Source organism: Schistocerca americana, chromosome X (assembly GCF_021461395.2).
Source record: "Schistocerca americana isolate TAMUIC-IGC-003095 chromosome X, iqSchAmer2.1, whole genome shotgun sequence".
Lineage (NCBI taxonomy): Eukaryota > Metazoa > Arthropoda > Insecta > Orthoptera > Acrididae > Schistocerca > Schistocerca americana.
In genome coordinates this window covers 813,511,506-813,583,594 of record NC_060130.1, presented here as the reverse complement: position 1 = coordinate 813,583,594, position 72,089 = coordinate 813,511,506, and the positions used below count along the sequence as shown (strand labels likewise).

Genomic DNA, 72,089 nt, shown 5'->3' with positions numbered 1-72,089 from the left:
CTGCAGTACGAGAAACAAGATTTCCTGAAGAATACATACAGAAACTTTGACAATATCCTATGTTTAAAAGCGATGTGCAAACTGAAAAGCACGAATCTGGAACAGCATTTACCATTTCAAAGTAGCTGGTTGAAGCAGTTATCAGGTTTGAGGTTGTTAATGAAAGAATATGCTTGTAACACCGAAAATGCAGATAAAATAACTTCTGCACCATTCAAAATTTTCGCGCAATTAATATTCGTGTATAACTTGCACTGTACGTTTGATTCTACCGAGCGAGGTGGCGCAGTGGTTAGCACACTGGACTCGCATTCGGGAGGACGACGGTTCAATCCCGTCTCCGGCCATCCTGATTTAGGTTTTCCGTGATTTCCCTAAATCGTTTCAGGAGAATGCCGAGATGGTTCCTTTGAAAGGGCACGGCCGATTTCCTTCCCAATCCTTCCCTAACCCGAGCTTGCGCTCCGTCTCTAATGACCTCGTTGTCGACGGGACGTTAAACACTAACCACCACCACCACGTTTGATTCTGAAACCGTAAGCTGTATTACAGAAGCTGTATTTAATACGTAATCGATGTAATAGTGCATTTAATTTTGACTGTATATAACCGATTGTAATTGTAATGAAAATATGGTAAATAGCTAGGTAATAGAAAAGGGAACTTTATTGAAATGTATCGATAGCAACGACGAAATGGTAGTAGCTGTGCCGTTGTTTACCTTTGGGTGTGGAGACTCTCTGTTCCGTTGCGAGCAGAGAGGAAGCAGAGCAGCTAGAGTTATGAAAGAGCGCGGAAGTGATCGTTCGGAGCTCCCGCCGACGCGGTGTGCAGCTATGCTCGCGCCAAACTAGACGTGCCTGATATGTTAAACCGCGAGCATTGAGGCAGGCGGAGGAACTTGCAGTTCCAACTATTGCTTGTCCCATAATTATCCGTGGCTCTGGAGACGACTCGGGGTTCTTCTCAGCGAGCAGCAGCAGCAAGAACAAAGGCGGCTTAGCATCGTCGTCGGCTACATTCTTCGTCGTCCGCACAGCCACAATATCGTAAGACTATTAACTGACAAATATAGTAATGTGGAGGCTTTCCCAAGCAACATTTCTTTCACAAAGTACGAATAACTTGACTAATAACTTGCAGTAGTTAAAACTGGTAGTGCACCTGTGTTGTCATTGTCCTCAGACATTATTACCATTATTATCCCTTTCCTTTCCATGCAACCACCGAGCGTCGTAAGAATATTAAAACTGATTAAATATTTAGTGCCAGTTTGTTGTATTTGGTGACTAGTTTCAGTCTAAATTTGCTGCCTCAGTAACTGTTCATTGCATGACAGAGGCTACTTAAAGTAAAGTAAAATTTCACTGGCAAAACTAATAACTAAAGATACAGCACAAATTAAGAGTTCACAATTTCATTTATTCTGTATTTAGCTTAGCGAGTGACTTCTGCTGACTTGGAATGTATTTTATTATTGTTATTTTAAAAATAAAATCAATTGCTCATTTGCTTAAAGTAAATTCTCTTCTATCTCTCAATAACGAAAAGTAAATTGTTTGCCTTTTTCTAAATTTTGCAATACGTTACACTGAGATTACTGAAAGTTACTTTTTTATATAATAAAGTTCAAGTTAAGCCAGTCAATTATTTAACCAGCAATTTCATTTAACGTTACTTTCAAAATATAGTCTTTCAGAATAAGTAACTGCAAACTCAGTGCTTTCTGATTCAATTATTTTCCTGTGAACTGTTGTGCTGTGGAAAAGCGTGACAACCTTCTGTTGCCAAGCCAGTGATTATTTGTTTAAATTTCTTTGCCATTACCTTTTTCAAGATTCTAGATATTCATTGACCTAGTAGGCTCGCGACCGTTTAATTTTCCCTTTTTTTTAGGTAATCAGTGTTTCCTTTCTCTTATCAGTTATTTTTCTAATATATATTACGTGGTATCCTTTTTCCCCACTGTGCGGTTCGTGAACGATTGCACTATACTGCATTCATTTCAAAATTATCATCTAAATTTAGCTTAAATTTAGAGTAGATTCTTCTTTCAGGAGAGTCTGTTGTACACTTTCCTCCAACTAACCGGTGTTATATTCCTTCGGTATCGATAACCTTATTCACTGTAAAATTTCATTAGGCATATGCGATCACGGTCAGTTATATCCCAATCCAGTGGCCGATTAGGATGAGGGACGTTACATGCTACATACGGATGAGAGATCGATGGTCCAATACATCTCTTGACAACGTTCATGCACCTACAAACGACAAAGGAGATAGTGCAAAAGACAGTTTCTATGAACACCTGGAGAATGTGTATAACATCCTGCCGCAGCATGACATCAAAATCGTACTGGGAAATTTTAATGCGAAGATGGGGAAAAAGAGATATTTGCAACCGGTGATAGGCAATGAAAGCCTTCATGATGAAACCAATGAAAATGGACTGAGAATTATCTCATTTGCTAAATCAACAAGCATGAATGTTGAAGTACAACCTTTCAACACAAATATATGCACAAACTGATATCATATTCGGCAGATGGAAAGACAGCAGATCAGATGGACTATACATTAATCTCAAACAGACATAGGAGTGGCATCATCGACATTCGTACGTACTGGGATGCCGATACCGCCTCTGACCATAACTTGATAGATGCACCCGTGGAAGTCAAACTGAAAACTGTAATTTTTCCTTACTTTTGAAAACCGTTTATACTCTCATGTGATGCCTCGGAGTTTGTTGATGGTGCTGTTTTGAGCCAAGAGCAATACACCAACGAAAAAGCTATTGGTTGTGTTTCTCGCCAGCTCAACAAAACTGAAATCATTTACAGCACTACAGAAAAATGTTAACTACCTTGCATACTATTTGTTCTGCGGAAAGTTTGTTATGGTAACTGTCTATGCTGTCTTGTTGTGGATGTTGAATTTAAAAGGCCACAGTAGCTGCCTGACATGTTCGGCTTTAAAACTTGCAGAGAATGTCTATGAAGTACATCACAAAGCTGGAAAACTGCACCAAATTGTACATTACTACAGATATTGCAGCGACTGTAACAACTGAACGTTTCATCGTAATTTTTACTTTTAAAAAGCAACAGCAGTTGGTTCAGTGCTGGGTTTCCAGATGTGTGAAACGTTGATCTGTTTTTACATTCAAGACAAGCAGCTGGTGACAGCTTCGAAGAAATAAACTGTATTTATATACATTCTTAAATTTTATTTTTGTAATCCTTTACCACTGATGACCACATATTAGTAATAGTTCACAATAGTCGCGAGCGAAGCCCAGCTGACTTTTACATGCTCTGCTATAGCCACGCACAAGTAGCTACGTAATTTAACAGATTACGTCTAACGATAAATAAAACGGAGAAAAGCTTACTAAGTTGTGAAAACATTATTTTCAAAGTTACTCACCTCAATTTTCGCTTTTCTTGCTTTTTGAGCAGCGAAGACCTTCACAAGCTCCCTATGTTGAGTGTACGTGCAATCTGTCTCTCCACTGCTATTATGACAAGACCTCTTCGCCGCTCGTTGCTCATTGAAGATCTGAGATAGTATTTAATGATCTTTATCTACATTCTGCAAAAACTACAGATATTAGCATGCACAAATATATTTTTAACGCAGTTTTTACGTTTGGGAAAACGTCTTGCAAAGTTCATTTCCAAGATGTGCTGAAGTACTTCTATACATATCTTCGCAGTTTATGAAAGCATAAAGGAAAACAGTTCCAATTCGCCTGCAAGATCCTGCGAATTTGTGTCTCCTGAATGCATTTTAGTGTCTCTCAAAGCTTCTGCATGATTTCTACCTACTCTGATGAGATCGTATTTCTTATTTGCCAAGTTATTGATGTCAAAAATAACACTGAACACGTCGCAGCAGTTACTGAGCTGCTTAAATCTTTCCTTCAGAGTCAAAATAGCGGTGTCTGTCACAGCATAAAATATGTTTACCCTTAAGTGGTTCTCTTCACCTGGAATGGGTTCGTTCTTACTTTCGTAAGAAAACTGCCTTTTAATAGTTACAGATGTGGGTTCTGTTAACCCAGAAATATTTCCTAAGGGTGTAACCAAGTCCTATGCTTCTTTCTTAGCCTTTTCAAAATCGTTGACCCTATACTTTTCCAGTAACACTAAGAGCCGATTTTATTAGTTTTATTGCAGTGTCTAATTGCATAGCCTCTTACTGAACCGTTTTATCGACTCTGCTGACATGGCAAAAGATATTATGCCATATCACAGCACACAAAGAAGTTTGAGATTTCCTTCACGAGACTAGAAACTTCACTGAAACGCATTGGATAATTTTTCCATGTGTTCTTTCACTCTGTTAATGCAGAAGCTGTGAGTACCGGGCGTGAGTCGTGCTTCGGTAGCTCAGTTGGTAGAGCACTTGCCCGCGAAAGGCAAAGGTCCCGAGTTCGAGTCTCGGTCGGGCACACAGTTTTAATCTGCCAGGAAGTTTCATATCAGCGCACACTCCGCTGCAGAGTGAAAATCTCATTCTAGTGGAACAATGCTCGACTTATTCTGTAACTGTTGGCGCAACGATTGGACTTCATTGTAAATTAACAGGTGTATGTAGGGTAGGTGTCGGAGAGTAGTTCTCTGCTGGAAGCTGGCAGAGAAGCGGGCGATGAACGCAACGAATGAGTTGTTACAATATTTTATTGACAAACACGAGCAGACGTGGCTCAGCGCGTCTGAAACAGACAGACTGCAAATGAGGGGAATGATCCCCAGTCCCTGGCAAGCCGGTGTGGATGTGCTGACACAGATGTTCCCTGTAGATGGAAATGGCGACCCAACTACCACAGCATGATGACAGATACCGGCATATGGCAGGTGGTTGGCAGCGTGGCAGCGAGGCGAGATCTGTGTGCCCAGGTTAGACATTCAGGCAGCAGATGTTGGTTCATGGCCCAGTGGAAACTGTGTCATAGATATGGAGACGACTGACACAGACTGTGCATCACTGGATGGCCCTGCTGTGATGGAGTGGTCCTGGTGGTTTAAATCCCCAATTCCATCCTGATTTAGGTTTTCCGTGATTTCCCTAAATCACCGCAGGCAAGCGCCGGGATGGTTCCTCTGAAAGGGCGCGGCCGACTTCCTTCCCCGTCCTTCCCTGATCCAACGAGACCGATGACCTCGCAGCTTGGTCTCTTCCCACAAACAACCCATCCCAACCCCAATTCCATGTTCTGGCAGTTGCGAAAAGCCCTTGTATCGAGGCCACGACAAAATGTCTGACGCAGGGTCGACGACCAGATGTCGCGTAACCAGAATGTTAGTATGGTTGACTCGCGGAAGTACCGACTGCAGAAGCGTGACTTTGTTGCAGTTCTGGCAGGGCATTGGCCGGTGGACCATGTCCTGCCCCTATTGGGGAGCTGCTTTCCTGGATGCCAGATTCTGAGCCAGTACATTTCCTCCCTCCTTAGATGACCCAATTGCTCATTTTCCCATCCGAGCTTGGAATAAATCTATAGCATGTCCTCCTTTTCGTTTTTATATTTCACTAGCTGCTGGATCTCACCCTTCGATGCCTTAGCATTAAGTTTGTGTGTCCTCCTCGGTTTTATTCTTTTTCTCTTTTTTTCACTACTTAATATTACTGACTGTGGTTGAGTCGCTCCCTCATTGGTGCCAACATGACTCTGGTAGACCTGCAGGTTGATATAAGGTAATGGCGGGATTAGACCAGTTCTACATCTGAAATAGCAGTGTACTTATTATTACCAATATTACGCAAGTGATTGATGTGCCGGTCGCTATATTCATGAGTTGGTGACGTTGTTCAGTCCGACGTTTTCCTTACGTGAACGAACAGATGTTCCATTGCCACACGGCCATTTCATGCTGCTATAATCTGGCCCAGGATAGCCAAAAGTGACGGGTCTAGCATGGCGGCTAGGAAAGTCAAGCTCTTCTTGGGCAAGAATTCGAGAGATAGGTCCGGTGGGTAAATTAACGAGTGGTGTTTGCAGTTGTGGTCACTGCAATGTTGGCAGGTAACCAGGAAGCAGGACCTCAAATTTCACATTGTGTACCATGTATCAGCAACCCCCGACTGTGTAGCTCTATGTAAGTATTCTTATCATTAATTATTAACTAAGTGAAGCACAACTAACTACAATTCTTTAAATAACAAATGTGCTTCCATAAGCAGTGTTTTGATCTACTGAAAATTATAATTGGCTTTGAAAATGACAACACAACATTAAATTCAAGTTCAACCACTTTCTCGTAATAAATTAGGACGCTCGGAATTAAATTCACTAGGATAGAATTCCTGTCCAGGCTTGTGATTAGGGAAAATCACAGGTGTAAAGTTTTTAGCAACACCACAATTATTGTTATAAAATCAACCAAATTTCACAAATACCTGGTCCATTTACAGAGTACCAAATATAAACAATTTATTGGAAGGCGCACTGGTGGCTCAATTTGCAGTGGCTGTTAACCTGGTGGCGATGCAATCATAGCAATACTGTTGGCCTCACCCTATTACATATCTTCTTGGCGTCGAAATTACATTTTTACAGGGCCAAAACCATGTCATGACAATGGTATCACCAAATGCAGCATCCGAGGCCCATAAATACTGCCCTTAAGCTCTTCAGGATTCTGAACTCTAGGTTTATGAGCCGCAATTGTCCGCTACTGTTAACGGGATGTTAACCACACCACTGCTGAGCCCAGACTCCTAACCACGTCACAAAGGACGCGTTGCCACTTGCGCGCCAACCACACCTTTTCCACTCCGCCAGGCTACTTCCGTAGCTGTAGGGCTTCCCTACATCTTTTAAATTCAACCGTATGTTCCCTAACTATGGACCAAGTTGTTTACAGTACAGTATATAACAATAATTCCAGTAGTTATTTAAATTCACAGGCACATTTTAAACGACATCGTTCAAACGTTCACATAACTGAAATTTGTATACAAACTGACATAGAAATATCGATGCAGATACAAAATATGTCAAGTGTTACATCACCACATCGAAACTGACAAGTAAATCAGAGGCACCAAGACGAAACGACTTCAAACGCTGAATAAAATTCATCGAATTGGGAATATGGTGTTCACAATTACTCACATGAGGGTCGAGGACCGACGCCAAAAATTTTGCCAAGTTGTAAGTCGGTGCTTATATAACGATATATGGTTTTTCGACTGTATTCATCACTGTAGGTGCTGTAACTCTTCTTGCACCAAGAGGCAGCAGCAACGATTGAGCGCTTGGGCATTTCACCTTAGCACACGTGCTATTTTCGCTATATGTAAAGGCTCAGTCGTCCACGGTTCGAATCAGTTATCGGCGGGAGCGGCTTAGCTTTGCTCACCTGATGATGGCGGCCAAGAGGACCGGGGAAATATTGTGTGCAGATGACAGTTTGATCCAGTTGAAGACCCGACAAGAATACGAGGGCTGCTCGTTACTATGCCTCAGCCTCAAATAAAAATTCCCCAGCGCTGCACAACAAACCGGCGAGCAAGCGAATCACAGATAAACTTAAACACAGAGTCAAGGATCTTATACACTACTCGTGCAGCATGCTCATTCATCTTTGTCCCTGTGAATTATTTACAATGGCAGGAAACGTAAAAAATTTTATGTGGATTGTTTTAGCAGTAGTAAGGCAAGTAGAATGAATTTTCTTAAAAAATTACGAAGAAGTGAGTACAATAAGCTACTATAAGAATACAAATATAAATAAGAATACAAGTGTTAAGACTTAAGGTTACACAATGTGCAAGAGAATATATCGATTAGTGTTTTACATATGAAAATTGTCTTCACACAGGGAGGGAGCACACATACTATTTGCCGAGTTTTGTACGTTGTAGATAAGTGTTGCATCACTTGTAAGCATCGAAGATTTGCTTCAATATCTCATATCATTAATACTGAGGCTAGTATGGAAACACAATTCGATATAAAATGATGCATCACTTTGCACAAACGAAGATACCGTTTAATGTCTCTTGTCATTACTCTTGTGGCAAAGAAAGGGAATGCAATTGTCACAATATTGATACATTTGTTAAAGCATGGATTAAGTTATATCAGAGGTAGACCCAGTAAGGTAACTGACTGTCCATCACTGACAACACACTGAAGATTGATAGTAAATGTAGAACCAAATATGGGCAGACTTACGGAAGTAATTTCCAACTGACAACTGAAATATCCGTTTGAAGTCTCGTAGGCATATCTGCATGCAGTACTAATATTTCCTTTAACTCTGTGCAAAAAATTAGGTAAACCCCTGGCAACCTAATTAAACTTGTGCTTTTTTTTTTAAATACATTAGACAAATCCGATCTGTATACGCAGTATTATCTCTCTAAGAGATGACCTATAAGTATCTACATGAAATAGCCAAAAAACATGAAGTTTTCGTATATAGTAAAATCTGACCTTATTCCCAGCAAATATGTGAAATTGTACAAGAACATTCCATGAAAATGTAAGATGAAGTTTATACACAAAACATGAATATCTGTAGATTACAATAAACAGTGTGATGTACAAAATCCAAAAGTAGAGTTTAACAAGTGGAGCAACTGGCCAAACGTCAATATTTTCTAGTGGTGACAAACGGTCATGAACTTGTACAAGAAAATCTAGTGTGCATACGATAATAGATCTTACGTCATCTAACCACTCCCAAAATTTCTGGTTGCACAGAACTAACGACTAATATGTAAAAATACATATATGAAAAACACACACAACGTAAGAGAAGAAAAAACAAACGCATATAGTTCATGTAAAGGAAAAGGAAAGGGAATTGAGTGCACTTCAAAGACAATGTCTCAGTCAGACTGTATGATACTTCCTCCTAGTGTCATATACTGTTCTATTGTACTAATCAGCTTTCTTACTTCTGTACTACATACTTCGTGAACTCACATTTTCGTTGAAACTTCAAACTTTTCTCGTAATATCTTTCATCTCAGTTTACCTGCCAAAAACATCATATTCAAACTTCCTTCAAACATTTCGTTATCACACCACCATAACCACATAATATAACTATTATTCAACCTGTCTATACTCATTTATATTTTAAGATCGCAATCAAAATATTTCTTCAACCAAAGCATATATGCAGTTTCATTCGACCTGCCTACTCACACGTTTTACTACTTCCGTGTCTCTGTAGTCATTTCTTTCCCGTTTTCTAGGTGCACCTACTACATCCTCAATTTAGTGTCTTCGTCTACCTACTTTTCATAATTCTCGTATTAGTCATGACATTTATCTTATTTATAACTTCTAACAGTAAATGCTTATCCTGTCAGCACTCATAAAACGATAGGCACCCTGATATATCTGTATCATTGCAATGCTCCACTCTGAATATTTTCTCTTGAATTGAACTGTGCATATCTATTTTCTGATCAGTGTCACCACAAGAATATGTAAAGAATGTTTGTCATCATAAAAAGATTTCAGGTGGAGCCTGTGTTCCACGGTCTGTCAAACAGCATGGGCAATTCACTTCCTCATCTTACTTTGAGATCCAATCTTCAGATTTTAAGTCACTTGCCTTCAGTTTCCAAGATTATCTCAGATTCATTAAAGTTTAAAAGTGGCTCGTCTTCATTTAAAAAGCCTACTTCCAATATCATTTCTGTCGACAAAAGCGATACAATTAGGAAACTCAATCCAGATTTAATGCCTTCACTTGTGAAATCCAAACAAGTTTGATATTGTACATCATCAATTTTGCCTGAAATAGCAACTTGTAGTTTGATTTTGCGTACAGGCAATGTAGGACAGTCTGTCATCTTTGTATATCTGTTGAATGCAGTTTCACTAACCACTGATAATGGGACTCTCTGAGTCAAGAACCGCGGACAAATTGATGTTACCTAAAGAAACATGTGTCACTGGATATGCGAAAGCAGTCTGTGTATTATCTGATTCCTGTAATAAAGCATCTCTTGCGTCTTCAAGACGTACTAAATTTACTGCTTCGGCAGCGATGTTTTCAGTCCTATATATAGTTTCGTCAGCTGCCGGCGCTGCGAGTCGTCGTTGGGATAGACAGACTCACTTCAACTATCTCAACGAGTCGCGGCCGACTTGATCTACTAGCGTTTTGCCAGTTCAAAAAAATGGTTCAAAAGGCTCTGAGCACTATGAGACTTAACTTCTAAGGGCATCAGTCCCCTAGAACTTAGAACTAATTAAACCTAACTAACCTAAGGACATCACACACATCCATGCCCGAGGCAGGATTCGAACCTGCGACCGCAGCGGCTGCGCGGTTCCAGACTGTAGCGCCTAGAACCGCTCGGCCACCGCGGCCGGCTTTTGCCAGTGTTGACTGTGTTTTCTGGTATTGTTCTGATAATATTTCCCATTCTGATGACTGTTCATAATTCCTATTTTGATATAATTTCTGTGGGCTCGACGTAACAAAACTGTGTGCATCAGAATATGAGTCGCTCCTGTAGTTTTCTGGTTACTGTGTAGTGTCTCTGCTCGTTTTCATAGTGTCTGTTCTGTCGATTACCATGATCGTGATCCTTACCGTCACGATAATTGTTTCGATCTTGCCAGTGTGAAACATGTGGATGATGCCTGTTTTGCAGTCTGTAATACTGTCTCTGTGGTAATGATAGTTTTGCGAGAGTCCAGGTCATTTCTATGATGTCATTTCTATGACTGTACGACAGAAATGAATGTCGTGAATCACGATTTCTGTTTTCATGCCGGCCGCTGTGGCCGAGCAGTTCTAGGAGCTTCAGTCTGGAACCGCGCTGCTGCTACGGTCGCAGGTTCGAATCCTGCCTCGCGCATGGATGTGAGTGATGTCCTGGTTAGTTAGCTTTACGTAGTTCAAAGTCTAGGGGACTGATAACCTTAGATGTTAAGTCCCGTAGTGCTTAGAGCCATTTTATTTTCATGTTTTCTAGTGATATGGTTATCGGTGTCTAGTTCCAGTCCTTATAGCAAAACCTTGGATAGCATCGAGGTCGTCCTTGCATTTTCCTGCTACTATTCCGTGACGCAAATGTGAATACAGTTTTGTTATGCACGGGTATGCGAGATATTGGTTGTTCCTACGTAACATCTCAAACCAGCAGACCAGGCTAGATAACTCGGATTGATCAAAATTTTTCAACATTATTGTACTACGCTTTACTCGAGCCTGTGTAGCTTGCGACCAGCACACACACAAGAAACCGTAGTAAAAATCGGCTTCTCTTTGAGAATCTCTGATGACAGAACACATCCTCACGGCTGGCTCGCTTTCAAGATATCCACACATGAATTCCAGTTCGTGGCCTAAAGGCCAACTTGGTGGTAGTGAAAACAAAAATTGATCCAACCAGGTTTGAGGATGGATGTCGCTACAGAGGTTTCGACAAATTCTGAATTTACGAACAGTTAGAAAGTGCTTGTAATCGAAACTGTCGTTTCGGTGAGAGCCGGGATGTTCTCTACTGCGCCTGGCAGGCGGCTCCCTGTCATGTCTTGGTGAAAATATTGTTCTGTGGGAAAGTCACCAGCACATTACATACTGGTATTTTCATCACAAGTTTCTGATCGTTATTGTAAGGGCGAAAGTGTGAAGTCATTGGTGTCGTCACTACTGTTTAGGTTGAATTCGGTATGTGTCAAATGTTCTCGCATGTTGTTTACGTGTTTCTGTTGTTGGTCGACTTAAGTCTGACTTTCTTTAAAATTCTGAAGTGCCTGATATTCTGTTGTGTCTAAAAATGATACAGGATCTGTGAGATCAGAATCGTTGTCTGTATTTGTGGACAAATTTGCCATCTTTGTCGTCAAATCTACGACATTCTTTGATAACATACTGGCATTTATTTTTGCAAACAGGTCTTCTTTGCTGCTCTGTTGTGTGGTTTTTAAATTATTTTGTTCAATTTCAAGACTGTGTAGCTCGGCCTCTAGCCTCGTAATAAAAGGTTTTAACAAATTTCTAATCACTTCTCAGATTCCTACAGAAAGGTTTTGTTGTTTCTCCTCGAGTTTCTTGATATTTTTACTTAGTTCTTCTTGTGATTTTGTGTTTTCTTCTGCAGTTTTGTCTATTTTATGAAATTTTTCTGTGTTTCCTTCAAGTGTTTGGTTCTTGTTTAGTAGCTGTAGTGTTGGCAGAAGAGCCAACACTGTGTTTCTAGAGGAGGCCGAAATGCACGCGTTTAATTACACGCTGACTGGCGTGGGGTCTGGAACAGGACAATATCTTGAGAATTGCAAATAAAGTAAGTAGTTGATATAATGCTTAACTTTAATCCACAATTGTAGAACATCTCTCGTTACGGTACATGCTTCATAATATTAATTATCAATTGAATACGGCGCCTTGCGAGGTCGTAGCAAATGTAGCTGAAGGCTATGCTAACTATCGTCTCGGCAAATGAGAGCGTATTTGTCAGTGAACCTTTCCTTGCAAAGTCGGCTGTACAACTGGGGCGAGTGCCAGGACGTCTCTCTAGACCTGCCGTGTGGTGGCGCTCGGTCTGCTATCACTGACAGTGGCGACACGCGGGTCCGGCGTATACTAATGGACCGCGGCCGATTTAAAGGCTACCACCTAGCAAGTGTGGTGTCTGGCGGTGACACCACAGTAGCAGCTCTAACAAAGTTGGATCACTGATTTACACGTTCATGTTTACTGGTATTGCAACGACTGAGTGCGGATTGTCAATAACAGATGTAGGCTCGTGTACTGTTTGAGTGACAGAAATGGAAGCAAAACCCGAATTGACACTCTCAATAAATGGTTGTTGCAAAATTTCGCATGCCTAAGGCGACTTGTTACCTGCCGATTCGTCCTCTGAAGTTTCTTGTTCACTGTTGGAAATCTGCTGTTCTGCGTTTACTAACAAGGAATTCATTTGTGTTGGGAAGTTACACTGTTGGCCATTCAAAATGGAACACCGAGAAGGATCAGATATAACACAGCCAAATTGATTTGGGTTATAACACGTTGTTCAAAGATCACGCGATTGCAAATACAGCCCCATGTGAAGTGAGGAATATGACGAAATCAGTACTGAATGTGGCAATCACTGCTGGCTATAAACGCTGCTACACGACTCGGCGTTGAATCAAAGGGGCTCTGGATGTGCTGTTGGGGTACAGCAGTCCACATTGCTTCCACATATTGCCAAAGTTGATCTGGTGTAGCAGCGGGTGGTGTATCCCGGGTCAGTCATCGACCAGACATTTTCGATAGGCGAGAGATGGGAGGCCAAGGCAGCAATGCAAGCTGATGGACGACCAAGACGTCTCGAATGTTGTGTGCCACGTGTGGTCGTGCATTATTCTGTTGCAATGTGGCCTACGTCAAGCTCCGAAGGTATGGGGACAATAGGCTCCAACACTTCAGAGACGTAATTCCGGGTGCAGGACCAGTATGGTGATGCATAAGGCAACAGTTCAAAAGTCTCTCACCACGGTGTCTCCAGACTCTGATCTGACCCTCGTGGTGGTGCAGAAGGAATTGGGATTCGTCAGTTATAACGATGTCGTTCGTTTCGGTTGTCCGTGTACGTCGCACCACTGCCGGCGCAGACGCCTGTGGCGTTCTCTCCAAGGTAAACGCAGCAGTGGACGCCATGAGCACGGACCTCTCTGCTGCAAACGACGTCGAATGGTACTCGCGGACACGCTGCGCAACAGACCGATTTGTTGGGATGTGGTTCGTGAGTGGCAGAGAAATCCATCACCGCAATGCGCACAGTATGCCTGTCATCGCGTGTAGTGGCGTAACGAGGTGAGTGCAATCGGTCTCGTCGATCCGTCGTTCGCTACTGCATCCAGCGATTACAGATCCACATCACAGTTGCTCGGTTCCGTCCGACGCGATCACCGATTTCTCTGAATGATAATCCGCAATCCCTAGAGGTAACTATTCTTCCTAGTTAGAACTCCGAAACGTGCTCGAAAGACGTTCGCTGTCTTCCACGAGGCATACTGAAACTGCCTACGCAAACCGACCGCACAGAAGAAACGTTCCAGCACGTCGACGCGGCCACCTGTTCCGGCTTGCAGGTGACGCTACTGGCGCCTATGATGTCCACCTACGCTGAAATGCTAATAATGTGCTCCAATGTCGAGCACTCCACTACCTGCCGTTTCTTTTTTTTTTTTTTTCGCAACGCTGCGGAAGAATTTCCAAGACGCACCTGCATGCGCCTATTCTGATTCTTCGAGTCGCTTCACTCCTCTGTCGTGTCTTCCAACGCTGACTGCAGCCGACGCCCCACCTATATCGTCCCAGTTCATCAAGGTCAGTGAACCAACGTTGCCTGTGGATACCTCCTTGACCCCTCATGCCGACTTCCCTACGTGATTATCGGCTATCAGTAATGGCACTTACCATAAAATTCGCACCATCATGGCCCACCTGTTTGTTATAAGGCCAGGCGCCTTAACGCTTCAAAACTTCTGCGTGCCAAGGAAATCGTTCTGGACCTGTTGGCTTCAGGCGTCCTCCAACCCCCTGATAGCAACTGGTCTTCACCTGAAACTTCCCGGCAGATTAAAAAATGGCTCTGAGCACTATGGGGCTTAACTTCTGAGGTCATCAGTCCCCTAGAACTTAGAACTACTTACACCTAACTAACCTAAGGACAGCACACAACACCCAGTCATCACGAGGCAGAGAAAATCCCTGTCCCCGCCGGGAATCGAGCCCGGGAACCTGGGCGTGGGAAGCGAGAACGCTACCGCACGACCGCTCAGAGCCATTTGAACCATTTTGTACCCGTATATCATCTGCATTTCTTCTTGGTGTAGCAATTTTAATGGTCAGTAGTGTACGTGCGACTTTGTTATGCTGCGGGACGGCACCGCGCGAGCGGCCCTTCAGCCGCCCTATTCGGGCCCTCACCATGTGCTACGTCACGGTACCAACACATTCGTCATCCAGCTCCATGGACAGGCACAGACAGTTTCCTTTAATAGACTTAAACCGTGGTGGTCCCTCAACGACGACCTTCCTACAGACGCAGCCGTCCTGCCTTCGGCCGATTCGTCTCCGCCCGCCGTCTCCTCTCACGGAACCACAGGCCTGCAGCACCGACGTCGCTGCTGTCCCCACTTCCCGCGCCAGCCGCCGTCTACAATCCCTGTGTTGGCACCAAGATTACGAATTCATCTCGTGAGCCTTCCCTCTGCCGTGCTACGCACTACCGGGGGGGTCTCTATGTTATCTTTGGTGCAGGGTGCCCTATCTTTGGCACCTTCCTTCTTTGGACTAGTCGTTATTGTGTGAACTATCAGAGTGCAGATGTGTAACAGCCACTCTTTAGTATATGTACGAGTGACCAATAAATGTATATTCAATATTAAGTGTGTAATCTCTCATCTAATCTACCGTGATAACCACACTCACAATACCTACTTTTGATTCTACTTTTTCGATCTGTCTACTGATTTTAACACCTTGTGTTTTAATTATATATGCCTGTGTTTTAAGCTGATTGTTAATATTACTATCTCGTGCTGCAATTTGTGCAGGCAACATTTTTAACAAATCGTTCATGTTCAGTGGTTCTTCGCTATCTTCTTCTAAGGTGTCGTCATACTCAGATTCTACTTCTGGCGTTTCGCTCGGTTCACTTTCGACTTTCGATGAATTGAACATATCCATCGAGTAGTTAACGTAACAACTGTCCTTATTTGTGTCGTCTTTCACACTTTGTTTTATTTGCGACGAGCTCATCATCTGAATTTGATCATTGACGTGCGTATGGTACTTAACGTAAGCCTATTGCCGTCCTGTGGCGTCATCTGTGCTCTCGTCTAGTGAACTACTGCCACCTAGTACACCAGGTATTTTTTTTGTTTCGCTCTTTCTGACCTACTGACTACTTTGTATCCATTTTAATATTGTTAACACTTTATATTTTATCTTTTAAAGACCTGTAAAGTTTTCTATTAATTATTTTGCCAATTTATTGCAAGTTCGACCCGCTGGACATTCAATGCTCCTCTTATATTTGTTTTATGCCCAAAATTTATGTTACAATCTGTATTTTATTGTTATGCTAATTGATTTATGACCCCTTGAAAGATAATTTATGACCGTCTGGGGATAATCTGTCCATTGAAGAAATCCGCAAATCCTCCAAGTTTCGCTCCTCTCAAAACCCCAGTAGAAAATCGCCAAACCTCCCCATGCGATACAAGCCCACTTTTAATAACAAATTCATTGACTAAATTATTAAACTGATCAATTACTTAGAAGAAGCGGTATAGAGCTCACCTCTCAACCCCTCTTTCGTCAAAGTATCACTTACGTGCCGTATTCTCACAAATCTTCCAGTCTGCAATGTATAGCCTTTGAATCCACATGATTTCCACGAGTAAGAGGTGTGCCCCGTCATGTCACAGACCCCTGCTAATTCTCTCGAAATCCCACGTCGTTCTGACAGCGCTGTTCCATTAGTTAGAAGGCTGTCTAGGCCTCCACCCATCACTGACAAGGTAAAAGGCTATCACAACGAGAGAAATAGCACATTACGCACAGGAGGAACCTGACAACCATGCTGAGTATAAGTGGATTGCACAAAGAAATTCAGAATCAGAACACCTATAATTTACTGATTTCAAATGACGGTCAATAAATATCACTCTCTACATGTCTTGATTTCCTTTATCTTATTCCTATGATTACTGGCTGGCCCGGGTGGCCGAGCGGTTCTAGGCGCTACAGTCTGGACCTCGCGACATCTACGGTCGCAGGTTCGAATCCTGCCTCGGGCATGGATGTGTGTGATGTCTTTAGGTTAGTTAGGTTTAAGTAGTTCTAAGTTCTAGAGGACTGATGACCTCAGGAGTTATGTCCCATAGTGTTCAGAGCCATTATGATTACTGCGTTTGAAATACAACAGTGTAATGGCGTCAGAGATTCCACTAACACCACAGTCTCTCTCTCTCTATCTCTGTCTACCTCTCTCTCTGCTTCCTTGTTATTTTTATAACATAAGGAGTAAAACTACGAACTATAAAAACTTGCGCTATCAGTTCTGTGGGATTTTTGTAATGTTTGGATTCCATACCAAGGAGGTACTGGGAAGAGAGGAACGATCACAGAAGATAAACACGCTTCCTAACGCTACACAGTTCTGCACTTAAGCTTCCTATAATGTTAAAGCGGTGTGGTTTCGAATATATTAGTCACGTAGAATGAAACGCTATGAATACTCCAATGCACAGGAAACAGAGGGTGATTTTTTTCCACTGTTTACAAACTCTAGAAATTGATCGGTGAGAGGATACTGAACCATTTATTCGATCATACTTTGTCACAGAGACTGCGGTCTAATACGTGCTGTAACATTCAGCCACAGTTACAGTATGCATGGTTTCCTCCTAGAGGGTGATACTGTTCTTCATGTCATGTCGTAGCGCCATCTCCTGCCATAGTCATTGGTTACGTTGTGACCGATTCACTTCTCTTGCTGAGTCACCTTGTTGTCATGTGATACAGCGTTATACACAATGGTTCCACATTTGAATCGAGTGCTTGCCAACATTGCGTTTATATAGGGAAAGGAAAATTGCAACGGGTGGCGGGCAGCAAGGTTGTCTCAGGAGACCTATCTCCACTGACAACAACCACAGCATTCAATGTTTACAGCAGTGTTTCGCCGTTTGTCTGAGACAGGGTCGTTTCAGGAAGCATATAATCATGAACGACATATCCCAAATGTTCAGACACCAGATTTGGACGATAATGTGATTAACACAGTGGAAGGCGACCGCCGTGTCATTAGCAGGTGGTTGGCCCACCAGTACAGGGTAAGCCAGACGACCGTGTGGAACGTTCTCCATGACAATTGTTACTGCCATTATCACTTACAGCGTGTGCAGGGCTTACTAGCGACAGACTTTCCACATCAGGAGCGGGTTTGTCACTGGTTTCTTCACCAGGCAACCACAGTTCCGAGATTTGTGTTATCCATCCTGTTCACAGATGAGGCCACCTTTACACGGAGTGGTATTTTAAGTTTCATAACAGTCATCTACGGGATAGTAAGCAGAACCCCCACGGCATGGTGACAACGAATCATCAGCATTGGTGCAGCCAGAATGTGTGGGCTGGGATAATTGGCCACCATATTTTGGGACCTGTATTTTTTCCACATCGCCTAACACGCCACAACTATTGGCGTTTCTTGCAGGTGACTTTGCCTACCCTGCTAGAAGTAGTTCCATTTATGATTCGAACAGTTACATGGCTGCTACATGATGATCCTCCAGCCCAATTCGCCATTAACATCTGGATGGTGTCTTTCCTGGTCGATGGATCAGACGAGAGGGGATCCAATTGGATGGCCTGTTCGTTCACTGGATCTCAACCTGTGCGATTTCTGGTTATGGGGCCCTCTCAAAAAGTATCGTGCGTGCAGAGCCCATTCCAGATGTGGAGAGACTGGACCAGCGTATTCATGCTGCCTTTGACACTGTTCGGATGCAGCCTGGCCAATGAGAACGTGTGAGACAGAACATGCTGCAGCATGTACACACATGCATTGAGGCACACGGAAACCATATTCAACACATACTGTATCTGTGGCTACATGGCACAGCACGTACTAGATCACAACCTCTGTAAAAATGTATGATTGAATAACACATGCATTTCCAGACACAAGTTCATTAGATCTCTTTTGTTCTGTATCCCCCCATCGATCAGTCCCTAGAGCTTGTACACGGTGGAAAAAAAGGTCACCCTGTATATTTAGAACACATGACGTACATTCACCCAGCAAGTTTTCTATCCCACTATCACTTTGGTGAGAAACTTTAAAATGATAAAACTACTACCTTCTACACCAAATGAAAAAAATACATGGATTCTTTCTGATCCATGCACTATATAGCTTTCCAGAGGCATATAGCGCCTATTGTTCACATCCAGTTATGGTTCAGAAATTATGCTATACTCGCATCAGTCCTATAAAATCATCGTCAGCAACGGAAAATGAATGAAACAATGACATCGTATGATGAAATAGACAAATGCATAGCAGCGGTGTTTGACAAATGAAATTACACTCCATGCTACTCTCAAAAATGGTTCAAATGGCTCTGAGCACTATGGGACTCAACTGCTGAGGTCATTAGTCCCCTAGAACTTAGAACTAGTTAAACCTAACTAACCTAAGGACATCACAAACATCCATGCCCGAGGCAGGATTCGAACCTGCGACCGTAGCGGTCTTGCGGTTCCAGACTGCAGCGCCTTTAACCGCACGGCCACTTCGGCCGGCTGCTGCTCTCACTCTGTGAAGAGAACACAGTCTCTTCCACACGTGACACCTGTCAAGCAAATGTTGACACAGGGATTGCAGTACCTCACAAACCCCTATCACAAACTTAGAGTCACTGCAGTTATGAACTTGAAGACTCGATTTATGTCCAAGATGTGGCAGGGGAATGGAGTATTTCGCATACATCTTCGTTCGTCTAGAGGACAGTGCCGAGATAGATTTTCATCGTTTTGGTATAAATGATTCATGACAAATGCGTATGAAGTCCTCTGCTGACTGCAGTATGGAGAGGTTTTCTGTTAACGGTCGCTTGTAGATAGCGCTCTAAGTCACACACAGAACACGCAGTTATATATGGGTCCAACACAGGTTATACCACACAACTGATACACCCTGAGAGAACAACGGAAGAAATGGTTAAATGTGAGATAAATGACCTGCCGCAACATCTCCCTCTCTCTAGAATGAATCATACATCGTTACAAACTCTTTCAACTGACTACTTCATCTTCTTTCTATCATCCATTACTGCAGATTCATGCCAAATTAGAGGCAAATGGGCCTCTTTCCCAGGAAAGCATCAAAGACAGCAGTCAATCTGTATGTATCCCTATTAGAGTTTTATTAATAGCCATACGGAAGAAACTTGTTAAAAACCATGCAGCAACTGTTCTGTAAGGTATTTGTTGGCCGACACCACATGGTTGTGATTGGCAGAGAGTATAGAGGAACACATTGTAAATACTGTTTGTTAGAGTTTCAAACACATATACAGTCTTGCTCAGGATCAAACACGCAATCCATTCTGTAGTTATATATTGCAGTCCCCAAGCTCGTAATACAATGCTCGTTGGCTAAGGGCACTTAATGAAAATCTACACTACTGGCCATTAAAATTGCTACACCAAGAAGAAATGCAGATGAGAAACGGGTATTCACTGAACAAATATATTATACTAGGACTGACATGTGGTTACATTTTCACGCAATTTGGGTGCATAGATCCTGAGAAATCAGTATCCAGAATAACCACCTCTGGCCGTAATAACGGCCTTGATAAGCCTGGGCATTGAGTCAAACAGAGCTTGGATGGCGTGTACAGGTACAGCTGCCCATGCAGCTTCACCGCGATACCACAGTTCGTCAAGAGTAGTGACTGGCGTATCGTGACGAGCCAGTTGCTTGGCCACCATTGACCAGACGTTTTCAATTGGTGAGAGATCTGGAGAATGTGCTGGCCAGGGCAGCAGTCGAACATTTTCTCTATCCAGAAAGGCCCATACAGGACCTGCAACGTGCGGTCGTGCATTATCCTGCTGAAATGTAGGGTTTCGCGGCGATCGAATGAAGGGTAGAGCCACGGGTCGTAACACATCTGAAATGTAACTCCCACTGTTCAAAGTGCCGTCAATTCGAACAAGAGGTGACCGAGACGTGTAACCAATGGCACCCCATACCATCACGCCGGATGATACGCTAATATGACGATGACGAACACACGCGTTCAATGTGCGTTCACCGCGATGTCGTCAAACACGGATGCGACCATCATGATGCTGTAAACAGAACCTGGATTCATCCGAAAAAATGACGTTTTGCCATTCGTGCACCCAGGTTCGTCGTTGAGTACACCATCGCAGGCGCTCCTGTCTGTGATGCAGCGTCAAGGGTAACCGCAGCCATGCTCTCCGAGCTGATAATCCATGCTGCTGCAAACGTCGTCGAACTGTTCGTGCAGATGGTTGTTGTCTTGCAAACGTCCCCATCTGTTGACTCAGGGATCGAGACGTGGCTGCATGATCCGTTACAGCCATGCGGATAAGATGCCTGTCGCATAAACTGCTAGTGATACGAGGCCGTTGGGACCCACCATGGCGTTCCGTATTACCCTCCTGAACCCACCGATTCCACATTCTGCTAACAGTCATTGGATCTCGACCAACGCGAGCAGCAATGTCTGGCGAAATTTTTACAAAGGCACAGACGGTGTTTAGAAATGATAGATTTCATGCGACCGGTGGTGGCGTGTTTGTCGCTGTTAGTAGTAGTTTATCCTGTAGTGAAGTAGAAGTGGATAGTTCCTGTGAATTATTATGGGTGGAGGTTACACTCAACAACCGAGCTAGGTTAATAATTGGCTCCTTTACCGACCTCCAGACTCAGCAGCATTAGTGGCAGAACAACTGAGAGAAAATTTGGAATACATTTCACATAAGTTTTCTTAGCATGTTATAGTCTTAGGTGGAGATTTCAATTTACCAGATATAGACTGGGACACTCAGATGTTTAGGACGGGTGGTAGGGACAGAGCATCGAGTAACATTATACTAAGTGCACTGTCCGAAAATTACCTCGAGCAATTGGAGAGAAAACCGACTCGTGGAGATAACATCTTGGGCCTACTGATAACAAACAGACCCGAACTTTTCGACTCTGTATGTGCAGAACAGGGAACCAGTGATCATAAGGCCGTTGCAGCATCCCTGAATATGGAAGTTAATAGGAATATAAAAAGAGGGAGGAAGGTTTATCTGTTTAGCAAGAGCAATAGAAGGCAGATTTCAGACTACCTAACAGATCAAAACGAAAATTTCTGTTCCGACACTGACAATGTTGAGTGTTTATGGAAAAAGTTCTAGGCAATCGTAAAATGCGTTTTAGACAGGTACGTGCCGAGTAAAACTGTGAGGGACGGGAAAAACCCACCGTGGTTCAACAACAAAGATAGGAAACTACTGCGAAAGCAAAGAGAGCTTCACTCCAAGTTTAAACGCAGCCAAAACCTCTCACACAAACAGAAGCTAAGCGATGTCAAAGTTAGCGTAAGGAGGGCTATGCGTGAAGCGTTCAGTGAATTCGAAAGTAAAATTCTATGTACCGACTTGACAGAAAATCCTAGGAAGTTCTGGTCTTACGTTAAATCAGTAGGTGGCTCGGAACAGCATATCCAGACACTCTGGGGTGATGATGGCATTGAAACAGAAGATGACATGCGTAAAGCTGAAATACTAAACACCTTTTTCCAAAGCTGTTTCACAGAGGAAGACCGCACTGCAGTTCCTTCTCTAAATCCTCGCACAGACGGAAAAATGGCTGACATCGAAATAAGTGTCCAAGGAATAGAAAAGCAACTGGAATCACTCAACAGAGGAAAGTCCACTGGACCTGATGGGATACCAATTCGATTCTACGCAGAGTACGCGAAAGGACTTGCCCCCCTTCTAATAGCCGTGTACCGCAAATCTCTAGAGGAACGGAAGGTTCCAAATGATTGGAAAAGAGAACAGGTAGTCCCAGTCTTCAAGAAGGGTCGTCGAGCAGATGCGCAAAACTATAGACCTATATCTCTGGCGTCGATCTGTTGTACAATTTTAGAACATGTTTTTTGCTCGAGTATCATGTCGGTTTTGGAAACCCAGAATCTACTCTGTAGGAATCAACATGGATTCCGGAAACAGCGATCGTGTGGGACCCAACTCGCTTTATTTGTTCATGAGACCCAGAAAATATTAGATACAGGCTCCCAGGTAGATGCTATTTTCCTTGACTTCCGGAAGGCGTTCGATATAGTTCCGCACTGTCGCCTGATAAACAAAGTAAGAGCCTACGGAATATCAGACCAGCTGTGTGGCTGGATTGAAGAATTGTTAGCAAACAGAACTCAGCATCAGTGGAGAGACGTCTACAGACGTTAGAGTAACCTCTGGCGTGCCACAGGGGAGTGTTATGGGACCATTGCTTTTCACAATATATACAAATGACCTAGTAGATAGTGTCGGAAGTTCCATGCGGCTTTTCGCGGATGATGCTGTAGTATACAGAGAAGTTGCAGCATTAGAAAATTGTAGCGAAATGCAGGAAGATCTGCAGCAGATAGGCACTTGGTGCAGGGAGTGGCAACTGACCCTTAACATAAACAAATGTAATGTATTGCGAATACATAGAAAGAAGGATCCTTTATTGTATGATTACATGATAGCGGAACAAATACTGGTAGCAGTTACTTCTGTAAAATATCTGGGAGTATGCGTGCGGAACGATTTGAAGTGGAATGATCATATAAAATTAATTGTTGGTAAGGCGGGTACCAGTTTGAGATTCATTGGGAGAGTCCTTAGAAAATGTAGTCCATCAACAAAGGAGGTGACTTACAAAACAGTCGTTAGACCTATACTTGAGTATTGCTCATCAGTGTGGAATCCGTACTAGCTCGGGTTGACGGAGGAGATAGAGAAGATCCAAAGAAGAGCGGCGCGTTTCGTCACAGGGTTATTTGGTAACCGTGATAGCTTTATAGAGATGTTTAGCAAACTCAAGTGGCAGACTCTGCAAGAGAAGCGCTCTGCATCGTGGTGTAGCTTGCTCGCCAGGTTTCGAGAGGGTGCGTTTCTGGATGAAGTATCGAATATATTGCTTCCCCCTACTTATACCTCCCGAGGAGATCACGAATGTAAAATTAGAGAGATTCGAGCGCGCACGGAGGTTTTCAGACATTCGTTCTTCCCGCGAAGCATACGCGACTGGAACAGAAAAGGGAGGTAATGACAGTGGCAGGTAAAGTGCCCTCCGTCACACACCCTTGGGTGGGTTGCGGAGGATAAATGTAGATGTAGATGTAGATACGATAAACCGCAATCGCGATAGGTTACAATCCGACGTTTATCAAAGTCGGAAACGTGATGGTACGCATTTCTCCTCCTTACGCGAGGCATCACAACAACGTTTCACCAGGCAACGCCGGTCAACTGCTGTTTGTGTATGAGAAATCGGCTGCAAACTTTCCTCATTTCAGCACGGTGTAGGTGTCACCACCGGCGCCAACCTTGTGTGAATGCTCTGAAAAGCTAATCATTTGCATATCACAGCATCTTCTTCGTGTCGGTTAACTTTCGCGTCTGTAGCACGTCATCTTCGTGGTGTAGCAATTTTAATGGCCAGTAGTGTCTAAGGTGATAACTTTGTGGTCACACCAGGACTTGTGATCTGACATATATAAATTTATTACTCTACACTTGGTGGTCATCAACGTTAAACATTCTATCCCGTCGTCTTATCTACGTCCGCGAAAAATGACTTGTTACCCTGGTTCCCCATGCTTCCATCTCAACTTTTCCTCTTCTTCCAGTAATCACTTGAGAGGGGTTGTAACGAGGTATGGTTTAATCGTAGACTGATGATGCATTCTAGAGAGAGGGAGATGATGCGAATCTCTGACTTTATCCTGTGAATGTGAGAATACTTTGTAAGTCCCGGTCACATAGGGGGGAGGAGCAAATCATAGTAAAATCTTGCCGGATTTAAAAAAAAAGTGTTTCAGCTAAGGAACGTAATTTTTGCACCTCCTCTCCGCTGAATGCCATTTCCTACACTAAGAAACGGTATTTGTGTCATGTGATGTAAGCAGCGTAACAGGGTTCACAGTATGTCCACATATATACGACCCTTTGAAAGTAATGACGGGGGTGGTTTAGCGATGATGCAGAAATTGACAACTGCACTGTAATGACATTGGCCGACAGCATCACGAGATCGATGGGATGAGACGCTTTGTTAGCGTGACAACTAGTCGGGAGTGGTGGTTTGGACGTCAAGTAATTGCGTAAAATGCGTTGAAATTACGGAAAACCTGGTAAAATTACGAAAATTGATGGAAAATAAGGAAAACTGGTGAAAATATGACAATAAATGTGGAGGATGAGGGTACTTGCATGCTCCCCTGTGTACATGAAAATCGTTCCATTCCTCCACTGGTGGGATTGACAACTGATGGTACCTACTATCCATGCTCTATAGGTTTAGGTCCTGCAGAATACCCTCCTGTTCCACATGCAGTTATGCATTGTAAGTCGCAGAAATGAAAGACACCATGGCAAACAATGTCGGGGTCAGGATGACTACCACCTAGGACACCGAAACAGTGATCACATACCTGGCAATATGCACCACCGGCCGGCCGGGGTGGCCGCGCGGTTCTAGGCGCTACAGTCCGGAACCGCGTGACCGCTACGGTCGCAGGTTCGAATCCTGCCTCGGGCATGGATGTGTGTGATGTCCTTAGGTTAGTTAGGTTTAAATAGTTCTAAGTTCTAGGGGACTGATGACCTCGTAAGCTAAGTCCCATAGTGCTCAGAGCCATTTGAACCAATATGCACCATCAACATGAGGAATCAATGCTCTGGGTCTCTTCGAAAACAGAACACCGAGACATGTGCTACCCCATCACTGTGGAATGAGATTAACTGTAGAGGTCGTCACTCATCACCTTCGGATAGCTGTTTGGAAGAGCTCCACAATGCCGCAAACTCTTTCAGTTTCCAAATATTGAAATGTCTTCCTCATTTCTGTCAATAAGAAACATCGCCTCTGTCTTTTATTTCAACCATCCTGTGTGTTATGGAAGCAACTTTCCAGTTTTCTGTGAGAGCCGATGGATTGAAACGCGTTAATGCCAGTTCAGCACGTGACACAGACCTCACAGTTATTGTAGAAAAACCAAAGCTGTAGTCATACATTGCTTGGATGTGTTACAACAGAAAACCAATGTATCAAACTGCTTATGAAAGAACAACGCAGGAACCCTCTCTTGTGACTGATAGTCTGTGAAATATGGTCCTCCTACAGCACAGGCGACAAACCTTTACACAGGTCTGTGCAAGCAACTTCGATCAATGGCCAACTGCTGCAATGGACCAATAGTGTATGTTTAACATGCTCGATGTCAACACGCAATGATATGCGTTTTTGATATACTGGAAGAGAGAGATGCAGTAGTATATTATCGAATTCTCTATTAGGTGACATTAGCGAAGATTTTATAAATTGGTTCAAATGGCTCTGAGCACTATGGAACTTAACATCTGTGGTCATCAGTCCCCTAGAACTTAGAACTACTTAAACCTAACTACCCTAAGGACATCACACACATCCATGCCCAAGGCAGGATTCGAAGCTGCGACCGTAGCAGTCTCGCGGTTCCGGACTGAGCGCCTAGAACCGCTAGACCACCGCGGCCGGCGAAGTTTTTATAGTTCTTAGTTTTATTTCATTGGGTGGTATAAAAATAATGAGGAGAGAGAGAGAGAGATAGGGTGTGTGTGCTGTCGTCGAAGTCTCTGACACCATTGTGCTGTCATATTTCAAATATAGTAATCATAGAAATACGATAAAGGAGACCATGATATGTAGAGAGTGATATTTATAGACCATCATTTGATATCAATGAATTATAAGGGTTCTGATTCTGAATTTCTTTGTGCTTTTCATGTGTACTCTGCATGGTTATAAATTTCCTCCTGTACATTACTGCGCTATTTTTCGCGTTGTGACAGCCCTCTACCTAGTTATTGATGGGTCGAGGACTAGACAGCCTTCTAACTAATGGAACAGTGCTGTCGGAATGTGATGGGATTTCGAGAGAATTAGAACGTGTCTGTGACTTGGCTGGGGACATCTCTTACTAATGGAAATGTGCTGATTCAAAGGCTATAAATCGAAGACTGGAAGTTTCGTGAGAACACGGCAGGTATTCGATACTCTGATGCAAGGGGAATTGAGAGGTAAACTCTATGCTGCTTCTTCTAGGTGTTGTGGACAAACATATTACAGTCTCTCACATTTGTATCGCAAAGTGACTGCAATGAGAAAATAAGGAGCTAGTATGAAGATTTTTACTGAGAGACAATCATCAGTAGAAGTTCTGTCTTTTGGGTTCTTGATAAATAAGAGAGAATATTATTTCGTGAAATTTATGTGCCTATAGATGGATGGACCGACATCTTACTAGGTGGACTTAATTGACATTTACATCTATATGCTTACGCTACAAGCCGTCATATGGTGTGTTGTGGAGGATACCCTGTGCCACTACTAGTCATTCCCTTTCCAAGTCCACTCGCAAATAAAGGGAGGGAAAAAGACGGCCTATATGCCTTGGTATCTTATCTTCATGGTCCTTATGCGAAATATATGTTGGCAGCAGTAGAATCGTTCTTTGGTCAGCTTCAAATGTCAGTTATCAGTAGTGTTCCTTGAAAAGAACATCGTCTTCCCTCCAGGGATTCCCATTTGAGTTACCTGGTGAGTGTAATTAGACTTCTGGAAAAAAATACTCGCAATGTAAAGTGACTCTTGTGATCAATTGAATTAATTAGTCCATTAACTTGATATCAATGATGTGCCACTGGGGGCCGGCCGAAGTGGCCGTGCGGTTAAAGGCGCTGCAGTCTGGAACCGCAAGACCGCTACGGTCGCAGGTTCGAAACTTGCCTCGGGCATGGATGTGTGTGATGTCCTTAGGTTAGTTAGGTTTAACTAGTTCTAAGTTCTAGGGGACTAATGACCTCATCAGTTGAGTCCCATAGTGCTCAGAGCCATTTTTTTGTGCCACGGGGTGGGTGGAAGCAAGAGCTAGAGAACCACAGATATGATTCAAGAGATGGAGCATAATCAGGTGCTTTTTCGTTGCTGTGGTATCTTTCAACGAACTTTCAGTTTCCCACTTACTCAGATAGAGATGACCACTGCAATAATATCAGCTATATTACCGAATTTATAAAGTGATACGTAGTATAAACCCGATATTTATAACTGGTCTATGCTGTTACCTTAAGAAACTTCGTATGTGATGAATCATTGGTTACTATAAGAGAGTTTGACAGTGAGGAAGCATCCCGTGGCAGAAGTAGATCTTAGCACTCTGTCATGAGCCAAAATTTGAGTTTAATATTCTAATCCTCTGATGCAGGACGTAACAGACATTAAGCTGATCAGAACATATTTTTTTATCTGATGATGGAATACTTAGAGGAAACATAGTCTATGCCATACTCTTACAGATTTATCACGACAAGTAACGATACTTTAGCGACGTGAAAATGCGTGTATGCCCCAGTTTTTTCTGTCTTCGAATATTACTCGTACAAAAGAGAGAAATTCAAATTTCGTGTGAGAAATTCGAGGTGTATAGTCAACAACATTTCTGTATCCGGTTGGGTAAAGTGAATTTTTAAAACTGTGCAAAAGCTATGTCTGGTTGCGATCACAATTAGAACTACATGTCCAAGCCACGCCTGCTTCTCTCACAGTATGCCGCAGCCAGTGCCATGAGTGAGGACGAGGTTTTGGTCGACCAGAAGTTGTGGATTAGCTTAACTTATGACAGGTGGATAGTTACAAAGAATGCTCCGACCTGTCGGCTCTTGTCCACAGCCATGGTGGACTTAAGTTCCGGCAGCGGCGCTCTTTTGATGACTGACTAGAAAGTGAGCAGTATGCTGGGTCGCGACAACAGAAGCGGACTTGAGTGTTGTGTGAGATTCGATTTGGTGGGTGCTTGCACTCGACAATTATTCCCTACATGTAAATTGACCAGTTGACTGCTTGGTGACAATAGTGGGGCAAAGCGTTCATCAGGGTGTTTTGTTAGTGAAGGTTGCATACATTCAGGTGCAATCTTGATTTATTTGTGACCCCTCCACTCCCCTTAATCTATTGTTCTGCTAAGTGGTTTATGAACCCCTGGGGTTGATTTATGACAACCTGGGATAATCTATCCTTCTGAGAAACCGTCCACCCCTCCTCTCCCCCTCCTCCTCACCCACACCCTCACCCTCCCCTACCTCATCTGGAAACACACCCTCACTGATACAAGCACATTTTTGATACCAAATTAATTGACTAATTAATTAAGTCGGTCAATTAATTAAACCTTCCCAATCTGGGAAATCGCCAGCCTCTCCCTCCCTTCCCCAACCTGGAAAATGGACGGTCTGTGCTGTAAAGGAAGGATCTCACCACAGTAAATTCAATTCCATGGCAAAGGATATACTGTTTATTTATAAAATTGATCGAAAAGAATTAATGAAATAGATCACTTCTTTTTATTCCGACTGGACAAGGCCTACTGTCAGAATAACTCACTGCACGCAGTTACACTGTTAAAAATCTTTTGCGCCGATCACTGGGCATTGCGTACCCACACCCCAAAAGCTTCACTGGGCTGGCCGCTTTGCGTATTCCCACACTCATAGCCCTCTTGGGCCCTGTGATCGCTGTCATGTCAGCTGCTGCACTGCTAGCCACCTCATGCAACGTGCATGCCGTAAGTCACACTAATCCCGAAAAAAGCATCAGGTGGCGGCAACCCTTTAATATTTGATACCCGGGAAATTCCTGTCAAAGAGCATGCTCTCTCTCCCTCTCTCTCTCTCTCTCTCTCTCTCTCTCTCTCTCTCTCTTTTTCTCTCACTCTCTCTCCCTTCTCTCTTGACTGGCTAATTCCAATGTGTGAGAGTGAGTGAACGAACCTTTCCAAACTTGTCGACCATGGTATCCCCAAATAGTGCAATCTGATTGGTTTCCGCCAAATTTGCAGGCAGAGCTTGAATCTACATAAACCCTACCCCATCCACCCCCGGCCTCATTCTACTATTGTTCGCAATTGTCTCACGTCCTTATCTTACTCATGTGTGTGCTACCAGTTTATTTGGAAAAATGAAGCAATCAGTGGCAAAACCACTGGCAGCTGACGCCCATGGCAGTGGGTATTACCTGGTAAATTATTATTCATATCAAAAACTGCAACTTTTTCTTCCACTAAGAATTTCATAGTAGCATATGATATACATTTCGTGTTATTGTTTTAGCACATATCCACCAAATTGTGGACAAAATGAATGCTGAGATGCATCAGCAGCAACAACATCATAAGTAGTATATATGTTTTTCTTCACATACATGATAAGATGGTGTTATTCAGTGGGCAGTGAGTGAGTCTTTGCTGTTGTACATGATTTCAAAAATCATTTCCCTAAGAATTTAGTAGTATTGATTACATGTCGTCTTATTGTTTCAGTATATGGCTAACATGGCAACGGCGTTGCTGCAGTGGATACACCGGTTCCCGTCATATCACCGAAGTTAAGCGCTGTCGGGTGTGGGCAGCAATTGGATGGGTGACCATATGGGCCGTCATGCGCTGTTGCCATTTTTCGGGGCGCACTCACTCTCATGATGCCAATTGAGGAGCTACTCGACCGAATAGTAGCAGCTCCGGTCAAAGAAAACCATCATAACGACTGGGAGAGCAGTGTGCTGACCACACGCCCCTCCTATCCGCATCCTCAACTGGGGATGACACGGCGGTCGGATGATACCGATGGGCCACTTATGGCCTGAAGCCGGAGTGCTTTATATGGCCAACATATAATTGGGGAGCTGGCCTTTAAAAGCCAGCAGCAGCAGCATCATCAGCATTGTAAGTAGTAAATATATTTTTCTTCTTCATAGTACTGTGTATACATAATATGTTGCTGTTTGACAAAAATTTCAGTGTATATGTAATATGGTGCATATTCTTTGTTGTTGCTGTAGACGATTTCCTGGAATAATAAGAAGATGTACAGGGATAGTTATGTGTTAGGGATAAGAAGGAGCCATCGCAGATCTCATGTAAGTGGTAAGTACATATTCTAAAAAAAAACTTCGCGTGTGTACATGTTTTTATTACTAAACAAACTAATATGTGGTTTTAGGTGACAGTGAGATGAACAGATGGCTCTTCCACAATTCTAGCGTGGACAAAATGCCACCATAGGTGGAGGAGATGCAGAGAGGCATTCATCGACGTAAAGAGATGTCGGATGACCTGAGAGAGATGCCAAGGAGCCAGAGTGAAATAGGTAATACATACTCACTCTCCTAACAAATAATCGGAATTATTTCTTTCCTTGCAGCAGTTGGTGGTGTCTGGAACGTTGTGCTAACTGTGTTCGTTATTCTTTCTCTACAGCAACCCCCGTCGTCCATGTAATGTGCCGTGGCGTGGGTACCGGGTGCAGCAAAGCCAGATGTCTCAAAGTGGGGCCCAGTGAGGCATCTATCACCGGCAAGGGTGCCACTAGTCGCCGCCTGGGAAGCCGCCGCCGCTGCCACCCCCGCCAACGCCCTCCCCCTCTCCCCACCAGCTCTACTTTGGCGTCCAAAGGCCACCTTGCATGAGGTGCAAAATAACAATAAAGAAAAAAAATTTATTGTTATGCTAATTGATTTATGACCCTCTGAAGAAATATGTGAAAGATGTTTTCTTTCCCAGTGGGAAAGAAAGATCTGTATTATTGCTATATTCTTGTGGTAGTCAGTGTGGAAGAACGGTTTAGAGCATCGTACCTGAGGACAAGGAACTTGCTCATCTGATGACTCCAAATGGCTCGACGGCACAGGTACAGCCATGGGACGCATACAGCTTGCGATGTTGGAAGAACTTTGTGCGGAGACTTTCAGATCTAGTTCTGTCGAATGATTATGATTTCAATCTCCACTTGAGAAACAATATAATCAAACTGCAGTCATTAGTACATAATCAATTTTCTTTGCCAAGGATTACTAATGTACTGAAATATGTCATACAAAACAGGATGTTTAGAGGATCACCCGTGACAGTTTGAAACTCTGCTGAATTTTGTTTTATATTGTCTTCTCCATCGTGCATATTGCATGAAGAAATTTCGTTCATTTTGTGTGCATAGTGTAAAAAACGTTATGCATTTCGTTACAGATTATCTTCATTGCAATTAGTTCCTTTCATAATAAAGAGTTAAGATTAGATTAGTAATGTGTTTATATATTTATTTAGCACTCCGTCGTCAGGCCACGAGTGGCCTACCGGGACCATCCGACCGCCGTGTCATCCTCAGAGGAGGATGCGGAAAGGAGGGGCATGGGGTCAGCACACCGCTCTCCCGGTCGTTATGATGGTATTCGTGACCGAAGCCGCTATTATTCGGTCGAGTAGCTCCTCAATTGGCATCACGAGGCTGAGTGCACCCAGAAATATATTTATTTAGGTATACTGAAAATACTCTGACAGCGCAGTATGTACAGCTTATTTTCCAAGAATAGTATTTCAGAAATCAGCTTTGTTACACAGGGATTCATGCGGCTTGAAAGCCTCATTAATTTACGTTATAACAAAAGTTTTCATTTTTCGAAATTAATTGATGGTGGGGGGTATTTTGCAAATTTTCAAGTTATTACAAAAGTTGATTATATAGTTTTCAAGAGCATTAATAACATATCAAGTTTTATACAAAAATTTTATGCATCATCATTTCGAAGATATTCTCTCTAAAACTAAAATATCAGATTACCTTTTGGGGTGTTTTTTTACGCCTTAAAATTGGTATTGGTCACAAAAAATACATACTGCACTATTTTGCCCCCTCTACACACCCGCCAAGTTTCATCATGATCGTTTATTAACATCTGGGAATGTTGCCTTGTTGGTTATCTCTAAGGCAGAATTTTGATGTTTGTCTACACTAGGGGATCAATGACAACTGGGTAGCGCAGATAGGACAATGATCTATTGGCAAGAGTACGTAGCAAGTAATACAGGGTGATTCAAAAAGAATACAACTACTTTAAAAATGTGTATTTAATGAAAGAAACATAATATAACCTTCTGTTATACATCATTACAAAGAGTATTTAAAAAGGTTTTTTTTTCACTCAAAAACAAGTTCAGAGATGTTCAATATGGCCCCCTCCAGACACACGAGCAATATCAAACCGATACTCCAACTCGTTCCACACTCTCTGTAGCATATCAGGCGTAACAGTTTGGATAGCTGCTGTTATTTCTCGTTTCAAATCATCAATGGTGGCTGGGAGAGGTGGCCGAAACACCATATCCTTAACATACCCTCATAAGAAAAAATCGCAGGGGGTAAGATCAGGGCTTCTTGAAGGCCAGTGATGAAGTGCTCCGTCACGGGCTGCCTGGCGGCCAATCCATCGCCTCGGGTAGTTGACGTTCAGGTTTCATTACTAACCTTTTTCGTAGGACTCTCCATACAGTTGATTGTGGAATTTGCAGCTCTCTGCTAGTTCTGCGAGTCTATTTTCCTGGGCTGCGGACAAATGCTTGCTGGATGCGTGCTACATTTTCATCACTCGTTCTCGGCCGTCCAGAACTTTTCCCTTTGCACAAACACCCACTCCGTAAACTGTTTATACCAACGTTTAATATACCACCTATCAGGAGGTTTAACACCATACTTCGTTCGAAATGCACGCTGAACAACTGTCGTCGATTCACTTCTGCCGTACTCAATAACACAAAAAGCTTTCTGTTCAGCGGTCGCCATCTTAGCATCAACTGACGCTGACGCCTAGTCAACAGCGCCTCAAGCGAACAAATGTACAACTAAATGAAACTTTATAGCTCCCTTAATTCGCCGACAGATAGTGCTTAGCTCTGCCTTTTGTCGTTGCAGAGTTTTAAATTCCTAAAGTTGTGGTATTCTTTTTGAATCACCCTGTATAACATAATTTACCTATAGCATTAGACTGAGATACGGCACTATGGTTTTGGAATGAATAAATCGAGAATCAAAATGATATACGTAATATGCAGTTCCTAAATTGTCACATTGGAAAGGAGGACAGTAACATATGTCACTACGAACTAGTATTAATCTAAGAAAAGTTAAATAAAAGTGTTGGGTAGCTGTATTTGTCCAAGTAATTAAATTACAGCCACTGAATTCAACCAGCAGTGTCGTGGATAACTTAATATTTGATTATCTCTCTCATTTAGGGAATTATCGGAATAGATGCCTTCAGAATTCGCCTTACTGCAATGGTAAACCCCCCCCCGAACACATCGACTAAACGAATGTCTCATCCAGTTGCTCCACGGCACATGTGCACCGATGTCGGAACTGAAAGAGGCAAGAAATTAGTAAGAGTCGTGCTGCAATGGTAAATAACAGCCTCCGCCGCAGTAAATACATGACGGAGTGGGAATTCTGGCCTATGACACGGATGACCCGTGTTTAGACTTCGGACGCAAGGAATCGAGATCAATGACGCTCGGGACCCGGCGCAGGTTCCCACTCCCGTCTGCGAGATTTCGTCACATCTCTTCTCAGTATAGACGAAGGTCAGTCCGGAGTTATCAGAGGGAAGTACCAAAGCGTCGGATAAAAGAAGACGCTGAGCCACCAGCGGACAAGTCTGCAAGTGATTAGCAGCCGCCGAACATCTCCAGACTCAAATGGTGAGTTACGGTCACCTCTGTTTTGTTGAGAAGTAGTATTGGTGCTCCGACAGTAGGCGATCGATAGAGGGGTAGCTCTGAGAGAGCTTCTCGTGTGCTTTGTGGATGGGTACTGAGGTTCTGCTGGAGACACTGAATCGATAATTGTCTTCGGACTTGTCGGCATCTTATGGGTTGATTTTCTGTATAAAACAGCTGCTAGATTCCTGTCCAGAGGCCAGTACAATTTCTAAATCTGTATCTACTTCTTTACTCTTAAAATCACTGTAAAATGCATGATAGAGCGTGCTTCCCACAGAACCACTTCTTATGGCTTCTTTTCGTTTCATTCGCGTACGGAGAGCGGGAAGAATGATTGATTAAACACCTCTGTGCTTGTTCCGCGTGAAGAATATGGCGTTAAACATCTGCATATTCATTTACATTCTGCAAGCAACGGTACTGCAGAGTATCAAGCAATCCGCTGTTGGATAAATTATATCTGGATGACGGGACGGTGAACTGAACCCCCCTCCTCCAATGTTTTGGAGCGGGTGTAGTCACCAGAGACTGTCTTTGTTCGTTTAACGTTTTTATCAAAACTATAACAGGCAGCCAAATGAAAACGAGACAGATGAAAAAAAAGGAAGTAAATTGTTTGTTATTTGAAAAGGATAGCCATAAATGCTATTACATTTATCCCACTGTGAGACAGACGGTTAATGCTTTCATAGAAAAACGTTTGCGGTTGCCTACGGAACCACGATTGTATCCATGTGTGCAACTTTGGCAACATGTGGGTGGGTATTTTTCCGGCAAGTTCATTGGACTACACTGTAGAAGTTTCGCTGGGAAGCGCTTACACATCCTTCATACAATCCCGACATCTCCCCACGCGATTTTCATAATTTTGGAGCTCTGAAGAAAGACATCGTGGCAGTCGATCTGCTTCGGTCGAAGAGATGCACATAGGTACAATCGTGGTTCCGTAGGCAACCGCAAACGTTTTTCTATGTGGGCATTAACCGTCTTGTCTTACAGTGGGATAAAGGTAATAGCATTTATGGCGATTACTTTTCAAATAACAAACAGTTTACTTTCTTGTTTTCCATCTGTCTCGTTTTCATCTGACTGCCCGTTATATTTTTATTTAAACACTTTATTATCACGTTCAAACTTAATGTATCAGCATGTAACATGCGAAGAAAGTGTGATTTATCGCTCTTAGAGATACATTTGCATTTACATCGCTGTTGCACTACGTTCTGAGTACTGGCAGAACTTGGGTCACGTTAGATTCAGTGTGGAAACACAGGCTGTTAGCGGACTCATTCTCATCCATGCCACTTCTAAAACTTTACACAAATGAATTATTGGGTTGCATGGGGTGCATTAAATATATTTTCAAAAACTTTGGAGGCTTCTTTCTCACTTCAAAAAATGGCTAGTTGTAAATACAACGCTGAACAATGGCAGGATTTTCGTTTCGTTAGCAGACAGATAAGATTTTTATTAACGGCCACGAGAATTTTAATGGACTCAGAGCAGCATGGCTGTGTCAAAACGCGTTTCCACACAATTGGCAGCTGAGTCAACCAAACTTTACCTCTGTTTGTCGTGCCTTTTCTTTCATTAACAACTGAAAAACGAAGGATTTCGGACATAGGTTTGGATTTCCCGCCTTAATTCCTGTTCCTGGTGTGAGCAATCCGCTTCTGAAGTTTGTAAAACTATTTGTGATACCCCCTGCGCAGAACATCCGCATTTCCACGAAGGGCCGTCGGATAGAGGCCCGCATCTACCGTAGGCCTATGTCCCAGCAATTATGGAACACGTCTTATACATGCGTATTATGACACTTTTGCACAGCGAAAATTCCCCTGTACGACTTAACACAGACTTCGCAAACAGCGATCTTGCGGAACTCAGCGCGCTCTGTTTGGATGCCGGTGTAAATCGTCGGCTGTGAAAGTAAGTTCTGGAGCACCGCAAGAGAGTATTATAGGTCTGTTGCTGTTCCACATATAAATTGCTTGATGTATAATGTCGAAAGCGCTGCGAGGCCGTTCACGCATGGTGCAACATTATAAGCGAAAATCGTAACCCAGAGTTGCAATACTGGGAGACAGAAATCTCCACCCCCACCCCCACCCCCCTCACTCATTATTAAAGTTTTTGCTATCATTTATTTAATAATATAAAATTCCCAACGGGCAGAGAAGCTAATTTTAAATTTAATATTGTTTCTTCTTCTATAAACGATTTTTTAATTAAAAACTATTTGCTCGTGTAATACAGAAGACAAAGAAGTTTATTTTTTCTTACACTTATGTATGTCTTTCTAATAAAGGGTACTGTCAACGAGCTACAATTTATTTAATAATATAATATAAATTTTAATAATATAAAATTCCCAACGGGCAGAGAAGCTAATTTTAAATTTAATATTGTTTCTTCTTCTATAAACGATTTTTTACTTAAAAACGATTTGCTCGTGTAATACAGAAGACAAAGAAGTTTATTTTTTCTTACATTTAAGTATGTCTTTCTAATAAAGGGTACTGTCAACGAGCTACAAGTTCATTTCTATTCAGCTGAAGCCACTGATCTATTTCGTAATATTAAATGACCAGCATATACTCGTATGGAGAAGGGTAGGAAGTAAGATTAGGGATGATCTTTGGAACGTGGAATTAACCAACTAACTAAACCTAGTTGCCGTAACCATCACTCAGCCTTTTATTGATCGAAATTGGAATTTTAATGGCAATAAAAGTTATAAGCAGAGCTAAAACACAGATTTTTTAGACTGTGAATCTGCGTATTTGTACACACACAAAGAGAGCAAAATGATGCAGGTAGTTATAACGTCATACGCGAGTTAAATAGTGATACAATTTTGGAGACGGTTTAATCGTCGAGAAAAAGTGAGCTAGGAGCGAAGCTCACAGGACAAACCATTGGTCACCCCCAGTGCAGCGAGCCTCAGTCAGGACACTCCAGTACAGTGGATGTGCCACTCGCCTCTATGGAATAGGTGCAGCAACTGGAGCGATCGTCGTTGTACGGGAGATGTATTCGCAATTGCGGTTATCAACCACCATCGGCTGTATATTGGGATGACGACAATGAAAATTTTTCCAACCCGAATTTCCCGCTTTAAGCGAGCGGTCGCCTTAACTGCTTCGGATATCCGTGCACGAATCATGGCCAGACCTAAACTTCCATGTCGTCGTCCATGTGTCACAATCTGCACTGGTACGTTACGTATATTCCCCTCTAGGAATGACAAATTTATTGAGAATCGAGGGCCTGGTACTGGCGAATAAATACGAGTAGCAGCGTCTGTGTTATTAAGAAGTACGATGAAACTTTCCTTCAGACATGCACGCTATTTCGTATTCCTATCGTGGCTGGATGTACGCACTACCATGTCATTAATGAAACTGGCCGATCTGTTGGCACATCAACGCGGACTGTCCAAGGTGTCCACAAGAAATGATCGTTGGTTAATTAAGAGGCCACAGTATTTGTTTATGTGCTATGAACTGTGTCACTGAATTTTTTTAATTCCTTGTGAGTTGTAGAATCGATAGATAGATGTCTTCAAAGGATAGGCAGTACTGTAAGTTCGGACTGGCTATATTAGTGGTCCCAAAGGCTTAAAAACAGTGATGGATCCAGGGTTCGGTTCTGGAGGGTATCACAGGTCACTGTGTTTTTACCGCTGACTTCGCCCCCTCTTAACTTGACAACAACAATGAGTCATTATCAAACCTTCGAAGAAAACACTCGAATAACGAATTCACGGTATCCAGATAGTGATGTCTCCAGTATGCAAGTACCTGATTGTCTATATATGACATGCATGTGGGGCCTGAAGATGGCATTATTGAGATCCCGAAACTGGTTGTCTCAATAAAATAACTTGTCAAAACGCACGGCTGTTTGGCGATTTTACTTGGTAAATATTTGACCAGCCGCTGTCCCGTATCCACACTGGATCAACAGAGAAGTTTTAGAAAGGTTAAATATTGCTTCTGATGAGTGTTTTACGAGTAAAACAAGTGTTTACGAGAGGTATAAGCGTTTCGAAGATGGCCGTGAAGACGTCGAACATGACGAGAGCCCTGGACTTCCCAGGACATCGGTCAACTATGAAATCGTGGAAAAGTGAAAGAAATGATTACGAACAATTGGCGAATCACAGCCAGAGAAGTTGCAGATGATGCTGGTAGACCCCGTTCAGCCCTGATTTTTTGTTTTAATTTGACTTACAGAGTACAGTTAGGCCAGGATAATTACAAAAAAATCTTTTTCAGTTAAGGTTATGAGAAATGGACTCACACGCTGTTGCGGGTTATGGTTTATTTATAAAACACATGCTGTATGCTTGTCAAGTACGTAGGACTGTGATTGAAAGATCAGATCCATATTTATCACGTCCTCATACAATTATATACTTCATTATCATTTAAACATAGAATAGAATATAAATTAAAATAATTAATGAAAGTCATAGGTCAGCAATCGCTGAGAAATTATCAGTAATAGTGAAGCAGACAAAGATATCATTACTTATGTGTGTGAAACTATATTAAACATTTTTATTCATTCAGACGTAAACTAGAATATAAATTTAAAGAGTTACTTAAAACATTGGAAAACAACCACTGAAAAATCACTAACAATAATCCAACAGACCATGAGCCTGTTACCTCTGTGTGTGAAACTGCTTGAAATAGCTGTTGTGCCTCAAAAGACATAAATATACATGCCGTTTTTCGGTATGAATTTCCGTTCGGCTATTACATCGAGTTAATCTACACGTACGCGGAGAAGTTTGATCGTCAACGAATGGGAGATGATCATAACCGTCGAACCCCTTGTCGTCGCAAGAAGTATGGGCAGCAGGATTGCAGTTTACATCCCTCAGGCTCAGTTCCATCCTCTGGTTCGTGTACCTCAGGTCATTTACTCGTGAGAGTTGCCATTTCCAGTCGAAATTTCATCAGGTCCTTAAACCTTTCTGTTCAGCATTATTTCGTTTCGTGGCTATTCTGTATTCCATCCAGCTGCTCACTGCAGCTAAGTCGAGAAAATGGAGAGTGACCTTCAAAATCCATTTCCTTGTCCTAAATCAAGTAAGGTAACACTCCATTTGTTCATGACAGATGATCACCCCGCCCGCTGACAGATTATATGTGCGTAAGCAGAAGGACTTGCTAGCTAAATATAGATTTTCTTCCTTTTCGGTCCAGCATTCCGTCTTTGTGTTCTGTGTGAATTTCAGAACATAGCCATACCATTAGAACCCGATTTCTGTCTTTCCATTGTACGGAAACGGGCAGGAGTGATTCTCGGACCATGTTCATTATTAAATCTAAACCAAAGAAATGCTTGAGTTCAACATGGTTCGTAAGTAACGATTTACCATTTTTTCTATTGAATACATGTTTGTCAGCTCTGATGCAAAAGTAACGAAATCTTCAGAGAAATAATGAGAAACAGTAATACATAGTGTTTTTCTATATCACTGGAACCTGAAAGAAATGTACGATATTCCCAATATGTGATTGACGCAAAAATATTTTAAAAATCGTAGAATAAATTAACATGTACTTCACCTCAGTATTGGAAGCATCTGCGGAGAGCAAACTCTTCTCGTCAAAATTCTTCTGTCTCCATAAACACCACCGCTCTGTCGTCGATTTAGAAGGCTGAGAATTCACTTCATGGAAACTCTTCTGGTATTACACATTGTTGTAAACACCCACAATGGGATAGTTTCAGCGACGAAAATTTTGGCACAGCAAGAAACTTTTCGTATTCATTACTGCTTTCGACACAATTTCCTTTATGGCTACTTTCTTCTTTTATATCACTCACCAGCAGTAGTAATGGATCATCAACATGAGCATTGTCGTTTTCAGACAAATCACGGACGTCTGACGTTCGTTCAAGATATTAAGTATTTCACTTTGGAACAAAACACTTTTACCAGTTGGCACCTGAGAAGCAAAAGCAACAATATCGTACTTGCAGTACATACTTTTTAAAGTGAAAATGCATTTTCACTAACATTTCTTAGCTCAGAATTAATGCACACATGATTGTGCAGGTGAATGATAAAATTTAAAAAAATAATAACCCGCATGCTAGTAACAGCTGTTATTTCTCACACAATAAACTTCCCCCGGAGGTTCGAGTCCTCCCTCGGGCGTGGGTGTGTGTGTGTTGTTCTTAGCAGAGGTTCGTTTAAGTAGTGTATAAGTCTAGGGACCGATGACCTAAGCAGTTTGGTCCCTTAGGTATTCACACACATTTGAACATTTTTTTGAAGACAATAAACAGCATACCTTGAAAATAAATAAAGAAAAAGGGAGTTCTGTTGTAATTATTACACCTGTTTCGATAAGAAAATAAAATCGTTGTTCATTTAAACAACATAATATAAAATAACGCAATATCTTACTTTCTTGTTGCGAAAACACGCAGACGATCTATTTTTTTTATTGAAGTATGCCTCCAACAATCGGAATCCTAATTGCAGTCGTACCAAGAGGGATAGACCCGCACGACTGACGCGAGCCTGTATGAGCCAGAGAAATGTAAAGAAGCCGAGAAAATAACTTTACAAATTGAACTGCTTGTTTTGGTGATATAACTTGTGACAGCAAAATTTGTTCCAAAATTGTTAAATTAAAAACCAAAAAAGGGGCGAACGTAAGTTCCTCAGGAGTCGCTATGTGATAACAATGTTGCAGAACTAGTGAAACATTTCATAACAGTTGATAAAAGGCAGATGTACGGATGTAACGTCGATACCAAGATTCAGTGGTCCCAGTGGAAAGACATTCTAGGTCGCCAAGGACGGAGAAAGCTCGACGAGTGCGATCAAACCTAAAGGTTATGAAGACAGTGTTCTTCGATATTAACAGGTAGTGCATCACGATTTCTTGCCACAAGCGCGAACGATCGATAAGGAGTACCCTCTCAAGTTCAACGCTCTTACATCCAGATTTGTGACGAACAAATCACGCTTTTTGCACCACGATAATGCATGTGATCACACTCCGTTGTCTGTTCGTGAGTTTTTGCCAGAAGCCATACCGTAATGATGCCCCAGCATCTATACTCGCCAGGCATGGCCCCATGTGACATTTTTCTGTTTGCAACAATAAAGAAAATCTTTAAGGGTCGTCGTATTACGAGTACAGATGAGATTAAAAACGCGTCACGGAGAGAGCTAAAAGCTATCCCAGAGATCGAGTTCCAGAAGTCTTTCGGCGATTGAAAGAAACGTTGGTGGAAGTGAATAATATATAATGGGGAATATTTTGAAGTTGTTAACACTAATGTAGAGGAATAAATAAAATTTTTCGAAAAAAATATTTTTAAACTCATTTTGTATATAAAAATATAAACGCTTCTAGTAAAAAAAATTTTGTGGTTGTCATGACCCCCACCACCCTCCCCCCTCCCACCTTGAGGGAATGCTGCATCACAGACAGGGACCGTCACTCCTTGTCATTTCTAACCCTGCAGGAACTACTGTCGTTAGTGATGTCAGTTTCCAAGCGAGGATCGCGAAGGCAACCGCATGCAGTCGACATTTTGAGTCGGGTACTTCGCAGATGCCGGTTGGTAGCTGACTGGAGTAGTTTTCGAAATGCTGCAAGGACCCGAGTGCACTGACGCTACGTGGAGGTGTGTAGTTGATCAAGCCGGAGGTAGTTCTCTCATGTTTTCCGGATATGACTTGGGCCTATTCATTCAGGTCACATTCAACACAGACTTGGATTCATTTCAACATTCTCGGTGATCAAGCGTTCTCCTTTTTTTCTACATCTTCTGTTCGCAGGGCCGCACGTCTATTGCCCCGTTAAAGCAGCGGATTTCAGTCCCATAGAAAATGCATGGGACTATTTGGAACAGCGGATGAAACATCTCAAGAATTTAGCACCTCTAAGGAATGCAATCCTCAGTCAGTAGCTTTAGCTGGATATAACATGCCTGAAGGACTTATGGCCTCTGTTCGTCACCAAACTGAGGCCATTATCGAGGTTCCCTGGAGATGACTAATATGTGCTTTTTTGCGCCAGCAAGTAAACTCTAATATTGCTTCTTAGGCACATTTTCTAGTGTATCTAGGAAATTTGGGGAGTGAGTGAATGGCTGAGTACTCACTAGAAGGAAGCAACCTACGTGGAAGTTAAGGAACCACTTTGCCTTGGCCTGTGTTGTTTAAAGAGGCACGCAAAAACAGCATTTTAGATATTAGCAGGCACTTTCAAGGCACTCGGTTTATAGATGGAAAAAAAATTCGAATTTATTTGTTTACTTTTCTCTGTAGTTACAACTGATTCCTCTCTCCTAAGTCTACAACAGGTTACAGTATATGGCTAATGATTCATTAATTAAAGTTATATGTAGTTGCATTTTTCTTTTCAGCTTCACTGCTTGAAATACATTACGTTTTATTTTGATCTGCAGCCGTAAATTTTATTACTCCTGTCTGTGAAATTGCCCTTTCTTCCTCGTGGGAGAAGGAACAGTAATACAGTTTTATGGCAAATTTTGCGAGAGCTGAAACCCACGCAGTATCCATAACTAGTAATAAATCCATCACAAATTACCCTTCCACGGCCGAAGCACTGACGGAAAATTACATGCAAGACCTTCGGTGCATCGGATGTGGAAATCATGGGTTTCTAGCTCATTTAAAATTCGTACAACTTTCAGTAAAAGAAAATTGCAGCAAAGCGCCATTTTCTTCGTTAAGGACCGACGTTCCGACGAGTGGTGGGCCATTGTATGCAGAATACTATCTCAATAGCGCAAAGCTGGCGTCAGACGCCACATTCTTTTCATTATGCACGTGGAATAAGCAGGAGCAACCTGACCCAGAATACCCAGACAGGAAGAAGATACATCGAACAAGCTTTCCTAGCAGACACAACTCCTAGGAGAAATTGTCGGATGTGAGAGTAACTTTCGGGCGCACCGCAAGGGAGTACTATAGGGCTAAAACTGTTCTCGCTTTGAATTATCTGGTTCATAATGTTGGAAGCTCTGTGGGAGTGTACGAGGATGATGCTACTTTATACAAAAACATGACAACGCCAGAGAACTGAAGCAAGGCTTCAGAGGATCGACACCTGTTCAGGGTCAAGCAGTTGACCCTCAGTACAAATAAGTTGAATGTACTGCCCACCAATATGCTGAAACATCAAATCATGTTCTATTACACAATTTGTGCTTATCACCGGATACAGTAACAACCGTAAAAAATTTAAGTTTTTTAAAAAAATGTGTGTGAAATTTTATGGGACTTAACTGCTAAGGTCATCATTCCCTAAGCGTACACACTACTTAACCTAAATTATCCTAAAGACAAACACACACACCCATGCCCGAGGGAGGAATCAAACCTCCGCATGGACCAGCCGCACAGTCCATGACTGCAGCACCCTAGACAGCTCGGCTAAGCCCGCGCGGCAAAATACTTAAGTGTGTTTGTATCAAGAACGACGTGCAATGCAATGGCTTATGAACCTAGCTGAAAAAAAAAATGGTTCAAATGGCTCTGAGCACTATGGGACTTAACATCTGAGGTCATCAGTCCCCTAGAACTTAGAACTACTTAAACCTAACTAACCTAAGTACGTCACACGCATCCATACCCGAGGCAGGATTCGAACCAGCGACCGTAGCAGTCGCGCGGTTCCGCACTGAAGCGCCTTGAACCACTCGGCCACTGCGGCCGGCCACCTAACTGCAAGGTAAGCTGATGTAATCCCAGTAAAACGTAACTCACCTGAAAGAGGCAGTTGACAGAGGCAGTATTGAGGATGTCCATTATAATTGTCCGGGCTGTTATGCCGTGGTCGGTTGATGAATTTTGTATCAATTCCCAACGTTTCGTCTCCGACTGCGGGAGACATCTTCAAGGGGGTCCGTAGGTCGATGGAAAGTCCAACACACCCACTGGCTCGCTACTGTCCTTTATTGTAATTTTAATCACCTATACAGGCGGGCTGTCAGCAGCATATTACGCTGCTCTTCAGCCTTAAGTGGAACAATAACATGACATAGAGGTGATACAGATAATACAAAAAAAACGGCGGGCAAAAAATGGAGATACAAAAAACAATAAACATGAAGCCGTTCACGCTGGACGATAAAAACACTAACACTTGTTGACACGGCGCACAAAACACGGAGGACGGCGATGGCACATGTGAACAGTGGAGTTGTAACTGCGAAAGAACGCGAAACACAAAACGAAGCACACACACGAGACACTGATGGCGACGATCTCCGGCGCGCCAATGTTCACTATGCGTGTGCGAGTCCGGGGACCTGCCAAGAGAGGAGGAGGAGGAAGGGGAGTGGGAGAGCGAGAGGGGAGAGCAGATACGCCACGGGCAGGGGAGATAGGGGGGAGGGAGGAAGGGGGAGGGGAAGCCCGGTGGAAGAGGGGTGGAGGGAGGGGACGGGGGAAAAGGAAAGAGAAGGGAAGGGAAGAGAAGGGAGGGAGGGTGCCTAAAGGAAAGGACACTGGAAGTGGGGGGTGGGGCAGGGTCAAAGTTGATAGGAGGGGTAGATGGAGGGGAGGAGGACATCATCAGGGAGGGGGAGCTGGCGGAAGCCACCTTGGGAGAGGTTAAGGAGGGTGGAGAGATGGAGACCGGGTGGGAAGAGGGAATACAGGCGCGGCAGCGGGCGGGGGTGAGAGAGGATCGGGGAGATGAGCGGGTGAGGAGGATCGAGTTTATGGGAGGTGTACAGGATCCGTATCCTTTCAAGGAAAAGGAGGAGGTGGGGGAAGGGGATGAGATCGTACAGGATCCGCATAGGGGAGGGGAGACGGATGCGATAGGCGAGGCGGAGAGCATGGCGTTCAAGGATTTGGAGGGATTTATAAAAGGTAGGGGGGGCGGAGATCCAAGCCGGATGGGCATAACAAAGGATAGGGCGGATGAGGGATTTATAGGTGTGGAGGATGGTGGAGGGGTCCAAACCCCACGTACGGCCGGAGAGGAGCTTGAGGAGACTGAGTCGGGAGCGTGCCTTGGCTTGGATTGTCCGGAGGTGGGGAGTCCAGGAGAGGCGACAGTCGAGGGTGACGCCAAGGTACTTAAGGGTGGGAGTGAGGGCGATAGGACGGCCATAGATGGTGATGTAGAAATCAAGGAGGCGGAAGGAAGGGGTGGTTTTGCCTACAATGATCGCCTGGGTTTTGGAGGGATTGACCTTGAGCAACCACTGGTCGCACCAAGCGGTGAACCGGTCAAGATGGGATTGGAGAAGGTGTTGGGAGCGCTGCAGGGTGGGGGTAAGGGCAAGGAAGGCGGTGTCATCGGCAAACTGGAGAAGGTGGACGGGGGGTGACGGCGGCGGCATGTCCGCGTGTACAAAAGGTACAGAAGGGGGGAGAGGACGGAGCCTTGGGGCACACCGGCGGAGGGGAAAAAGGTGTAGGAATCTGTGCTATGGATGGTGACATAGGAAGGACGGCGGGAGAGAAAGGAGCCGATCAGACGGACGTAGTTAATGGGAAGGGCGAAGGTTTGGAGCTTGAAGAGGAGACCGGAATGCCATACGCGGTCATAGGTACGTTCGAGGTCCAGGGAGAGGAAGATTGCGGAGCGACGGGAATTAAGCTGTTCGGAAAGGAGATGAGTGAGGTGAAGGAGAAGGTCGTCGGAAGAGAAGGACGGCCGAAAGCCACACTGGGTAACGGGAAGGAGGCGGTGCTGGCGGAGATGCTGGTGGATGCATCGGGTGAGGATAGATTCCAGGACCTTGCTGAAGACGTCGTGGACCGGTGAGGCTTCTGCTTTTATAAGCAGTGGACGGCTGGATGACGTCACGGTGAAAACGGCGCGTACCGAGGTTTGCGCGCTTTATCCAGCGTTGCTTGTAGCGCCATCCATTGCAACAGGCGGATAACTGCGAGGAATGTGAGAAGTCTCCCTCTGCGCTCTTTCTTTATCAATTGCGCGCTTCCATGCATTGCTGAGTGTATAACCGGAGTCTCTGTTGAAATTATTTTCACAGAGTCTAATTTCAACTGCTTCCCTGATGACAGAGTCCCAATAGTTTGAAGCGTGAGCAAGTACTCTTGTTTCATCGAATAAAATCTTATGTTTATTTAACAAACTGTGCTCAACCACCGCTGATTTGTCTAGATACCTGTTTTTCAGGCCACGCAGATGTTCCACACAGCGATCGGCAACAATTCTTATAGATTGGCCCACATAATTTTTGCCATACTCGCAAGGAATGCTGTAAATTCCCGGTACTCTGAGGCTGAGATTGTCTTTCGCGGGTCGCAACATCTCCTTAATCTTCCTGGGTGGCCGGAAGACTGGTCTGATTCCCTACCGGCTCAGGACTCTGCCGATCTTGCTGGTCGTTGCACCGCAAATGGTAGCCGCGCGATGTATTGGTCCTCTTCATCTGTTCGAACAGCGACCTTCCTAGGTTTCTCCGCCAGAGTAGATCTGATATAACGATCGAAATATCCATTTTTTCTGAATACCGTCGTCAGATGGTTAATCTCGGAGCCGAGATGATCCTTGTCCGAAATAGTCCTTGCTCTGTGTACCAAGGTATTCAGCATAGCTCTCTTCTGAGCTGGGTGGTGAAAACTACGCGCGTTTAGATATAAATCTGTATGCGTCGGTTTTCTGTACACAGAATGTCCGAGACGTCCATCTGATTTTCGCTCCACCAGCACATCTAAGAAGGGTAACTTCCCATCTTTCTCCACCTCCACTGTAAATCGTATGTTCTGATGTACACCATTCAAATGATCAACAAACTGCTGCAGTGCCTCATTGCCATGTGGCCAGATTAAAAATGTATCGTCAACATACCTGAAGAAGCAGGATGGACGTAAGGGAGCACTGTTCAACGCTCATTCTTCGAAATCCTCCATGAAGAAGTTAGCTATGGCTGGTGACAGTGGTGAACCCATGGCTGTTCCGTCAGTTATTTCATAATATTTTCCACCATACAAGAAATAGGTGGTCGTCAAAGTGTGTCGAAATAACTTCAGTATTTCAGGAGAGAAATGAGCAGCCAACAGTTTTAACGTATCTTCCACTGGTACCTTTGTAAACAAAGAGACCACATCTAGGCTGATCATGATGTCATTCGGACCTATCCTCATCTGCTTTATGATGTCAACAAACCTTTTTGAGCTATTAATATGATGGCTACAGTGGCCGACTATCGGTGCTAATAATTTGGTTAAGTATTTTGCCAACTGATATGTAGGAGACCCAATAGCACTAACAATAGGTCTCAACGGGACCCCATCCTTATGGACTTTGGGTAGACCATATAACCTGTGTGGCCTTGGTGCTCTTGGTCGTAGATTCTTGACTAGTTCTTCTGGGAGGCCAGAGTTCTTCAGTAGCTCCCCTGTCTTCCTGCTAAGTGCTGCTGTAGGCTAAGTGCTGCAAGGACTCCATCGTGAAAGACTTCGTAGTCATATCCACTGAGATAGATTTGACAAAGGTCAGATTATTATTACGCAGAGCCCATGAACGAATACCTCGAAAACGACGAAGCTGGTCGAATGTTCACATGCTACTGTCGTGAGCATCTATGGAAAATGGTTGAAGGGCAGTGAAACTACCATTACATGCTAAGTGGTTGGACATCCACGACTTTTCACAGAACGTGGGCTTTGGAGGCATGTCTGCTCCGTAAATTAAAATAGATGGCGATCTGTGGCACCTCTGGCGAAAGACACAGTGCCAGTGGACTCATACGTCTTTCGGAGCACACCATTCAGTGCACATTGTCAAGCAAGGGGCTCCAGCGGAGACGATCCCTGCATTTTCACACCTTGGCCCGACGACGTCGTTAATTATGATTGAAGTGGGCTCGGGATTATAGAGAATGGACTGTGTACCACTAGAAATGTGTCGGCTCATCAGATGAATCACATTTTCCTAAAAAACGGTTGATGGTCGTATCCACAAACACCGTCATCCAGACCAATGGACACTTAAATCTACAACACACCATGGACCAAGGCTGGTGGAAGCACTACTATTCTATGATAGACATTCACCTGTGCTTGCATGGGACCTGTGGTATAAACCAAAGACACTATGTCAGCTGTGGATCACCGGCATCACTTCCTGCTCGAAGTCTTCCCTGACAATGCTGCCATCTTCCAGTAGTATAATTATCCATGTCTTGAAGACAAAATGATGCTACAGTGGTCCGAGGAGAATGCTAGTGAAACCAAGTTAATGTCTTGGCCACCAAATTCGCCTGAGGTAAATCCGACAGTTCCCATCTGAGTTGCTATTGAACACCATCACCACATACAGAAAGCAGTGGCCATTTATTTGCAGGACTTATATTAGTGTGCATTGACACCTTGTTCCACATAGCTCCACAAATATACCAATGAACTGCAGATTTGATGATATGCAGAATTGGTGATAGTCTATATTGCATTACAAAAATGGCCCAATATGCTATTAAGCAGGTAGCCATAAAGTTTTAGCTTGTTAGTGTATGTTAACACGTACAGTAGCCATGCGGGATTAGCTGAGCGGTCTAAAGCACTGCAGTCGTGGCCTGAGCGGCTGGTCCCAGCGGAGGTTCGAGTCCTCCCTCGGGCATGGGTGTGTGTGTCCGTCCTTAGGATAATTTAGGTTAAGTAGTGTAAGCTTAGGGACTGATGCCTTTAGCAGTTAAGTCCCATAAGATTTCACTCACATTTGAACACATGCAGTATTCACACAATTTCCCAGGTGCTGAGTTGTTATACATTCTTCCCTTATTTGTCATTTAAATGCAAATGTGGACTTTCAATTAGGTGAATAAAACACAGGAGTATGGAACAGATTGTGATAAATATCTGGAAAGCAAAATTGCAAATATCAGCCAAAGCACCTGAGAAGATGCATCTGATAATTCTAGAAGAAGACGGCTGGTAGGTTTAGATGTGGTTGTTCTTTGTTTCATCTTGACTTCACAATCTCATTTTCATTTTTGGTACTGAACTACTGCAGCATGAATACGCTGGAAATGATGCAGCACTGTCACATGTTGCCCTTGTCATGTGTACATGCTGTTTCATTCAGCTGTGTTTTAATCACCAAAAAATCCACATTTGCACTTGTGATGAATAAGAAATGACACAATGACTGCTATTGGTAGCTATGTAACCTTACAGGCATCATATGTTTAACTTTTTGCTAAATAACATCTAATTCAGGGCTCTTGTGGATCTCTGGTCATAACACCCTACTGTATGGTACAGTCAACTGAGCTTCTGAACTCTGTAAAGATTTGTAAACTTTCAGACAATGATGGTACACAAATGCAGTGTTTTACAGATCAATGACATTAATGAGTGGTACATCAGATCTGTCTCCGTATTTTAAAATAATTTTTATCCACTTTTAACCATTTGAGCTGAAGAAGTTCCCTTATAAATAGTTTACCAAGCAGGTATCTTAGCTGCTAGTGTGGTTGTATGTATAGAGTTTTTATACTGTAGAGGAAAATTCACCTAGCAGGGGTTCAGTCAAGACTGAAATCCATGCAAACAGCTTCATGTAGAGCAAAAGAGCATATTTTATACAAATTATCCATGAATTTTGATGACTATAACCATACCCGTATGTGACTGTATGGGCCCTTTTTATGTAACTTATCATCTGCAATAAATGTAATGAACTCACTGCTAATGGTGCAACTACAGCAAAACATACATGGCTAAAAGTTGAATGAGACAAAACAGTGTTTCACTCAAGGTGGTATCCTTAGAATAATCTCTTTGCCAATCATCCACAACCCTCTATATATATCTGCTGCATGGACTGTGAAGGCCAGAATAGACTAAGAAAATCTAAATCTACAACTACCAGATGTTTTCTCCTAGAGTTCTCAGGTGCATCTTCTCTGGTGCTTTGGCATACATCTGCAGTTTTGTTGTTGTAATATGTACATAAAATAAACCCAAACAAATATATTACTGCTCATCATGTGTTTCATTGAGTGGTTGATTAATTATGTATGTTCAACATTGTTCAAGTGTGGGGGCAATCTAGAGTAATGTGTAATACAGAAGTATAAACTTCAACAGCCAAGATGGTTCATTATCATTAAAGATTTGTTGACCAGTTTTGGCAAACGTAAGTTGCTACAATTATATCATATGCAAATACATCTCAGTACATCTCCATCATGTGTACAAAACACTGATTAGCCAAAACATTATGACCACTGGCTACCATGAAGTTGGATGCCATCGGGTGGCATTGCAGGCATGTGACATAGTAACAAAAGTATATAACAGGAGCAGATATGGATGGGGGATCACCCTAGGGAAGATACACACTGCAAATGGAGAAATCCATTGAGATATGCAGCTTTGACACAGAGCAGATTATTATTACGCACAGCCTGTGAATGAGTACCTTGAAAACTGTGAAGCTTGTCAGATGTTTGTGTGCTACTGCTGTTAGCTTCTATGGAAAGAGGCAAAAGGACAGTGAGATTACCAGTAGTTGAACATACATGACTCTTCACAGAACATGGTGTTCGGAGATTTGTCTGCTCTATAAAGTAGGATAAATGGTGATTTGTGGCATTTCTGCTGAAAGAGCACAATTGTGGTGCATGCACAAGTATTTTAGAGCACACCATTCACTGTAAATTGTTGAACATGGAGCTCCACAGCAGACCACCCCTATGTGTTTACATTTTATCCCAAGACATCATCAGTTATGATTGTAGTGGGCACGGGACCATCGGGATTCTACTGTCGATCAATGGAAAGATGTCGGCTCAGTGGGTGAATCACATTTTTGGTGCATTAGGTCACTGGTTGTCTCCACAAACATCATCATTGAGGTGAATGGCAGCTCAAAATTTGCAGCATGCGCCCCCCCCCCCCCCACACACACATACCTTTATTGTAACTGCAAAACACTAAAAAGTATCTTGGGTATTTAAGGTAAACTGTTTTGGTAAAGGGCTTTGTGTGTGTGTGTGTGTGTGTGTGTGTGTGTGTGTGTGTGTGTGAGTGAGTGAGTGAGTGAGTGTGTGTGTGTGTGTGTGTGTGTGTGTGTGTGTGTGTGTGTGTGTGTGTGTGTCAGTCAAAATCATCTCTCTTTCTTGTGCCGTAGCTATGAGCCTGACTGTTCAATGTCGAAAATTCCTGAGAGATTTCAGAACACAAACACATTTAGAAATGTATAAACCATGAAGTGTCATTATTTCAAATTCTTTAAAGATTTCCCTTCATGGCTCTCTGTGGGGAACTCCTGCCATAATTCTAATAGCACTTTTTTGAAGTTTGGAAGTATGTTTTGTCATACTCGTGTTTGCCCAGAATATCACACCACATCTAGGTAAGCTGTTCATAAATGCATCATAGGTACACAACAATGATTCAGTGCTGCAGAAGTCCCAAAGCCTTTTTAGTACTTAACAACATTTAACTAGTTTTTTATTTGGAAATTCTAGATGCTGTTCCTATCTCAGTTGTTCAACCAACCCTAAGCCTACAAATTTTATGGAGGGGCTTATACAATACTAAAACTCTCATGCCATCTCTAAGTTTTCTTCTTATATTACTTAAATTCATTCATACCATTTTTTCTTCCTTTATAAGCAAAGCATTATCTGTAATTCATTTTCCCACCTATTCATTCTTTCAGAGACTTTCTGCCGATAGGTCATCATCAGTGCATCATTTTATTGAAATGCTCCTGTCATTGGTAAACAACAGTGCATTTGCTGTAATCAAGTGTTTTGGCAAACTCATGTATATGAGGGTATGCTGACAAGCAGTGCCTCAGAATTTTTTATTCTGTTTTCAATATCGGTCGAGGTGTTACGTGTCACGCATATTACTTTGTCAATTTTCCTGCTTTGCTGACACAAGTTGCAACTTGTGTGGCACCATGCTAGCTACTATTTAGGAAAAATAAAATAATACCACTTCCACGTATTTATATGCTTGAAAATGTAATTATTATAAAAGAGAAACTAAATAGCGGCAGTCCAAGCCCCACCAGTAATGAATTTGTACATAGCTACCACACAAGACACATAAATGATGTAAATCTACAACAGAAAAACACAAAACTATTACAGAAAGGCATACTCCACCCTGGCACCAAATTGTACAATGCACTACCCAAATTGACACAAATAATAATGGACTTAAGCAAGTTCAAATCAATTGCAAAGGATTACTTGGTCGAGCACTGCTTCTATATAGTAAGGGAATACCTAGAAAAACAAAACTGCCTCACCGATTAAGACTGTTTTTATAAAATGTGTAGAGTAAGAAAATATTGTATAATTTTATCTTTTGTTAAAATGATATCTGAAAAAAAAGAAAAAAATCAAGGAACATTTATTGTAATTAATGAATGGTCCCAAAAGCATGATTTTGAAGAGTTTTCCTGCACATGGAGCACCCTCTCTTTCAGCATAGTAATGCCAGACCACAGACAAACACTGCAACATCTGCAACAATCTGATGCCTTGGGTTCACTGCCAATTGACCATCCTCCATACAGTCCAACTTGGCCCAGTCCAATTTTCATGTTTCCAAAACTTAAGAAGCACCTTCAAGGATTTGATAGTGATGAAGCAGTGCAAGCAGATGTGAGGTTGTGGCTCTGTTGACAAAGTCAGACATTCTGCAGTAACAGCATCAACAAACTGCCCTCCTGTTGGGAGAAATGTTTGTCACCAGAGTGGCTTTTGGAAAATAAATTGTATTGCAATGTTTTATTGATCCTCTTCATTTTTGTACATAGATATAAACTGATATGGAATAAGTCAGTTTTATGAGAAGATGAGATGAGACAACATGAGTTAATGTGATGATTATAAATTTCATATCTAACACAAAATACAGGATATAACATTCAATAATAGCTATAAGCAGATATATATGTATATACTTATTTTTTTCGATTCAAATTGTGATTAAATCTAAAAAAGATACAGGTATGGATACTCATCATAAGAATGCAAAAAATCAGTTGTATGTTTACCATTCTTACTGCATCATGTGATCATAGCTTACATCATCATCTTTTTTGCACAAAAGATATAAATGATCACTATATCATCATACTCTGCTTATGAATTTACAACAGTTAATCTAGTTTTTTTTTTAAAAATTACAGTTTTTGAAGTATCTTTGTGACCATAGTTTACAACTGCAGATTTTTGTGCAAAAGACACAAATTAGAAAATTAAAAGATATGTACAATTTATACGACATCATGATGAAAATGTGTTGTATGATATTCTATTTCTTTGTACTAACAAATATTTATTTATATTGTAAGAACATTTACTGAGGAGATAGTTGTGCACAGATCGTTGAGTTTTGCAACCTGTTTCATTATTTCACATTTAACACAATCTATACAAATTTTCCACTATCACTATTTATTACAACAACAATGCACACATTTAGATTTGAAACTGACAAATACCCAGTTACACCCTAATAACACTTCTGCAGTAGGTAGTTGTGAACAGCTGTTTTATATGCTGAAATATGTTTGATCATTTTGATGTCACAAAGTAGTTTGTTGTACAGCTTATTTCCTTCTTGGAGTGCTCCAGTTTGTTTGAGTGTTGTATCTGAATATTGGAATTATATATTTTGGTTTCTTCTTGTGTAATGTGAGTGAATACTTGAAGTTTTTTGAATAAAAGTTTGGATGAGCTTCTGGGAGTAGCCCTTTCCATGGCTCATGCAACTCAACTCTCTTTTGGGCTGTGAAACAACTTTCACTGTTTTGCTAGGGTAGTCTGTGCAGTTGAATGACCACTGTGTCTGGATGGCTTAGTGGTCAGAGTGTTTGCTTAGAAAGCAGGAGACCTGGGTTCGACTCCTACCCTCACACAAATTATCAACGTTCCCCAATGATTTTAGTTAATGCCCACTCACAGCCAATGTCTGTAATTCCTTTATGTCCTAACTTTTGTTGCACTTGAGTTTTCCCAGAGATTATGCGGTGTCACAGTAGAGATTCTGCTTTGGTAAATAACACATTTTTATTTTTTCGTTTGCTGTGCAGCTTGATAGAATTTTTATGCAGTAATAGATGGTGTTCAATTTATTGGATACATACATTGTACAACTATTGACAGCTACTGTCACATGTGTGAAGGGCACACATACTCATGAAGTTCAGACCTCTGCAGAACCAGATATGAACATTGTTGCCTCATCTTATCCATGCACAAGTGGTACCTCGTGTCATTCATGTGACAGGCCTGCAGATGACATGACTGGAGTATTGAAACTGGTTGCCTAACAAAACAATATCAAAATAATGGCATATTTCATCAACCGGCCGCTGTTCCATCTCCTGAGCCCAAGATGGAGTTACACTTAAAAATTGCTGAAGCTCCAACATGTTGCCAAAATTTCTTACTTTTAAGATAGTTCCCTTGGAAGCAAATATATTTATCTCAATGCCTCTGCTGCTTCTGAGATGGATCCCAGAAGTCTTTCTTCATTAATATGTTTAGTCCCCTCTGTCATTCTACTAAAGTTTTCTCCAGTGTATCAGATCTTCATCCTTCAATTAGATTTTCATGTTTGGGAGGTGGAAGAAGTCACACAGAGCTAAGCCCGGTGAGCATGAAGGCTTAGGAGCGACTATCTTCTTCTTTTTAGTCAAACATTCCTGAATAATTAAGGCTGACTGTAGTCATCTATTGTCACGGTGGAGCACACAGATGTTGGTATATCACTTCTGTGGGCATTTCCTCCTCATGTCCAACATATATATATATATAAACCAAATGTTGAAACATACTTTTGGAGATAATGCTTTAGGTCAGACGCAGACTTATGACTAGCATAACAATTTCAAAAATGAGCAAACATCGAGTGATAATGATGATCACTCTAGATGACTATCAACTGACATCACATTAGAAAATATGTAGAAAATGAGGTTTCTGATTCTGGAAAACTATACACAGACCATCCAAGACCTGTGCAATTCTTTGTGAACAACATATGACAGTGTGAACATATCCTGCCAGACGAATTGAAAATGTGAAGCTTCAAGACAGTCCAAACTTTCCTTCAAAGGTTTCCACTGGTGATAAACGTTGGGATTACACCTAAGACCCAGAAACTAAACAGCATTTGTTACAATAGAAGATTCTTCTTTCGTTTTGGCCAAAAAAGCTCGAAAAAACAGGAGTAACATTGCACAGCCAGAAGTAACATTTCAGACCCAGACACATAAACACAAACATATATATACTTGTGCGAGCGCACATGTGTGTCTGGTGGTGGGCGGGGGGGGGGGGGGGGGGGGGGGGGGGCGCAATGGTTACTCTTGATGAGAAAATACATGTAGGGATAAAAGGACTTGGTGTACTTGCAGAAAATGTAACTCTAACTGGAGATATTACTCTGTACTATAACTATTAATAAACTGTGATCCTTGATCTCAGTAACCTGTAGACGTGCATCTGGTGAACGGGAGCTCAAGGATGCAACAGTTGGAAAAAAATTCAAAAACATAGTGCCGCACTGCTTGCTGAGCGCCTAGCGAGTTTGTGACGCAACCCACCCAACTTGGCTCAGAGCGGCGTAGTTTTCACAAGTTCTAACAAAACTTCATACAGATGTGCTGTTCTTTCAAGTCAGCTATCACAAAACTGAAAACTCATGAAAACATGACAGTGGAAATATGCTCACCAACAACTAACCAAACCACTCAGCTCAAAGACATTTCTGACACTGATATGAGCATAATGTATAGGGAGACACCAAGTGGTATTCCAATGAAATCGTAGCCATTTTTGTACAACATTCAAATTGCAGGAACTTTTGGATACCATATCATACAAACTTTAAAATCTAACACTTCTGAAAGGATTATTATAGGGTAATATGTTAGAAATAAAAAAAAAATCATTATGTTTTATTCTTTCAGATGGAGCTGCATATTATCTACACACTGCTGCTATTGGTAGCAGCTGCAGGAGCAGCACCTTACAGAACAGTGCCAGATAGGACTACATGCATCAAAACTTACCAGAAGATGGCAGCACTGCAAGCATCCCATAATGGCAACCAAGAAGATGACTTATTCTGGCAGCAGAATAGCCAGCAATACAACTTTGATCAAACACAACAGCAAATTAGTAAAAATTTACTCATCTGTGAACAATACTATGGAAAAATCTCCAAACAGTTTCACGAAGAGTACCAGAATCATCGCCGTGGTGATATTATTCAGGAAACACAGGAACTCCACCGTTTAAACAATGAAGCTCAACAAACACATGAACAAAGATCCACCAATGGTGATCAGGACGAACAACACTATCAACAAACTAGCCAGCAGGGTTATCCCGCTCAACTAGAACAACAAAGGTTTACAGACGATGATCAGCAACTGCAACAGGTACCACAAATAAATGAGTTACAACAGATCCAGCAGACAAATCAACAAGAGTATCTGCCTAATATAGAACAAGAGGTGCAAAGCCAAAGATTTACTGACAGTGATCAATATCCACAATTAGTGCAACAGGCAGAGGATTTGGATCAACAACAGCAGTTCCAACAAACTAGCCAGCAGGATTATCTTCCTCGACTGGAACAACAATCAGGACGTCAGAGATTTCCTGATGACAGTCAGCAAGTGCAACAGGGGCCACAAACAGGTAACTTGCAAGAGCTAGAACAAATTCAATCAACAAGTCAACAAGAATACCTACCACAGACAGAACAACAGTCACAACAACAAAGATTCACTAACGATGATCAGCATTTGCAACTAGTGCAACAGTCAGATGACTTGGATCAGCTACAACAGTTTCATCAAACTAGCCAGCAGGATTATCTTCCTCAACTGGAACAACAATCAGGACGTCAGAGATTTCCTGATGACAGTCAGCAAGTGCAACAGGGGCTACAAGCAGGTAACTTGCAAGAGCTAGAACAAATCCAACAAACAAGTCAACAAGAGTACCTACCACAGACAGAACAACAGTCACAACAACAAAGATTCACTAATGATGATCAGCATTTGCAACTAGTGCAACAGTCAGATGACTTGGATCAGCTACAACAGTTTCATCAAACTAGCCAGCAGGATTATCTTCCTCGACTGGAACAACAATCAGGACGTCAGAGATTTACTGATGATAATCAGCAAGTGCAACAGGGGCTACAAACAGGTAACTTGCAAGAGCTAGAACAAATCCAACAAACAACTCAACAGGAGTACCTACCACAGACAGAGCAACAGTCACAACAACAAAGATTAACTAACGATGATCAGCATTTGCAACTGGTGCAACAATCAGATGACTTGGACCAGCTACAACAATTTCATCAGACTAGCCAGCAAGGTTATCTTCCTAGACTGGAACAACAATCAGGGCGACAGAGATTTCCTGATGACAGTCAGCAAGTGCAACAGGGGCTACAAACAGGTAACTTGCAAGAGCTAGAACAAATCCAGCAAACAAGTCAACAAGAGTACCTACCACAGACAGAACAACAGTCACAACAACAAAGATTCACTAATGATGATCAGCATTTGCAACTAGTGCAACAGTCAGATGACTTGGATCAGCTGCAACAGGTTCATCAGACTAGCCAGCAGGATTATCTTCCTCGACTGGAACAACAATCAGGACAACAGAGATTTGCTGATGACAGTCAGCAAGTGCAACAGGGGCTACAAACAGGTAACTTGCAAGAGCTAGAACAAATCCAACAAACAACTCAACAAGAGTACCTACCACAGACAGAACAACAGTCACAACAACAAAGATTCACTAACGATGATCAGCATTTGCAACTAGTGCAACAGTCAGATGACTTGGATCAGCTACAACAGTTTCATCAAACTAGCCAGCAGGATAATCTTCCTCGACTGGAACAACAATCAGGGCGACAGAGATTTCCTGATGACAGTCAGCAAGTGCAACAGGGGCTACAAACAGGTAACTTGCAAGAGCTAGAACAAATCCAACAAACAACTCAACAAGAGTACCTACCACAGACAGAACAACAGTCACAACAACAAAGATTCACTAACGACGATCAGCATTTGCAACTAGTGCAGCAGTCAGATGACTTGGATCAGCTACAACAGTTTCATCAAACTAGCCAGCAGGATTATCTTCCTCGACTGGAACAACAATCAGGACGTCAGAGATTTCCTGATGACAGTCAGCAAGTGCAACAGGGGCTACAAACAGGTAACTTGCAAGAGCTAGAACAAATCCAACAAACAAGTCAACAAGAGTACCTACCACAGACAGAACAACAGTCACAACAACAAAGATTCACTAACGATGATCAGCATTTGCAACTAGGGCAACAGTCAGATGATTTGGATCAGCTACAACAGTTTCATCAAACTAGCCAGCAGGATTATCTTCCTCGACTGGAACAGCAATCAGGGCGACAGAGATTTCCTGATGACAGTCAGCAAGTGCAACAGGGGCTACAAACAGGTAACTTGCAAGAGCTAGAACAAATCCAACAAACAAGTCAACAGGAGTACCTACCACAGACAGAGCAACAGTCAGAACAACAAAGATTCACTAACGATGATCAGCATTTGCAACTAGGGCAACAGTCAGATGATTTGGATCAGCTACAACAGTTTCATCAAACTAGCCAGCAGGATTATCTTCCTCGACTGGAACAACAATCAGGACAACAGAGATTTACTGATGACAGTCAGCAACTGCAACAGGGGCCACAAACAGGTAATTTGCAAGAGCTAGAACAAATCCAACAAACAAGTCAACAAGAGTACCTACCACAGACAGAACAACAGTCACAACAACAAAGATTCACAAACGATGATCAGCATTTGCAACTAGTGCAGCAGTCAGATGACTTGGATCAGCTACAACAGTTTCATCAAACTAGCCAGCAGGATTATCTTCCTCGACTGGAACAACAATCAGGACGTCAGAGATTTCCTGATGACAGTCAGCAAGTGCAACAGGGGCTACAAACAGGTAACTTGCAAGAGCTAGAACAAATCCAACAAACAAGTCAACAAGAGCACCTACCACAGACAGAACAACAGTCACAACAACAAAGATTCAGTAACGATGATCAGCATTTGCAACTAGGGCAACAGTCAGATGATTTGGATCAGCTACAACAGTTTCATCAAACTAGCCAGCAGGATTATCTTCCTCGACTGGAACAGCAATCAGGACAACAGAGATTTCCTGATGACAGTCAGCAAGTGCAACAGGGGCTACAAACAGGTAACTTGCAAGAGCTAGAACAAATCCAACAAACAAGTCAACAAGAGTACCTACCACAGACAGAACAACACTCACAACAACATAGATTCACTCACAATGATGAGCATCTGCAACTAGTGCAACAGTCAGATGACTTGGATCAGCTACAACAGTTTCAACAAACTAACCAGGAGGATTATATTGCTGGATTGGAACAACAGGCACAACAGCAGAGATTCAATGATGATGATCAACATGGACAACAGGTTTCACAAATAGATGATGTGCAACAGCTACAACAACTAAATAATCTGCAAAAAATCCAAGAAGAAGATGGGCTGCAACATCAAGGATTCACAAATAATCTTCAGCAGGTCCATCAGCAGCACACTGAAGACGATCTGCATCAGGGGCACAAAAGAAGCCAACAACACTCAAGAATACAGCAACAATCAGTTCAGAGAAATAGTTATGTGCATGAATCCAATCAGGACCAACAAGTAAATGGAAGGCTGTCAGAGTTCGAAACCACACACCAGTCAGAAGCGAACAGTGATTCAAAACTTGGAAGTGGTAGAGCCAGTGAGATCAGTGAAACTGAATCAGACTCTGTATCTGATCCTGTGACTGAAGCGCCTTCCTTCTGGGGAAAACTTAGCAATAAAGCAGGATCAATATATACAAGTGTTAAGGAGAAAGGAAAGGAAGCTTTGAATTCAGTAAAAGACACAGCAAAATCTGCTTATGAGAAAGTGAAAGAGACATTTAACTGAAGAAGATATGTACTGATACACTGCATCATTATCACCACTGCCATTATTCTTATATATACATAATTCCTAAATAACTCTCAGTGAAGAATCCCCATGGGGCTGTATTTTGTCAGCAAACAAATTAGATTTCCATTTACAACATCATTCTACAAACTCATTAAATTCATGGACTGTCATCTTTCTCATTTTGTACATATTTTTCTCAAGATGCTTCATGTTATTGTACATTTTTTATTTATTAATGAGTGTAACATACATAAATAACATTTTTTTAAATAAAATGAAAATAAATATAAATTTATGTTCTTTTTTCCATTCCATAGACCATTTTTGTAGTATAGTGTTATATTTTTCATTGGATTACTTTCAGAACCAATTTCTGCAGATTAAATATAGTTAAGCTTATCAATTTCTGATGTTGTTAGTGAAGAATCATCTACTTGTAGATCATAAACATTCATTTAAGATGTGTGTGTGTGTGTGTGTGTGTGTGTGTGTGTGTGTGTGTGTGTGTGTGTGTGTCAGTATTGTGAGACCAATACCAATGTATTCTGTTTCAGTTTTGATATAAAACTGTAGCTTCCCTTGTACAAACAGTGAGAGATGGTTCAGTAAATCAGTGGTTGATATGACATGACATTACACCCATTAGACGATTACAGTACAGTGAGAATATTTCTTCATTATGCTTCTAATATTCTACAAACCACTTAATTCATCACACAGTATTTAAAAACCAAACACCAACAGGGGATAGTGGTGGATGAGAGGAATAATGCCAGAAACAATGAAAAGCCATAGAAATAATACACAGTAACACATCCAATAGCAAAAAATTTGCAAATACTGTACTTTCCTAAGCAAAACAAAAATGAGGTTTGTTTCTTGCATAAAACAAATTTGAACGGCATTTTCTTTTGCACATATGGAAACCAAAAAGAGTTCATACATTGAAAGGAATATTGCTTAGAAACCATGTTTCCTGTGGCAAGTTACTTAGCACGTCTTTGTGAGTGGAAAGCTCCTGGAATCAATAGTAATATACTAACAGCAGTACACTAGAGTATTAAGTTGCAGATACAGGCATTTTAGTGTATTATTCGCATTTAAGCATGATCAGTTTGGTGGGAAAAAATGTGATCTGCTTATATAGTATAATATGGAATGTTCTAGCTAGGAAGGTGAGCCAGACTCAGATCTAATCCATGGGCTGACACACTGGCAAACCTGAATGCGATTTTATGTGGTTTAACAACACTCATTTAGGCAAATGCTGGGCTGATCCTCAATTTCCTTCTCAGAAAATATGATAGACAAATATTTAAGTTATGATAAGACACCTAAAAAAATTTATACAATTCACAGACAGATGGCACAAGTTTTTTCCCTCCCTTATGGTGCCTTGATGAGTGTAGCTTCAGGAGGGCATATGACCACAAAGTTAAATAATGAAATGAAATTTGCCACATCCTGAAGAAATGGATCACATATTAGAGGGAATAAATGAAAGGGAAAAGAAGAAGAAGTAATTCATACAGGAAAGAAAATTTTCTCTGTCAGTTAAAATTTATAAATGAGGTGTGCTGAACATGAATATAGCAACAGATTATCACGAATATTCTGTTTCAGTGATAAGACATTTTTCTTTTCTTTTTGATGACAGACTACTCACTACCTTCTGCCTCCACAACAACAGCTGCAGGGCTGCTCAGGGCTGTAAATTCTGCTCTCAGACAGCTTTTATCACACTATATAAGTTTATTGTAAAAAATACCATGTTATGAAATGAAACTTAACAAGTGCAATGTGATAAAAATAATGTTTACTAATGAAGGCAGACACCTTCAGATACTCTACATTTCTCTTGAAGGTAAGTAAGTTAGATACTTACATATTTCATAGATCACTATAAGACATCTAGTAATGCTGTGGGGTGAAAAAGTATTAAAATTATTTAACAGAACTCATTATAATACAAAGATTGATGCAGTAGTTATATTTTCTATACTCATTTAAAGTGTTGCAAAATATTATTTAAAACTCATCCAGGAACAGAGTTCTTGTTGAATATCACCAAATCTGAAATAACTCTGAGCACCTAGGCTGTAAGTCAGCTCTGACTTTATGTTAGGGTTAATAGATGTTTCACAGAAAGTGTCATTAAATTTTTGATACTGAGCCTGCAGGCAATTTATGAAATGTCACGGTAAGGCAAGCATTGGTACTGAATTCCAATGGTTTTGAAAGAGATAAGAACCTGTACACATTATGCATCAAAAAAAGTTGCCATCAGATGTTAAGTGATGGTTTTACAGGCTCATTCATGAGGTCAAATATTACACTGGGGCTCTAGGAACCTGTGGCCAGCATAAATCTTGCATAGCAGACAGTATCAACTATCTTCAGATATGTAGGTGTTTTTCACACATACAGTGTGCTCTCATTGTGCAATAACTTCAAATCAGTATGTCCTATTCAGTACTCATTGCTGAGATCCTACAAATACCTTCATAGACTGTATGTCCTGTCTAGTACTCCAGCCATTTTTTTTATTTTTTACTGGTGTGCACCATTTACAGGATCAGTGGGGAAAAATAGTCTATAGATAAGAATCACTAAATTTCACTTCTTAATCATGAATTGTACTATTGATGGCACTTGCAAAGAAGTTTACACTTAAAACACATCCTTATGTAAAGCCACCTGCCCAATGTTTACTCCTAAAGTTGCCTGTAGATTACACAGTAGAATGTAAATTTTAGAGAGCAAAGAATAAAATTTCGAAATTTTTGTGAATGAGGGGATCCAAAAATTTGTCTTTTGATGTTTAATATCCTAATTTAAAAGGCTTTTCTTTATTGATAGACATTTAGCTTTGTAAATTCACACTTTATTATAATAGATATTGAAATTTCTAATAAAATGGCATAAATTAATATAAAATTCACCAAAATTTGCTCAAAACGTGGTCTAATGAACTCAAACTATTTTTCTTACATTCTGTCTCTATTATCTAACACTGAAAACACATTGTAAAACTTCAGCCAACAATATTCATTAAATCTTGCTTCACTTCATTCCTAGACATCATTCCTTTACTTGCTTCTTGGCCTCTAATATATCCTCCTCATTTCTAATGAGCACACACTATGCCAGAAGCCTCTGTTACTTGTTTCACACACCTCTCTATGGACTGTTCATGACATGGACGCTTAAGAACTTACAAACTTCCTTATTTCTGGTATTTTGATTTTACAAATAAGTGGAGGTTCATATGCTTCTGTTCAGTCTCTCAGTTCTAAAAGAGAAGTTGCATTTGGATTTAATGCAGGTGTTTTCCTAGGACAAACACATAGATCTCCTGCTGTATCATCATTTTCATCCTCAATTCAGTTATCTTCTGGATCCCTGCTTTCCTTTCTTCTTGGTCTTCTGAGCAGAAAAGTGTCTGATGCACCATTTCATTAAATGTGTATCATGATGAGCACTGGATTGTTAGCAAAACAATATTGGCTACTGCCTTGTTCTGGGATTTTAGGAGCTTCAGTTCATAATGAATGTGCTGAGGTCCTTCCACCCAAGAGAATTTGGATCTGATTGTAAAGCAGCAGAGAGAGCAAACATGAACAGTGTATTCCAGATGCACTTGTAACGTCTTCAAGTTGTTGCCTTTAAGGCCATGTTTTGAAACCCATATGGAAGGAATTCCATTGTCAGTCGTTAACCACCACAAGTGGCTTACAGGATAATTCCAGATCAGCTGACCTTATAGCCTGTGTTATCCTGTAACCATAAGCCTGAGCTATGGAGAGTTTTGACAATAGTGTCACTCAGTGGAACAAAAGGGTCTTGAAAGGATATTCTGACAAATGAAGGATTGATTTCAAGTTAGTTGGACTATGAAGCATATTGCCAATCTTACCACTCCACTTGTTGTTTTTTAAAGTTTCCCCATCCAGTTGTTTGATTAAGTGGTGCAGAGGTAGCTCATTAGTATGAAGAGCACAAACCATACAGATGAGTTTATAATTCAGCTTGATCTCAACTCAATGCGTGATTCCTCCTTCCCAACCAGTATTGATATTTGTTGAGTTGCCACCAGTAGCCTGCAAACTTTTATCAGTGCTATTTTTCTTTTAAAGAAATTGACAAAGTGGTTAGCAATAGCTTCAGTAGGTTTCCTATTTGTAACGTCTTTCTCATGAGTAAAATAGCAAAGATACCTTCCAACTGGCTCACTGATAACACTGAATGCTCTCTGTTGATGATCTTAATGAGTATGCAGCGGATTTCATCAATCTGGCAACACAATATTTCAGCGGTCCAACTGGCTGCCATCTTCAGGTGAGATTGTAGGTGCACAATCACGCCATAATTGAGATAACATCAGATGCAGCAGCTCCTTTGTACCCTGGGAACAAGCCACTGTGCATGCATGAGAAGCAAAAGGACTGTCCTCTGTGAAGCAAAGAACTACAGCACTGCTAGCAGTAGAAACTAACAAAAGTGATGAACTGCAAATTAGGCTGCAGCCTTCGAAAACCAGACCATTGTTTTATATCTGATAAAATTGGATGCCATACCTTGCTAAAAGTAAAACCTTCGTCATCGGATAATCTTATTTCAATGGATTCCTCAAATACACAGTCCCAGTAATGGGAAGTTGGAGCAGTAATTTGTGTCTCAGGACAATGAAATCTGGCTGTATACCCATGAAGAGCACCAACAAGGATTACAGCGGAAAAATCTACACAATCACATCAGAAACCTCTATGGGGAGGAGATGGTTATTCTCGTCAAGAAGTTTGATAAATTTTGCAAGAAGAAAGGAAAGCTGCTGAGTGCACTTGTATTCCTATTGAGATGATGTGACAGAAGTATTATTCTTAAATTTGCTAAAGTTTCTCATTTTATTGACACTAATATGGCTAAAAAGATCAAGAAACATGCTAGTTTTGCTTTCATATATGACAGAATTTGTTTTGTGCGTCAATGACTGAATTCAGTATCCAAAGATTTGTATTTTTTGCATTTAGAGCTTCCTTCTTGTCCATCTTCTGCATCCTGGGCTTGGGTTGATGAAAATTCATGGGCCTATTTGGAGTCAATGCAGAAGAGTACTGTGAAGAAACAATCTTCCAAATTTCATTGACTTTGTCAACACCCATCCATACCTGATGATATCACTTTCTGGCAGACTGTGATTAATTTTATCGATAAGAAATTGGATGATGCTAGTTTGTCGGTTTTGGTGAAAGGTATGAATTTCGTTCGCACACCGAGAAACTTGCCTACTATTGAGTTTATTAGTGCTGTTGAGCAGGCCATCACTTGTTTTCCTGACGATCAGGCACAGGAAATTAGACAGACAGTCTCTCACCACCATGGAGTAATGTGTCCCATAGTGAAAGGAAGGCCATTCAGTCATTGAGGGCAAATATGGATCATGAGTTCTCCTCTCTCGTGAAGATTATTTGGCAAAAATGGCCTGTTTATTGCATATTCTGCATATTGTAAATTATGGACAGATACTACATGCAAGATTAAGCAGAAGACCATCTCACTTATTAATAAGATTTCTCTACATGAGGATATCATTAAAAAATGTCATCCAGGGATGGCAGTACCATTCAGGATGTACGTTTTACCCAAGGTTCATAAACCTGAAACTCTCCTACGCCTGATCATCAGAAATTTGGGCATTCCTATTTACAATTTAACTAAATATCTTGCTCCTGTCCTTGGAACTCATGTAGGGAAATGTGAGCATCACATATCCAACTCTATCAATTTTATTCAATTCTTGAAGTCTCTACACCTTGGAACATCTCACCTTCTACTTAGTTTTGATGCTGTTTCACTTTTTACTCAGGTACCTTTGGAGGAGTCCTTGTTGCTAATTGGTCAGCTTTTGGATGATAAAAATACTGAACTGTATCACCAATTATTGCCATTGACATATTTTTTATTTTATGATGCATTTTTTAAACAAACTGACAGTGTGGCTCTGGAGAGTTCTCTTTTCTTCATTGTCAATCTTTTCATGGAAGATTTTGAAGATACTACACTCAGGACTTCTTCTCTTAAACTCACATATTTTTTGAGATACATGGATGATATTTTTATTATCTGACCACATGTAATGGGAGCTCTTAATTAGTTTTAAGATCATTTAAACTGCCTTAACCACAATAATGTATTTGATGGAAACTGAAAAAAATGGCAAATTACCTTTTTTGGACGTTTTAGTACATAAAAAAGAAAATGTTACTTTGAAACACATCATATACCATAAACCTATGCACACAGACCACTACCTCCATGCTACCAGTTGGCATCGACCACAACAAAGCATATGGGTTTTACATACACTGGTCAAGAGAGCTTATGCTATTTCGGATTCTGATAATTTGATGCAAGAACTGGATTACATTAAGGTCGTTTTCAGGCCAAATGGATATACATATCATCAATTCTTTGTGCTTTTCAATTTGGACCACCATGCGATCTCAACAACAGACACTTGTAAATCAGTTGCTTTTTCACTCTTATACGAATGCATAGTTTTGCAGCGATATATACTGCTAAAATTTTTTTCTCGGGCTTGCAGCCACGTCCAGTGGTTTAAAATCCATGAGCTTTTGGCCGAGTTCTCCACGGCCATTGTCAAGCGGTGACTGTCAAATGATTGCTGCTGCCATCCTTATATAGCCGCACTGTCTTCAGTGGCATCACTGGTGCCTGCTCCAGTGCCACGTATGGTAACGTTTTTATTGTGTACTTGCCACACCCACTTCAGCTTTCCGATGGCCAGGTTCTGAGCTGTCCTTAGCTGCAGCCCGCTATCCTTATTGACGGTGTTGCCAGAAATTTTCAACTTGATCACTTATTTTATAACAGAGTCCCAAAAACTAGTAGTCTGTGTAACAACAGATGTCTCACCAAATGCAATACAGTGTCTGTTTTCTAAAGCATGTTCCGCCACTGCTGATTTCTCAGGATACCATAGGCAAAAACATCTCTCATGTTTCACATAACACTGTTCAATAGTACATACAGTCTGTCTGCTAAAGATTTGTCCATACCCACATGGTATTTTATATACTCCTGGAATTCTGAGTCCAAGATCGTCTTTCACAGCCCTAAAAACTATATTGATTTTATGCTTCCTTGGAAGCTGGCTAATCTTTCCTGTTACTGAGCCACAGAATGGCAAGAATGCAAGCTTCTTCATGTCCTCTTTGGAGGTCTTGCATTTATGTTTCTTTGGCAAGATGACTTGCAAAATATGGCAGTTGTTGTAGCCATTTTCTTTGAAGATTTTCCATAAGTGCCTCAGTACCTTCAAAAGGCTCTCAACATCTGAAACAGCTTCTGCTCAATGCACCAATGTCCTCAGAACAGAACTTTTCTGCAAAGGGTGGTGATATCTGATAGCATGCAGATATCGGTCTGTGTGGGTCGGTTTCTAATAAATACTGCGGCTGAGACTCCCATTTTCTTTCCAGCAGATGAGGACATCTAGAAAAGGCAAGGCACCATCTCTCTACTTCCATTGTGAATCTGATGTTATCATGGATGCTGTTGATGTGGTGGAAAAATTCTCCAAGCTTTTTATGCCCACGAGGCTAGGCAACAAATGTGTCGTTGATGTAACGGTAAAAGCAAGTAGGTTTGCAGGAGCTCTGTCCGGGGTGATGTTCACAAAGTACTTCATGAAGAGGTTGGCTGTAACAGGAGCTAATGGACTTCCCATCGTGACACTGTCCGTCTGGTTAAAATAAATTCCATCATGCAAGAAACACGACGATGTCTGAGTGTGCTTAAATAAATCCACAACAGTGGAGTAAAATAACTGGGAAAGCAAATCTGAAGAGTCTTTGATGGGAAATCGTGTGAACATTTGCCAAGACATCTGTTATTACATTAACTACTAGTTTTTTGGACAGTGTTACAACCGTTTCAGTCACTATTTTTTCTTTGCCAATGAAAGAATTTATTTTTGCGTGTTTTTTTTTTTTTTTTTTTTTTTATCAAATAATTTATCTCAACATGTTTTCTGAGAAAAGAAAGAAATTTTGAAAATGGTTTTTGAAAACTATAATGTTTTTTATTTGACACCATTGTGTTGCTACAGGTACATATAATACATATAATTAACGAATGTGGTCAACTGCTTCCTCGTACAGAAATAATTAGTACACTAATCAAGTGACAACATTTATTGCAACAAATTATTTAATATTAAATTTAACAAAACAATTTTTATTTTTGTTCAAACAAAGTGTTACTTTAATTTGCATCTTTGCTCCCTCAATTCAATGTAATGTGGCGAATGAGAAAACCCATCATATCTAGCATCCGTAAGTGGCATCACCTCTCTCTGGGATGTTTTTACCGCATCCAATGTGGGTTCTTCATCTTCATCTTCAAACTCATCCTCAGTCAATCACTGATGCCCCTTTTCCTCAAAGTGGAGCTGATTTCCTTCTCCTTTAGAATTAAAACTTCAGCTACCTAGTTTCTACTAGATGTCTTTTTCCTTTGGCATCCAGATCACTCAGGTATTGTAGCCATGAGTGGAATATGGAGAGATGAACCATGTGGAAATTACTTTTAAAGGCCACTTCTTAGTTTGCATGCATATTCTGTACAGAGATCAAAAACTCAATTTTATCAATCCCACCCATAAATGCACAGTAATCCTTTATGATGGCTGGTCTTGTGTTCTCCAGATGTTGCTTCTGTGCTGCACTCCACCTCTTCACTTTATCAGTAATGTCTGCACCCATGTACGAGGAAGTGAGAGTGACAGCATTATTATCAAGCCAGCGAATGATACAGAGATCTTCTTCTGTGGTCACCCAAACATTGACAGATCCTCTTCCTTCCTTCCTTCCTCACTTCAGACTCGGATTTCAGTGGGCTCTTTTGTAACCAGTTAGTTCTGATGGTCCAAATGAAAAATTTCTTATTTTTCAACATTTCTCACACAAGTGACGTGGCTGTAAAATAATTATTGAAATATAGTTTGGAACCACCGCCTTGTGGAATGTGTTTGCTCAGTCGCATCACAATGGAATCACCAAGGCTCAGGTGCTTGTGCTCACTTCGAATTTCTGTACTTTTGCCCTGATATATTTCAAAATCATAAACAATTCTGGAAACTCCACAACAAGCAAAATTTTTAGACCAACAGGGTTTGGTTTACCACAAACAAATTGCTTCATTCCAGTCCTTCCTTTGAAAGGGATCATTTGCTCATCAGTTCTTTGCTTTTCTTCTTGTTTCAGACTGAGGTAAGGTTCCCTGATTCTATTTAGCAGTGGTCTCATCTTTCAAAGTTTGTCTTCCGGAGAGCCGCTTCCCACGTTGTAGGCTAAATGAAGATGATTCCTCAGTTTGAATATTCTATTTACAGAAAATGTGTCTGCAATCAAAGTTATTCTTGTGTGGGGCTCCCAATACATATGCAGTCTGGGAAATCCTAATTACCCATCAAAATATGTACTCCAATGTTTTCATATTTCAGAGCTGGTACATTTCATTGGAACTCAATTTTTCATCACTGAATACAAATTTGATTGCTCCAAAAGTCATTCCAGAAAATCATTAGTGAAGTATTCTGAAAAATATTCAGTGGTCCTTCTTACTTCTTCATCAGCTTTAATATCTGGACCACTGAAAGTAGTGTCGAGGCATGTGAAAGACATTTTTTTCCATTTGAAATTACCTTGTAGCTGTTCATTTACTGCTAGTGTTTTGAAACTTCTTTTTCAGGTTCTAGAGTGTCTCTTTCATGTTGTAGGGTCTGGTACTCCCATTGTGCTTCTTCATTTCTTGTATCTCCAACAGTTTCAGGTCCAGACTCTTCACTGTCTGAGAGCTCTGAAAGACCACTGTCATTGAGCTCTAGTAGAATCTGCTCAATTTCCTTGTCGGAAAGTTTCACCATATCAGAACCTGAAAAATTAAAATATTTACTGAAATTACTTATGTGATGTGTGAAAATAATCAGAATATTCATTAAATATGAAGAATGATTAGCTTTCAAAATTAATCCAACTGTACATCAAAAACATTACCTACAAGAACGAGAATGTCCATGCAACGTGAACGCATGTTGTCGTAGTGGTGTCAAATTACAACAATCAGATTTGAAAATATGTCATTAACAATGTAACAAAAACATTCACCATAATTACACACACACACAATAACCTTACCTTTAAGAATCTTGTAACAGATTTGTCTTTTATAAATCTTTGACAGGCTCAAAACAGAAAGGAAAAAATGTGAAGCATGTTCCACACACTACAGCACACATAACACAGCATGACAAACATTCAACTGTTGACTTCTCTATTAAAAGGAGACAAAACTTCTCCATGTGGCACATGCCTGTACTAGACTGTTGACATCCACCATTACTGTGAAAAAAAAACAGACATTTTGTGTTTCCACTCTTCAGTCAGTGAAACTTAATGGCTTGATGGTGTCAATTGTCAACACGATGAACAAAAGGGATAAAAGAAGAAATCAAGTTAAAAATTTCTGACAATACCCTCAATAAAGATGGCAGCCTGTAGCTAAGCACGGCTTTGAACCTGGCGATTGGAAAGTTCAAGTAGGCATGACAAGCACGAAATGAAAATATTACCACATATGGTGCAGGAGTGAGCACCAGAGATGTCGAGGAAGACAGCATGGCTATATAAGGACAGCAATAGCAATCATTCAACAATCACCACCTGACAATGGCTGAGGAGAACTCTCATGGATTTTAAACCAGTGGATGCGACTGGAACCCCGAGAAAATTTTATCAGTACACATCGCCGCAAAACTATGCATTCATATATTATGTACATCTACAGGGAGGAAACATGGTGCAGTATCATATGCATGGGGAAGCTGCATGTTAAGAAGAGAAGGCTAATTTAGTAAGCTCTCTAGCCTTTTTAGTATGCTGCTGTGATTCCACATTTTGCCACCATGAGCCACCATATTAACACTGCGAGGCCAGGAGAATATTTCATTGTGCCAGCTTTGTCCTGCTGTGAGAGAGGACACATCATGCTAGAAAGCAGTTGGATACAAACAGCCATGAACTAATGGCCATCCACTGCAGCTTACAGGGACGCTCTCAGCTTTGGATTGGGACTGGATTGATGCAGCCACAGTAGCACAACAGATGTCATTGCAGAGGAAAACCACAGAAAGGCAGAAAGAGAAATTCAATCTGGTTTCACAGGAACAACCTGGGGCAGAAGGTAAAAGAACAGAATGTGCCGTTATAAACATGATAACGAGGGACATCAATGCGGTTGCCATGTTGGCTCCCGAGAAGGGACTTAACTTCACACCATCTTCAGAAAGCATCCCTTTCATTGACATCATAAGTGGTGTGGAGCAAGTGGTTCGTAAGCTTCCCAGTGAAACTGCAGAATAAATCTATCACGAAACGAGCCACATACTTTCAAAATCCAAGCCACCAAACTCGAACTTGACAAGAGCTGAGCCTCTCATTGTAGTTTTACCAGCAGACATGGGCAATGCAGCCATCATTATGGAATGATCTGACTATGACACAAAGATCTGGTTGATGCTGGAGGAGGAGACGTAACAAAAATTTTCAAGGGATCCAACATGTAGAATAATGAGGAAGACATTGAAGCTTCTAAGGCAGTCTTCACTA

At 41.7% G+C, this 72,089-nt stretch overlaps 1 protein-coding gene across 1 annotated transcript; it reads left to right on the top strand.

Moving 5' to 3' along the window:
* Positions 1-34,237: 34,237 nt before the first annotated feature.
* Positions 34,238-60,690, top strand: LOC124554794 (putative uncharacterized protein DDB_G0271606). Its single transcript, XM_047128446.1, has 2 exons — positions 34,238-34,360; positions 56,326-60,690. The coding sequence occupies exons 1-2, from the start codon at positions 34,358-34,360 to the stop codon at positions 60,391-60,393; spliced, it is 4,071 nt and encodes a 1,356-aa protein (XP_046984402.1). The 5' UTR covers positions 34,238-34,357; the 3' UTR covers positions 60,394-60,690.
* The last annotated feature ends 11,399 nt before the right edge of the window (positions 60,691-72,089 follow it).